The sequence below is a fragment of the Ostrea edulis genome, chromosome 7 (assembly GCF_947568905.1).
Source record: "Ostrea edulis chromosome 7, xbOstEdul1.1, whole genome shotgun sequence".
Lineage (NCBI taxonomy): Eukaryota > Metazoa > Mollusca > Bivalvia > Ostreida > Ostreidae > Ostrea > Ostrea edulis.
The window spans coordinates 20,447,247-20,519,335 of record NC_079170.1 but is presented as its reverse complement, the minus strand read 5'-3'; the positions used below and the strand labels follow the sequence as shown (position 1 = coordinate 20,519,335).

The window sequence follows — 72,089 nt, the reverse complement described above, 5'->3', positions numbered from 1 at the left end:
GCATAGCTCTTATCCTTATACAAATTTGATGCCACTTTTTTTGGCATACTGTTTTCCCCTATAATAGCTCTAAAACTTCATTGTTATTTCGAATTTCAAACATTTCGGTTGAGCATCACTGAAAAGACATTATTTGTCGAAATGCGCATCTGGTGCATCAAAATTGGTACCGTATACGTTTTACATACGATCGCGTTAGCGATCGGTAAAATCCTTAAAACGGCCAAAAATCGCAAAATTAAGGCCAAAATTGAATTGCTAGCGTGAAATGAAGTTTAAAAAACTGTTTTTTAAAACAGTTTTTTTTTTAAATTTAAAATTAAAAATGAATAGAAATCTCTCACGTTTTCAATTTGTCATCAAAATCTTATTACATGTAGCATAGGCATATATACGTCTATGCATGTAGTTGTTTGGGTGGAAAAGTATCTCGTGACACCATAATAAATATTCATGAGATGCGTCAGAATTTAAGGTGAGTGATGTAAGTAAAATCAGCTGTGTTTGTAAATATGTCATTGAAATTGAAGGATATAAACAGACAATGTTTTGATTTAACCACTCTGATCCATTAGTTGATTGAATTAAGCATTTTAGTCGATCTAGAAGGTTTTCCATGCAGTAGATGTGGAAGTGGTAAATTCGGACTGCATAAAGATTCCACCTATTCAAGCGTTGGGCACATTTGGAGATGTTCATACATAAAGTACCACAAAAAAGTGTCTATCAGAATTGGAATTTGGTTTGAAAACCATAAATTGACATAAGAGAAGATTATTTTGATCACATATTTTTGGTGTACAAACTAAGCGAATCATTTGTACGTCACGAATTGGATACTGCGTGTCAGACAGTAGTCGACTGGTTTAATTATTCCCGCAAAAAGTGCACCTCTATCTTAGAAAAAAGACTCAGAGAAACTCGGAGGGCCTGGGAAAGTCTTTGAAATAGACGAATCCAAATTTGGAAAAAGAAAGTTCCATAAGGGCCGTAAGGTGGACGGTAATTGGATTTGGGAGGGGGGGGGGGGGTAGAAAGAGAGACAAAACGGTGTTTTTTTTTCCACTACAGTTGAAGATAGGTAACGTGACACTTTACTTGCAATTATTAAAACAAACATTTTACCTGAAACTAGTATCATAAGTGACTGTTGGAAGGCATACGATATCTTAGACAAGGAAGGATTTGAATACCTGAAAGTGAACCACTCGTTACATTTTGTTAATCCAGACACTGGAGCTCACACCAACACCATTGAGTCTACCTGGACAGCACTAAGGCAATCCTTGCCTGTCAGTGGGACAACGAAGCATTTATATGACACTTACTTCAGTCAGTAGTGTGTACGTAAAAAGTATCTCAATAATTCAGCCGACCCATTCCTAAAATTTCTTGACCTTGTTAATATTGTGTATAATCCTATCCTGCTCGTCCCCCAACTCGCATATCCAAAGACTTTCGTTAAACCCACTTCACCAAAAAAAACAACGACTTGTCCTTCAAACCATCGACTTCAACAACAGTCTCGACGATTTCGCTCTATGAGGTAATTTATTTTTATTCAAATCATCCATCAGGGGCTGCCGCTCCTAAACCTCCTCTTAAATCCACTCAAACGTCGCTGGACTTTTTCCTTCCTTTCTCAGCATGCAAGGTGAAGATAACGAACAGTGATCAATCTCATAACTCCTACAAGCAATACAAAATAGATAGTTGGGCAAACACGGACCCCTGGACACACCAGAGGTGGGATCAGGTGCCTAGGAGGAGTAAGCATCTGAGGCGAAAATGGAAATGGCGGTGTGTTTATATTCCGCATAGCAACGGCAAAGGGAAGAAACTTCCCCTGCGCAGTCACGTGCTTTTGGGGACCGGCATACTAGAAACTTCCACAATTCTGAAACACAGCCAAAACAAATGCACACTTGATTTTTGATTTTCAAGTTTCCCCATTGTTAAAATTTGGAATACTTACTTGCTGAAATATAAAGTGTCTACAAAGTTTCAGACTGCAAAATCTATTTGTACATCGGTTTCTGAATTTGTTTAATGACTCAGCATAGTTTAATCAAGACTTCATCTTCAATATAAAGTGGTGTATAACAAGGTCCTGCACAATCGAGAAACAGTGTGGAAACTTAATGACACATTAACTACTATTGTGTAAATGCATAGTTGTAAAGTGCTACTGAGATATTTTTTGATATAATTAGTCAATCTGTAATATAACTGCCACAATCATTTTAAGGTTATTTTGTTTCGATGCAATAGGCCGCATTGACCCTCATTTCTATCATCCTTTGAGGCACCGGAATTTCATGGTCAAGGTTGATTTGGTTTGAATAGCGAGTTCCTATATAAAGCGATATCCAGTCTTACTCGGGGAGCGCAGTGACTTTTATCTGCACCTGGGGTTGTTCCACAGTGATATGAAGGGGTAGAATAGGTTTTCGTGATAATTGAATATCCAGTCATAATAAATAAAATTACATTACATATTTTACTGTAAGAAGAATTGCGCGTATTTGCCTAGCTCTTGTCACTTAAAAATACTGCTCTGTAGTAGTGGGTTGCAAACATCCTTCCCAATCACGTATTCAATAAAAGAAATATATTCGACCTTGATGTCTCTTCAGATGGAAGACAACCTGATTGGCACGGTGAAGTTTGTTGCAGTCTATATAATATATGTAGTATGACAGCGTGTTGTAACTGTCTATATACAATTGGAATTTATTTTGTTGACTTTACACAATAAAGAGAATATAACATTTTCGGTAAGTGCACATCTCCAGTACCGGGTAATTAGAGAACAAGGTTTATGTATCCAAAATATTTCAATTCGGGTGTGACCGGTCGACAGGGAATGCTTACTCCTCCTAGGTACCTCATCCCACCTCTGGTGTGTTCAGGGGTCCGTGTTTACCCAACTATCGATTTTGTATTGCTTATGGGATTTATGAGACTGATCACTTTTCGCTATCTTCACCTTCCTTACAGCCTGCTTCGTGTTTGCCCTTCTCTTAATTTTGTAGCATTTATAATGTTTTTCATTCTTCGTTATTTACACTAGTCATTCATTATAACGACCAAAAAACTTGCGAAATGTTTACTTTAAATGATACTGCTGAAACCCTACTAAGATCAATTTATTTGTCAGTAGCCTGCTTCAGTTTAACAATTGGTCATACCCAGAACATGTTCTTATGGATTGAAACATTGGATATACATATATGATAGTACATCTGTTCTCGGTCCTACGTGTCTACCATTTTTACATTCCTACATGTACCAGTAGAAAATTATATATTCCTTTATTAATGACAAATTCTTCCATCGTCTCCCACATTTTGGTGGGACTAATATTGCCAAATGAAAAATACCGTCTACCATTAACATTCTTCCACTGTATTAGAAATGAAACAGTGCCAGTTACATCGACATTCTTTGGTCGATGTGATTGTCAAAAATGTGTGGGTGTTTCCAATGTTGACTTTAACAGAGATTCCACTGTGCCATTATCGACATTTAAATACATATATAGAGGAAATAGAGATGAGTGATGCAGCTGTCTCCTGCTTCTTGGATCTCTGTGACATTACAGTAACAAATTATGTTTGTTACTTTGTAAAAATGTTTCAAACTTAATATTTTTATACACATGGGTCAAAATTCAAAAGTAAGCTTACTTTGCAAGCAGATAAATAGTAATTTACTAAACTACTAAACAATAATTAAAGTTTTAGTTACATTGTTACTAAAATTAAGTAAGAATAGTTCGTAAAACAAGTTAAATTGTTGATAGCGCACATTTCTAGAACCAATGATAAACAACATCATTTTCTAACATTATTGGGATAAGCATAAGCAGATCAAAAAGCAGAAATCCATGTCCAATATAGAATATATAAAAAAATCACTATAATGCATGTGTTTATTTAAATTCACTGGTTTGTTTAAAAACGCTCAGTGGTATTTGAACCAACTCAATCAAAAAAAAACTAATTAAAAAAGTAGAAAATGGAAACTGACCTCGACCACTTATACTACACGACTGAAAAACATGTAAATGTAGTATGCCATATCGGCTCATGCAACGTTCTTTAACCCCTTCTCTATCGTACTGGTCAATTTGACCGGTGGCGCGTAAAAACAGGTCTACGCAAAAGAAGTGCCTCTAAATCTTTGCAACTACAGTCATAAGATATATGATCTATATATCATATTTTTGGAAAATTTTTCTATTTTTTAACTATGCGAACATCAATAAAGTAAGTAAAACCATTAGATTAAAAAAGAGCATTTAAAGTTAAGGATGGCTTCGTCTAAATATGACGCAACGCTATGTCGCAAGGTCATTTTCCCCCTTGATATGATTTTTAAAAAAAATTTCCTTATGGTCAATATTTTTTTTTTATTTTTGAAAAGCATATATTCCCTGCTTTTAGAAGATATAAAAATTATTTTTAATGCCTGGCAAAGTTAAAAGAAAATAGCAATTTTTTGCACATGTACATTTTCTTACGATTTTATTTCTCAATATTTAAACAGATCGACGTTTTAACTATATTTATATATGGAAATAGGGAAAAGTAAATTCAGCCTGTAAAAGTTCAGGAAATTTCCCTTTTGATGGGCCCTTATTCGTGTTATATTTCTCGGTAGATTTTATATTGCGATAAAATGAAATTGGGAAATGCTGCGCGGTTTTCTTTAAAATTAGCGACAAAACGTCGTCGCTAAAAGCGATCGACGCGCGTCGCACAATAAAGTGTCAAAACTATTTGTATTGTTCTCTTTTAGTAAATTCAATACCTTTTCATACACTAAAACAATATACACATATGTATGAAATAATCAGCCAGGTATTCTCTGTTTTGTTTTTTTTTTTTTTTTTTTTTTTTTTTTTTTTTAAAAGCATGAAACCAATATTGGTAAAACAGTTACACAACCTACATGTAACTTCATAAAACACCTATTGAGAATTTTACATCCAATATTGGTAAAACAGTTACACAACCTACATTTAACTTCATAAAACACCTATTGAGAATGTTACATCGGCAGAGTAAATTAAAAAAACAAGATCAATAAAATACTTCAAATTCGGATACAAACGTTATGTTTGTTAGGAATAGTAATATTTTCCCCCTGCCAAACAAAGAAAACTAAAAGGAAGTTCGCTTATACATATAGCCTATATACACTTTTATTTTTTCCTGATCGGGATCGCTGGCCCCGGGGGGTTTCTGGAAGTGTGCACGGGGTACACACGTGTTTCCGCTTCAGTGTGCCAAGAACGGCTTAACAATCGGTATGAAACACGTCAGACAGTATTTAACCCAATGCGAGGTTGTATTGACGAACTAGATCGTTAGAACGACCATATAATTTGCGAAATGCTGACTTCAATCGAGACTGTTGAAATCCCTGTACCAACAACTTGTTTGTCAGTAGCTTACCTCGATTTAAAAACTGACTATACCCAGAACAAACTCTTGCATATCGAATCAGTTCTTTGCACACTGATTTTGACTGCGGATAACTCCGTTTACCTGATCAGGATATGGGGCTCACGGCGGGTGTGACCGGTCAGCAGGGGATGCTTACTCCTCCTAGGCACCTGATCCCACCTCTGGTGTGTCCAGGGGTCCGTGTTTGCCCAACTATCTATTTTGTATTGCTTGTAGGAGTTATGAGATTGATCACTGTTCGTTATCTTCACCTTGCATATATAAACACCATATGCAGGTGATAATGTAATATTGCTACATAAATGTGGGAAGTTGACGATGGAGAAGCTGAAATCATCCCGTTTGTCATACAGTTGAGTTGTCAGTTTGCCGTTAATGTCTACTTTCAATAAAATATTTAAGAATGAAGCAGAAGTGGACGACTCTGTGGTGTCCTTTATTTCGAGCTCACATTGATATATCAAATCGACATATGAATGAAAGCTATCATTGTTAATAGACAAAACGTCATCGATATATCTAAAAGTCGAATTGAAGGTCACAGCGAGAGATTTTTTCTTCTCACGTAGAAGTTTTTGAATAAATTCTGCTTCATATGAATATAAAAACAGGTCAGCTAACAAAGGAGCACAATTCGTGCCCATGGGAATTCCAACAGACTGTTGGAAGACCTGATCACCAAAGACCACGACGATATTGTCAATGAGGAACTCTAGCATATTTTTTATTTCAACTTCAGAGTACTTGTGCGTGGAATCAGAGTGGTGTTTAACAAAATAAGTTTTTGAATGACTGATCACTAGAAATGAATATTTCTGTTTACCGTTTTTGTTGAAGAAGCAACTGTCTATGATGTAAAAAGTCTAGTTTTTAATTTATCGTGAGGAATGGTCGTGTATAGTGTTGAAAAGTCATAGGTTTTAATGCTATTGATTTGGGGAAAAAAAATTGTGATTTCAAGTTTACTAAAAGTTCTTTAGAATTTTTTAGAATCCACATTTGATTAACACCACTTCTGGCATATGTAGTCGCACAGTAAGTTTGAAGTTTCTCCTTCACAGCTGTTCACATTTTCGTGAGGAGCAAAGATAGGGGCTTGGTAGAGCACTTACTGGATCCAGCAATGTATATTTGTTTGTAAGGGTTTTTATGTAGTTTAGGAATCCAGTATAGGTACGGTAACTAATATTCATTCGACCCATTGACTGGAATATTAAATGTGTCTAAAACTGAAGCATGGTTTTGAAAAATTTCGTCTTTTGAAAGGGCAGTTGGAGTATAAGTATGATTACCAAAAGTGGAATTAATGCCAAGTTCGTTTAAAATACAGTTGTAATAACGAGCCCTACAAAACAAAGACAATGTTGTTACTAGCTTTGTCAGCTGGAACCAAAACATATTCCTCATGTAACCTATCTAATTATTTTATCGCTTCTAACCAATTCAATTCTACTTTTATATCTGGGGTCATATACTTTCCATCTGAGTTGCAGTACTTTCGTTGGACCCTATAGGTTTTAACCTGAATTTCTTCAGTATTTGCCCCCACGTACATGCTAGGCATAATGCTGACACCTACATGTACATGATGCATATCTTTTTCCCCATTACGTACTCTGCTACACTCGCATTGTATAATAAAATATTCCATTCATTTCTTACACATGTATACAACCCCCTACCAAATGTCACTTCAAATACAGGACATCTCTATCTGTAAATTTTGAGCTGTACTTAAGTGCGAAATTGTCCCTTGCTACCATGAAACTTATATTTTGCTTTAAAACATAAACCAACAATTCTTAATTTTTATGTCTTTTCATCTTTAAAAAGAGTATTGACATCCCAATATTTAGTGGGAAGTTCCCAGATACCGTCCGCTAGTGACCGTCCACTGGCAAATGCAGACATGCATTGGAAGGATGCTGATGTGAAGGACACAGGGACACCTGATCCAAGAACTGTGGCATTTCATTTGGAGCAACAACCTGGCATTCAGTTGGTATGACTCTTTGGGGTTTAATATAGGGTTAAATCTGTATACATGTGGTTAACATTCAAATAAATCCAGATAATACATTCACAAATGAAATCATGGTGTCATGATACATTGATATGCGTGTACCATTTTACTGTTTTTACTGGGTATGACATACATACAAAAAGAGACAAAACACGGGAAATAATTACTCTGTTTCTAATTCTAAGGTATGACAAGATTTCTAAATGCTGACAAATAAGATATGGTGGCCAATACTGATTTCATTTGCAATTTCCTTTAAGATATGGGACCCGATTATTCAGAGAACTGCAGATTTTATGAAGCTGTTTTTGACAGAAAATTTGGTTTTCACCATCTGTGTTGCCACCAAACATAATGCTGAGATGGTCATATCTAGGGGGAATGATTGTCATTATGCTTCCCAAGGACGTTTGCAGCCTCTCACTGAAGAGGAATTGTACAGGTATTACTAGTTTTAAAGTACCGATATTATGACAGTAATTTCCAGTTTAAAACGAATGATAAAATACATAATAAAAAGATTATCTTCACCGAAAATAATCTGGCTGTGCATCTAACACATTTATTAGATGTGTACTACAATTACCTCTGATAAATTTTCATAAGCAATTAAATGCATACTAGTAATTTCAGAGAGCCTTGACTCTACGAAAAAATTACAGAGTCAATTGAGCATTCAAAAGCTTTGACAATACATTAGTATTTAGGGTTAAGTATTAATTCTTTTTTTTCCACATATTTTTGTGGATTATCTTATATATGTCTGCTGTGAAGTTCCAATCGATAGACAGATGCAAGGTGAAGATAACGAACAGTGATCAATCTCAGAACTCCTATAAGCAATGCAAATTAGATAGTTGGGCAAACACGGACCCCTGGCCACACCAGAGGTGGGATCAGGTGCCTAGGAGGAGTAAGCATCCCCTGTTGACCGGTCACACCGCCGTGTGCCCCATATCCTCATCAGGTAAACGGAGTTATCCGCAGTCAAAATATTGGTCAATGCATGCCCCTAACGGAACAACCCAGTACAGTGTATCAAGAATTATGTATAGAAATAGGTTTTAAGAGATTGACTATAAGAACATTTTTGTTAAATATGATGCAAGTACATTTAAAGCTAGTGATTGAAATAAGTACTTGAACATTCGTGTACTTGGAGAGGAAAAACGGGCAGTACTTTTTGATAACATTTGATAAGGTGTTGTTGCTTAGCAATCAAATATATTTGAATGCAAAAAATTAAACTATTTTAAATTAACAATCAAGATCTTTGTTTTAATGTTGCAATATTTATTCTATTTATTGAAACATAATGGCAAAACGTCATATTATTAGAAAATGATGGATATGTATATAAAGTACAAATTTTCCATTTTATGACCTTGGACCTTAATTCTCTTCATCATATTTTTGTTAAAAACCTTTTAAAATGATTAAGATCTATTTAAAGATTATATTTTTAAAATATTGTGACATTTACTAATCATCATGCAATGTAATTATGTTTAAATTGTGTCGAAAGTATGCAGAAAGGCAAATTATGGTCAACATTCTACTATGAGTGTTGTTCCTTAGCAACCAAAAATATTTGTTTGTCAATAAAATTCATTAATTTGATTGTGATGTTTTTGTAGTATTTTAAAAGGCACATCAGCTCATATATTTAGAATTTCCTATTTTTGACTCTAATCTAGTGAGAGGGGTCGTAATATATATATATATATATATATATATATATATATATTTCAGAGAAAAAAGATTGCAAAAATGTGCACTTATATGACCTTTGACCCCGTAGACCTCTTTGAGGTCATGGGATACCTTGACAAACTTTTTAAAAAATTATTCCCTGTCCAATTCCTAGCAAAATTATATGTCATATGCCTATCCCAAATCAATATACATGCAGATTTAAGTCGATATAAAAATATTGTCATTTAGTCTTTAAAAACCTCTAAAATGTGCTGGTAGAGAATGGGTTAATGATACTTCAATGTGAAGTAATGACATATGTTAAATTCTTCAACATTTGAATGTGACCTAACGGGCTATGCCAAATTCGTTAACGTGATGTGAACGTGCCATAAAGAGAGTTAAAACAATATGCCTCGCGTTTGGAAAATATCATCTGTTGGGAGTCATCAGCGAGTACCCCAGCCTCTTACCATACGTTTCACACATTCGACCAGGGTCTCCATGTTTATGATTAATATGTAATCAGATTAGTTATCTGAGACCGAGGAGTCGTTAAAACTTGAATAGAAATCACGCTTTGGGTGTTTTTTTTTTTTGTTTTTGTTTTTTTACAAAATAGGCCAAAGCATTATGAATTTCACGTTACGATATCCATACCAGGGAACAGGCACATATGGACACTCTAAATTTAGCAAAACAATATCTTCCCGTGCGTATCATAGGGGGATAACATCAAACTGCACCACATTGGCGATGTTGCAATGAAGTACCCTAACTATATAATCACATGGTGAATACCTAAGCTTTTTTTTATATATATTTCACGAGTGTACATTTTATATATTAATAAAAATGAACCACACGTATTTAGAATGCTAGGTGGGAATTCTTTAGGAAAAACGTATTTGAAAGACAAGGAAAATAAAAACAATATTGATAGTTTGTTAGTGATGAAATATGTTTACTTGTCTTTTATCAGACATCTCTATTTCTATCCCGTGGGGATCCGGGTTAGAATAGGTCTTCAGTACCCCTTGCTTGTCGTAGAAGGCAACTAAATGGGGCGGTCCTTCGGATGAGACCACAAAAACCGAGGCTCCGTGGCACAACAGGTGTGGCACGATAAAGATCCTTCCCTGTTCAAAGGCCATAAGCGCCGAGCTTAGGCCGAAATTTTGCACCCCTTCACCGGCAGTGGTGACGTCTCCATATGAGTGAAACATTCTCGAGAGGGTCGTTAAACAATATTCAATCAATTAATCTCTATTTCAAAAATTCACTTTAAATTGGGGGTCTTTGTCGAATAATCTCTTTAGCGCATTACCCGTGCCATAGCTTATTTCGATTCGCCCATGTATATAATAACAATCAGTTACCTCTTTCGATATCTGCATTACTTTCATTTTATTGTTTGAATTCAAAAAAGTTTTTTTTTACATCAACCAGTTCTCCCAGAACATCTGCAAGAGTATCTCCTTCTTCTTGGGCAAAAAAATGAATATCTGCAGGTTCCAGACCGGTATCCCCTCATCCTGCAGCTCGATCCGCACCATGAGCAGCCAGTACGTGTCCTACAAGAACTTGCGCCTTGGACAGAGTAGTCTGCAATCATCAGCGAGAACAGACACAGCAGGATAAGCAAAGCTTTCGAGTTCATCTACAGAAAAACATTGAAAATAAATTATACAATTCATTTTGATAAGAAATTCACTTGACTTTGAAGCATTTTTTTCTTTCAGTTTTTTCATCTATCTCATCCACACTGTTCTGACAACAGGTAAAAAAGAGCATGTCATTAGAATTAAATAATCGATGCTGCATCTTGTGTCATATGTATGCTGAATCAAATTCATCAGAAGGGGGAGTTATCACCAGTGCAATCACTAAGTTCTGTTTGATATGTTCGTTGGTAGTTGATGGTTAAGATTTAATTTCAAACTGCGACAAATTATAATTTAAACACAAACACTGATTGTGGGTTTTGTACACTTTACCATCAGGGGTTGTTAAATCTAAAATTATGACTTTACGATATGGAATAAAACGCTCTACCATTAAGCCACCATGACACTCATCACGTTTGAAATGAAAAAGTGAAGACAGTGAATAGAACTTTATATAAAAATGCAAAATTAAAAGTAAGGCAAACTTAGAATCCTTGAGATACCAGACGTGTTTCAGGTTCCAAGGGGAGGTAACCCCCCTGTTGATCGGTCACAACGCCATAAGCCCTACATGTAGATCAGATATATGGAATAGAATATAGTCAAAAGGAGTAGGTAAACTAAAGCCGTACCGTTTGTTTGAAACATATCGAACAACGTGCGACTTAAATATGAACTGTACTTGCACAAACGATTATCAAAATGGCCATGAAATTTGAAGATAACGAACAGAGATCAATATCATCAATCACATAAGCAATACAAAATAGATAGTTGGGCAAACACAGACCCCTGCACACACCAGAGGTGGAATCAGGTGTGTCACGAACGGTTGAACAATCGTTATGAAACATATCAGAAAGTATTTGACCCGATGAAAGGTTGTATCAGCAAACCAAGTCGTTATAACGACCATAGGATTTGCAAAATGCTGACTTTAAACGAGACTGTTGAAACACCTCTACCATTAAATTATTTGTCAGTTGCTTGCCTCGATTTAAAAACTGACCATACGCAGAATGTATATACCATCGATGGATCTAAATGGCATTTTGAAGCTCACAGCAAGCTGTCGAATTAATTGCATTCAAAATATTTAAAAACCTTACCTTTGTAAATCAGAATTACAATAGCAGTACAACCAACAATACGTTTCTCTGCTTCTCTTTGGCAATACAGTACGGCTGACTACGACGTATTTATATTCTACATAAGAGTCTCTCATTGGCTAATAAGATAATAGTTCATTGTTAATATTCTTCTGGTGACCTAAATTCAACATGAATTATTGTTTCCATTGTCAACCATTTCAGAGCATCTGACATACAATTCCATGTTTTATGTTAACTTTTATACATGATTCAATGACGATTTGAAGATAACAAACAACGATTGATCTTAAATTTTAAAAATGATTTTTTTTTAAAATTAGGAGTAGGGCGAACATGGACCCCTGGATATACCAGAGGTGTAATCAGGTGTCTGGGAAAAGTAGCACAACCATTGATCGGTCACACCCGCCGTAAGCCATACATCTTGAAAAGGTAGACGAAGTAACCCATACTCAAAACCAGTGTGTAATGAATTACCTAGTGTGAAGAACATCCGACAGTCAAGACATATGGTATATGCAGATTAGATCATTAAAAAGACCACCGAAATTACAAAATGCTGACTTTAAATGAGACTGTTAAAAGCACAGTAACATCAGCTTATTGTCAATAAACTGCCTTAATATAAAAACAACAATTCTTTCACACAAAGAACATACTCTTGAGTTTTGAATCAGCTTAGGGATATCTAAACACCGTATGCATGTGATAATGGAATATTGCTATATAAATATGGGAAACTTACAACGAGGAATTGGAGGTATCACGTTTGCTGAGATGATAGTTTGTCATTGATAGATATGTTTAATGAAATATACAAATGTTTAGCAGATATGGATGAATCAGTGGTGCCTTTTATTTCCAGGTCACTGGTATGTTTTGATTTGCAGATATTTAGGATGATATTATCTCAGAAAAGTGTAGGAAAAATAAATGGTGGACAAACCCTTTATCAATGTTAAAGCATAAATATATCGTGGGTATGGTTGAAAATATATCCGTTTAAATATGCACATACTGACGTACAGTACATGTGTACTGTATGATTTTTATTGTTCTAGTTCCTGATGATCTGGAAAAGATGTTCTGTTTTAGAACAGTGTTTGGAAAAGTTTAATGATGTAATAACCTGCTTCCCTGTACTTCATACTGTCTACAATTTCATAGAATTTACTAGAATTGTTATCTAGCATAAATATGCCGTAAAGTGTGTAGAAACAACACTCTGTAGACCAGCAATGGATATAACATTACTGGAGACTAGACTCCACGGCCGATTTCGACAGCACTAGAAGCAAGCTTAGTCTCGTGTGTGAATTCAGCTCAGCGGTGAACAATCATTGGATACTGCTTGGTGAACATTGATTTGTTCTATAACTTTTGCTGGTATTTTGGAGTAACTCCGATCCATAGCAATATCAGATATCATGGACATAGGCCTGTCGTACGGAGAGTATGCCCCACATATGAATATCCAAATACAAAATTGGCATTGAACATCAAAGGTACACATATCTATGTAATCCAATGTTCACGATATAATTTCAAAGTTCAAGCTACGTTCATTGTTAAGCACAAAATGTCACTTTAGAAAACAACATCAATGCTCACTCTTGAGAACGTATTGGCCCTGGGAGATAGATGAAAATCTCCACTGAAATACGCAGGAAGTTAACTTGGCTGAGAGTTGTTTAATTCGCTCTACCTTGAGAACTTCGCCAACAAGGTGGGAGAAACAGCATCACCCACGAACAATGGTACCCACATCAGTTTTCTTAGTCTAGATAGCAGAGTTGAGGTTAATATCTACGATAGCTCCAAGGGTGTCCTGGTAGGGTGGTGGTTATTTCACTTGCTTCTCACCACTGTGTTTAATACCCATGATAGGCAGTAATTGCATGCGATAGGGTACGATGATAGCATGTATTTCCTCTGGGTACTCTGGTTTCCTTACAAGAAATGAACTCCCAGTGCCAACAACCCGTACAAATCGGTAAATAGCTAGTATATATTCTTATGAAGCAGAATTCTGATTTTAACGGCAAACTAACACCTCGACTTTATGATAAACGGGATGATTTCTGCTTCTCCATCGTCAACTTCCCATATTTATGTAGCAGTATTACATTACCAATTGCATATGGTGTTTATATATCTCAACTGATTTCATACACAAGAGCTTGTTCTACAACTGATAAGTTTTTAAAGGCAAACAAGTTGATGGTGCTGGGGTTTCAGTAGTCTCGTTTAAAGTCAGCATAACGCTAATTCTATGGTTTTTATAACAATGTAGTTTACCAATACAACCTGTCATTGAGTCAAATGCTGTCTCAATTGTTTCATATCGATTGTTAGGTCGTTATTGGCACACTGCTTTTGACTACGGATAACTTCGTTTACCTGATCAAGATAAAGGGCTCATGGCGGGTGTGACCGGTCGACAGGGGACGCTTACTCCTCCTAGGCACCTGATCCAACGTCTGGTATATCCAGGGATCCGCGTTTGCCAAACTCTCTATTTTGTATTGCTTATAGGAGTTTTGATGTTGATTACTGTTCGTTTTCTTCACCTTTCATTCTAAAACTTCTACAACAGAAGAAAACATCTCTTACTGTTGCTTTCAACCCGACATTAAGATATGCCAACAACAATTGTGTATCAAAAATAAAATAATTTGCATTCATGTCGATTCCATGTATCCCGTTGAAATCGAAATAAAAGACACTAACGAGTCCTCCACCTTTGCTTCGTACTTAAATATTTTATCAAAAATAGATATCAACGACAATCTAACAACTCAACTTTATGACAAACATGATGATTTCATCATCGTCAACTTTGCATATTTATGTAACAATATCCCATTATCACCCAAATATGATGTTTATATTCATCAACTGATTCGATACACAAGGGCTTGTTCTGTGGGTGAACATATTCTAAATTGATGCAGGCTATTGACATAGAATTAGATGTAACAGGGGTTTCAACAATCAGCATTTCGCAAATTATATGGGAGTAATAATGTAGTTAGCCAATACAACCTAATATTGGGTTAAATGCTGTCTTACGTGTTTCATCTTGATTGTTTGACCGTCTTTTGCTTTGGCACATTGATTTCGGCTACGGATAACTCCGTTGACCTGATCAAGATATGAGTATCGCGGCGGGTGTCATCGATCGACCGGGAATGCTTACTCCTGGTCCTACCTCTGGTATATACAAGGATCATTGTTTGCCCAACTCTCTATTTTTTATTCCTTAGAGTAGTTATAAAATTGATCACTATTCCCCATCTTCACCTTTCATATAGCTAATGTTCATTATTGTCTGTATCGCCGATTTCTTAAATATGCAATATTATAAATTATCATTTATTATCATCACTATTATTAAGGTTAATCGCTACACCACCATTTCATTAAATTTATATTTTAAAGCACCCCCTGTGGAGTATATTAAATTAGAATAATAAAAGAATTTAGAATAGTAATGAAATAAATATAGAATTTTATTCAATACCAAAATATCAAAGTAACGTTTATAATTTTCTTGATCTTACTTGATCTTAAAAAAAAAGGGGGGGGGGGTAAAATCATGAAAATTAGAAAAGTTATTTATTTATCTCAGAACAGTGTATCAATGTACAAAAAAAAAAGATATGAATATTCAAATCTTTGTTATGACGTTTATGGGCACGGCTGTATTTACAACACAAAAGAAACGGGCTGCCAACATGATCAAGGGCATGCCCCAACAAACAACAAAAGCATCATCAAAAGCAAATTCAACTTCAACATTTTCTCTTGCAAAGTCAACATTCAAAGATCAAAACTATCAACATTCACAGTTTAAAGTTCACATAATATCAAAGAGTGCTTGGCCATGGGAGGTGCAGAGGTCAAATATCTCATGACCTTGACTCAGGGAGGTGCAGAGATCAAGGACTTGTAGAGTTTCACATTTCATCACAAGTTCTGACAGTGCCACTCGTAAGCGCCACAAGTTTCCTACCTTGAATGGCAGTACTGGCAATTATGGCAGGAAATTTCGCCACATCGGGGCTGGGGGAAGAGTGGCACTTTGCTATGATTAAAGACCTAACTTTAAGTTAACACCCCCAAATTGTTAGCAGTCTGTCAATCAAACATTTGACAATAGATGTCAGGTGGAGTGACATCTGCAGATAGAGCTACCCCAGAGAGGTGTTTGATAACAATAACAGCCAGTACCCACAGACATTCTTTAGATCTTGAGGAAGCCCTGTATTATAGAGTTTTGATAGAATTGACCTGTCCACAACTAATATTTTCTCGTAATTCAATTGTTTTTAAAAAGACCCCTGAACAGCGTAATTTTGATATAATTGCAATTTCCTCCCTTTATATACATGTACTATAAATTAAACAATCATAATTCGAACAATAATTTGCCCATTAATTGATAAAACTTGTAACTTATTGAAATAATTTATATTATTAATTTATGATAGTTCTATATTTATAAAAGAATGTATTCATTGAACCAATGACTGAGAGTAAAAGAGAGGAGAACGAGGGGGTAGTGTAGATTCTGTGTCATCAAGCCATAGGGACACAACCATTATACAAACACTATACCATAGAAACACTAGAGACAGCCCTGAATCCCTTCCTGTGTATATCAAAAGTATACACAGCACCCTGCTCTCTTGACCAGGTAAATTCAAGGTAAATAACAATGACCATAGCTGAGCTCCGCCCACATCCAGTGATCCGTGAAGAAATCGTACGGTATTATTTTTGGGTCTTTAAGGTTGATCTATCCTCATGTGACGTCATAGGTTTTTGCAAAAAATTTTTATTAAAACTTTTTTTATTAATCTAACATTGTGTATGATATAAATATATATTTCAGAGAAATTTTATTCACTACATAAAATAAAAAAAAAAGGTAAACTATGCTTAAAATGTTTATATTTTCCATAGAAAAATCAATTATTTATGATTTTTAAAATGTTGTTAAGGTCAAAAACTCCTATGCTGGTATTTCTACTGCATGTCTATTATACATGATTTCTCCAATATCCACATTCAATTGATACATATTAATAAATTAGCAGGTTTTTTTTAAACTGTTGACACTTAAAATTTTCTATCTATTTTAAGTATTCTATCTAACGAAAATTGGTGATTTTCTGATGTTAACATATGTTTATGTTTTTGTATGTCTGACATCTTTAAAATGTGGCAACATACACATTTTCTTTGTTATTAAATTTAACAATATTGAGTGGAAATTAATACAGTTTTTCCACTTTCAACAATTAATATTAATAAGTCACACGATGATCGATTGGCCCTAAGCCGTACCCATAAGGACTACTGCGGAAAGTATACAACATTGTATAGCTTCTAGGCCCCCTTGTAGTGTGTTTAATAGAATGGAATTCCCAAGTTTGGCTAAAAGAACACCATAACTGTGGGTTGTGGTTTGATGACTGGATATGAAATGACAGCCCCCCCCCCCCCCCCTCCGACTTGATTAAGGCGCTTAAAATTAAAATGCTTCTTCCATTGTGGCCCTGTTTTGGGAATATTTCCATTTAATACGCGGTAGAACGCAATAACATACAATCCTAGCATTGCGCAGTGAGCCCTATAACCTGATTAGGTAAACGGAGTTATTTGTAATCAAAATCAGTATGCCAAGAACGGTCTAACAATTGGTATTAAACATTTGACCAAATGGTAAGTTGTATTGACGAGCTAGATCGTTATAATGACCACAGGACTTGCGAAATGCTGACTTCAATCGAAACTGTTGAAACCCCCGTATATCATGGTTTCTTTCCACGTGTATACAATTTCAGTTTTGTTCACGATGAATTCTGAATCGTAGAATTGTTTTGCTATTATAATACAGATTGTGATAAGCAGGTAATTATATGGTGAAAGTTCTATGTACAGTGTGTTTTGTTTCCCTCGTTTATCTGACAGGTGTTAAATAACAAACATGTAAGCCGGTTTGTTTATTTCATAACTAACAAGTTAATTTCAGGCCCAAGCACAATATTTACCTGGTTTATATTGCAATGAGGATAATGTTGCACCCTGTTGAATACAATGGTATATCAGGTGGGAGATTTAACATTCGATCCACACAGCACATCTCAAACTCTGTCGAAATTCACACCTTCGAAAATAACGGCCTTGATTCTCTGACCCTTGATTTTATTAGATAAATTTCGGTTGAGCATCACTGAAGAGACATAATTTGTCGAAATGTGCATCTGGTGCATCGAAATTGGTACCGTATAAGTTTTACAAAAACAACAGTCGGGATATCTGCATGTTGATTACACTTTAACCAATTGATATCTTGGTTATAATAATTGATTAATTGATTCAAGGTACCAACTAAACAAGATCACCGCCGAAATATCACCCGTGTGTTTTAAAATGAAAGCTTTGGGGGGGGGATTCCCATGCTCATCCGAAATCGAAAGTAGGAATCAAGTTGTAGTCGAGAAATTACAATCGTTAAATAAAAGGAAAATATCCTGAAATTAAAAGGAATGGTTGTAAAATTAATTGTCGTTGGTCGCGTCAGACAGGTGGTCATTTAATACAGGTACAATAGATGGGTCACGTGTTGGGGTCATTTTACGGTCACATACAACTGTGAGTCATTTAATACAGAGGGTCGATATAACAGTTTTGACTGTACATATTTACTGTAAAGTGCAAAGAAAAGGGCAAAATCGTTTTTGAAAAAAGAATTACAGAGTTGGTACCCAGCACAGGTGTATGACCAGTAACTAAGAAATCGTGTAAATCATTTCAATCACTTAACATTTGCATTAAAGATTAAGAGTTAAGCGTACAAACATTGGTTATTTTTTCCAAATACTTCATAACTTTAAATAATCGTGAATTCACCTCAATGGCACATGCAGAAATGCATAATGTTCTATTTTACCTAAGTTGTTGCATTTCAGGTAATCAAAAAACATGGAATTATTCGATCAAATGATAACTTATCTCATTCATCATAATATATGGTTGTAATATTAACAACACTATGGTCATTGATTTATTAGATGAAACACAATTTCCTTTTCACACAAACAAAATGTATATACTTCAAAGTATTATGATACATAATGTAAGGCATGCCAGCAAATGATGGAGAGATATTACAATGATAAAATGTTCCATATTTAGTTGATATTAAACGTGAGGGCATTTGTGACCCTTGTAAATATCAATCAAAAATATTCTACATGGATGTGTGAGCCCAACCTTGGACATTGAAATATGGTTAGAAAAACATTCCCACAATATGCTCTTCAGTTTTTCTCAAAGTATGTCATATCCGGAGCTGAATGTCATAATCTTTAACGATTACTCTACACTACCTAATGAAGAGACGAATATGTAACATAATGAGGAAAGTGGCTGTTTGAAGCGTGATGTTGAACGAGGTGATGTGCGAAAGTGGATATTAACAAATATAATGAGTAGTTTTTTTTTCCTTTATATTACTTTATGATAACTTCCATTTACAATACTGCTCATTATTTATCAATATGTTCTAACTTCTGAAATGTCATGCGGACAATTTACCGTTGATTTCAGTTAATTTTATTTAGTGACGGGCTATAAAATCCCCGGATCGTTTAGGTTTCAAAAGGTTGTCTGCAAGCGGACAATATATAATCTCCAAACAAAAGGTTGTCTGCAAGCGATCAATATCTAATCTCCAAACAAAAGGTTGTCTGCAAGCGATCAATATATAATCTCCAAACAAAAGGTTGTCTGCAAGCGGACAATATATTATCTCCAAACAAATGCAGCTTTTTGCTATTCATATTTTTGAATTTTAATTCCCCTTCCCCCTACACTTTCATCCCTTCTTTTCCTTGCAGGATAATTTTTTAAATTCACATGATCAATAAAGATTAACTCATTATCCAATCATTTAATCTAGACTTAATTAATACTGACATAAGATTATTATTATCTCTTGGCAATTTTGCAGTAATGTGCAGGTGTAAAGGACGATGTAAAACAGCTATTGGAGTCGGACCCCTTTTCCGTGGCAAATAAAAGCAATTCTACTGTACAAAATTAAAATGTTCATACCTAGGCAGATTTTTGTTTGGCATGCGGATTGTCGAAATATCAACTGATTTTTAAGCCCTATAACAAGTCTTTTTCGTCATCGCACTTCGAAATAAAATAATGATAAAGAAAGTGGAAGAGTCTCAACACAAAGAACATCAATTCAGCAATATGAATAGATACCATGCTTTACCCGTTTACAAGTCACCTGCCATTAATTAGTTGGTCATTTTAAATTGTGTTAGAATCATATTTTTTTGTGGAGGTTGTGCATGGTTTTCACTGAATACTTCCAATGCTACATAAGTGATCCATACCTATTTTAAGATACATGTACTTTATTCGTTGTGATGCTGCTAATACAAATACCTATTATACAAACACAGCCTAAATGATTAACTGTACCTACTATCACTCATATATACCAGATATGTAAAAGTATGAGCGTGGCCAAATGCCTAAGAGAATTTCAGCTAATGAGGAAACTCCAAGCTTAAACTCAAATACTGCCTTACGTGTTTCATACCGATTGTCATCTTGACCGTTCTTGGCAAACTGATATTATATACAAATTATGGTACCCCCTGGAAAGGTCTTGTCACAAGGAATACTCATGTGAAATATCAATGCTCTATATCTTATTGTTCAAAAGTTATTAGCAAGGTTAAAGTTTTAGACAGAATGACAGAATTACAGAATGACAGACAGGACAAAAACAATATGCCCCCCGATCTTCGATCTCAGGGGCATAAAAAAGACAAAGAATGACGTCATACCAATGTTTCAATAAGTCTTACGGCGTGACCGTGTTTGAGGGAGACGTAAAATGTATTGGTATTAGTATCTATATCCATAACAGGACAAAACATCGAAGTTAACACATAACATTCTGCCAAAGCACCCTGACATATTGTTAAATATCTACATGACTTCAAATATTTGATCCGTCTATTCATAAAAGCGTGAACTATAACACAATTGAGGTAAATGGTGCATTGTGGTGATATATCAAACCGTCATTTTTAGCATATAGCAGACATGGTACAATGCCGTTAAATCAAGGAGTAACTATATATGATTAAGAAAATAGGAATTTACATGTTTATATACAAGCTATGTGTAATCTGAACGTGAACTTTGGTACACTACATTCAACATGTCCTCGCGCTTGCATTCGATTTACACCATTTTGACCAAAACTTTTCAAGTTGGATAGGTATGGTTTGATTTTTATCAGTTTTCTATATTTTCCTTTCCAACATGATGTAGACGTTACCTATAGGGAGATATCTGTTCCAACGGCCCTTTGGGCCATGAGAGTGCTCTAATAAACAAAGATTTCGATGGTATTCATATTAACGTCCTGAGTCATAGTTGCATAACTGTTAATCTCGTTTAGTCCAGTGAAGACGTATGTTGGCCCTGTTTTTACAATGTAAAATGTATTCACGACCTCGAAACACATTCTTCCCTCCATCTCAAAGGTATCGTTAAAAACTGAACATTTCTCAGATTCCATGGTCGTTATATACAACATTATATATCCTAACATTAGGTTAAATTCTACCTGACGTGTTTCATACCAACTGTTAGGCCGTTCTGTGCATAATGGATTTGCCTTCGAATTAGTATGTTTTTTTATATGGCTCAAGAGGGGATGCTTACTCCTCCTCGACACAAGACCCCACCTCTGTTGTTTATATGGGTCCATGTTTGTCCTGTTCTCAATTTTGTATTTTTGTAGGGTTTAAGGAAATCGTTTGTCAGAATGATTTAGTATGCAATCAACCCTTTCCTTGTTTGAACCAACATAATTCAACATTCACAAACATTGTGTGTCTAAAAGATGATTGCGAAAAATTTTCTTCCCGAAAATGAATTATATGCAGAACATCTTTAACACTTCATTGCGTTTTCAACCTTTCGAACATTTCTTCCTTGTATATAGGATTATTCGTTACAACAATACGCATAATGAACATGGAGGCCTACGCCTCAGTATTTTCTAATTCAATATTTTCAGATCGATAATTAGCAGGATATTGACGTTTTTAAGCCAGCCTCATTAGTAACAAAAGTAGCAATGTTTATGTAATAAATAACATCACCAACGCCGTCTACAATCAATACAGTTTATCATTTATTACACAATCTCATGACGTGTAATTTACAATTTCTTATCTGCATTAATTCTTCGGTACAGTAGAGTTCCAGAGAAACCAGAGTATCGACCCATTTGGATGATGCCGTTTTTCCCACTATTAACTACTTTAACGTGATCACCTTTTCTTGCCTTTAATATGACGGTTCTACTCAACTGCTGCCAAGATGTGCCTTCGTTAGCAGTTGATATATGTACAGATCCTACCACACTCTTGTTTTTAACAATGTGTATCCATGTTGGCTTAGGAGAGAGACAATCGAGAACAAACATGTAGGTTCCCGCTACAGGACATGTGAACACTCCTGTTCTGACGTCATATCCATTTTCATCGTTCGTCAGGATCCCGTCATATATCACCGTCTGACCATATCCAAGAGCCAGGCGTTTCGAGTTAGGATAAACAGAAAAACTCACTCCTTGTTTGTGATATGCAAAAGTACCTGAAAGAAAAGTGTAACTCCCATTTATTGCTTGAAGAACTTTGAAAACGTTGTGGTATTTATAGCATTTGATATAATGCATCTCGGCTTTCTAAAGCCGTCCTAAGATAGACCTTATTCTGGTATGGGTTTTCAAGTTCGTCCGTTTGTCTGTATATCCGTATGTTGGCTTTTTAATTATATCCAGAGCACAATGAGCCGTTTAACCATCAAACATAGTCAGCTATTAAATGAAGGTGTAATCTTAATTTAGGTCAGTGTGGCCTCATTATGGAATTTTACGGCATTAAACACAAATCAGAATTTGATTTATTCTTTATGCAACTCCGTCTATAAATTTTAATCAAAGGCCTGAAGGGCCACAATGGCGTCGTGCTAAGAAAGCAAAGATTATAATGAAACTATGTACTGTCCAGTTTATCAATGCTTCATCCCTTATTGTATGTACACAGAGTAGATATAGCTTTATATAAATCTCAATGGAGAGTTTTCTACCTGTGAATATGTTGATGCCATTGACTACAGTCACACCATGTTATTGCAAATTCAACGGGACTGAAATTAAATTTGAGATATCCAAGGATTTGCGATAAAAAGGATAACACACACACAAAAAAAAAAGAAGTGGTTTGGACTGGCAACTCTATTTACATATTCCCGATAACGAAGATTAGCTGTACATGTATTAAAAACACACATACAGCTTTGAATTCAAGCAATACCAAGAATATTTATCCTTCATACAGGAATAATGCTTCTAATACATCTGTACAGTAGCTCTTTTCACACAAAAAATTCAATTACAGATATATTTTTTTACAATTCCATTCATTTCTTCAGAATATTTTTCAAAGGATTATTTACAATATCTAATGTTATTAAATAATGAAGATTTTTGCGATCAACCATTGCTCTTAATTATTCACACATCTTTGCTAGCCAAGGGAGTATTCTACAATCCTTGGCACAGATGTAATTCACAAAGAACTGAAAATTTGTGCATTAAGATATTTAGTGAAAAAGTCAACTGTTGTGAGAACTCTCCTTTTAATAGTTGTAAAGGGCAGCACTGCATGTACTTGTTGATAACATAATAAAAACAAGAAATAAGTTTTAAACCAAAAATTTTATAAGAAATATGTGCAACAATGTAAACAACTATGGACCATTTGTAGTATATATCACTGCTAGCATCTCAAGAGATGAAAACCTAGTCAGATTAAAAAAAACTTTTGTTAATTCAGTAACTTTTACCTCCACAAAAACCTTTACTTGAAAGCCTTATAATAATGAATGCTTCCGCGCTTGGTTTGTTTACAATAACATTAACACGTGCCAGTGTTTATATACCGAGTTGGCCAATGAATTGCAAACCTACAGATGCGTTAATACCCTACTGAGAATGCTACAGTCAAATAAACATTACCTACCCTAAAATATAATGACCATAAATAATCCGCGATACACTATTTCTCAGTTTAAATTTCGCCAACAGCACGCAATGTTTACAAACAAAACCCACGCTATATTTCGTCTAGACACGCTATCGTTTCAGACATCACGTGACTTTGCAAATGTAGTTCGCATTGAAATTGGAATTTTTATTTGATTTGTTTTTATTTTTTCTGAAAGTTTTTATATGTTAAAGTAAATCAATGTGATAATTTTCATTTGTTTCTCATTAACAACTTTAAAATGTCGTAAATCATTAAACAGTACAGATATCCATACACCATTACAAAAAGCGCGGGATTTTTCCGCGGAAGCATCGATAGTCTGACACCTTCGGTCGCGTAAACTTTTCAGCTGATTCAGTCGTACACGTTGATTAGATGCCGTTCGAGCAAAGCTCGACGCCATAAAAATCAGTAGAGAAATTTTGATATCTTTACGAATTTGTAATACAGCTGCCTACTCATATTCGCAAACTAATGCTACGACTCAGCAGTTGTAAAGAAAATAGTGAATCGAGATAGAAATATCAGATAATTTACTACAGAGCTGAAATAGGAAGATATATAAGAAATATATCTGACATTGTATTTCAGTTATGTCAGTGTTGAAATAATAAAATTTCTAAAACTGTGAGTACATAAACTAAGGTCAAAATATAATCAAACTTTATTATTAACTTACACCAATGATGCGAAGACGTGAAACAATTATTGTGAGATTAAGGGTCAATCAGACTGATATTGCCATACTGAATTTGTTTCAGTGCCCATTTTCATATAAGAACTTAAGCCTAAGATAGAAATTGTGTCTCAGCTTTATACTCAACTGAGTACAACTATGCCGTAAGTAAGAATGTTGTTTTTATCACCTACATATATACTTAGTTTTGCCATTCAGAAATATATGATTGAAGAATTATAAGAGAATTACAGCGTTTTAAAATGCTCATCTTAATCGTAAGATGTTTTTTAAAAACTGTTTCTGGTCTTTGGTAGATGTACCTTCATACCTTGAGTCACAATACCTAAGACGTATTAATTGTGGATTGAAACAATTCTCCTTAAATTTTCAAGCGCAAATGTCAAATGTCAAAGTTAGCAGATAGGAAAACGGTATCCAGGCCATGCGTGATAAATGCTTCATTTTCATCTTGGTTCATAACACACACACTTGCCTTTTGGATAAAATTGATCCCTGTTGATGTTTACAATACGCCAGTTTCGAGATACGAACTCTTCTGTATAGGAGGTGCATTTAGTGGAACTTTGAATGCCTAAGTGGGACAGAGTAGATATACAGCCAACAAGGAAAACGATGAAATGTATTAAAAGCGGCTTCTTTTTAAATGTGTAAATGTGGGAAATACTAAATACTATCGAAAGAAATGTTTTACCGAAGTGGAAACATACAAACAATGTCATATTTGCAAGAAACATCTTGAATATGGTACCTATGACCAGCAAAATAACGTGATAGGATATGGATTCTATGTATTTAATTACTTCCTAAATACTTATCACTTACTTAGTTTGTGTATCAGTCGAATTCGGGTTATTAAACAGCGTATGAGGAACTTACTGAGCACATGCACTTACGCTGTGATGAATATCTGTCCCACCCCCGCGTGTAAACAAATTTTTTCACGCCTCACTATGTACGAGAGTTCTACAAAGGGAAATAAATCGGACGTATCTCGAAACCGGCGTATTTTCAACCAACCAAGGTTTAGGTAGTCCCAATAAAGGTGTAAGTCCCATTGGGATATGTTCAGTGTTTTTGAGAAGGAATGAATAATAATATTAAAGAATACCTTACCCGTTGTCGATAACTGGATGATTTTTTTCAGTGCTGTAGAATCCAGTTTGACTGTGGCTTCCGCATTGTTGTAGATCACAAACTGTAGGGCATTCAGTTTGGTTTCACCCTGTTTGTCTCCATCAACAAAATCAAAGAAATAAAGAAACAAAAAATATGATAGGAATAGTGAAACAAGCACGATCTTCATCCTGACGTTAGTGTGACACCAGTTGTGCAAAAGTATCCATCTAGTCAAATTTATACTTTATTTTGAACAATATGTTACAACAGTCATTTACATGTAGATACTTAGGACACAGTGAAGTCACGCAAATGAATGCAGTGCAGAGTATCATATTTCTCCATTACTAATCCAATGAACATATCAATGTTTCTTCTTTAGTTAAAGGCCTCTATCGTGAGAGGCGTATATGTGGGCCCTAAAGCTTTGACTATTGTCCATACACACCTAGTTGTATCCACCGCCATAGTATTGGAACATTTCTGGTATACCGATCCTCAAAATATGGCGCTAAAATAAGTGTCGTTGGAGGCGGTTTAGTATGTATTCACGATTGGTAAAATTGTTAAAACTGCAAAACATTGCTATATTAAGTCTACGTTTGAATTTGCAGTGTGAAATGAAGTTTAAAAACTGTGTTTATGAAGAATTTTTTTTTTATTCGACATAAATACAGAATACAATAAGACGTACAGTTTATGTTCCAAAATAGATAGAATCTGTTCAGAAAAATGTCACTTGTGCATTATTTTCTGTAAATCTTCATAATATTCTCGCCATTGATGTTGATGTAAGCAATCCGAAACACATCTGAAATTGTGATAGAATATTGCTGTTTACTATTATATGAAAAAGAGTTCAGCAAGTACGACATTGGAAAAAAAAAAGTATTGACGTTTTAGCCCATGGACACTTCGAAATGGGGGCTGACCCGAACACCCTTGCTTTTATCAATATTTCGTTATCTATATATTTAACTCAAATGATCAGCTTAATATGTTGAGCTTAATTACGCTCGAACGCCGCTGGATTTTCTAATCAATTTTATTACACAAAGCATTGGAGAGTTTCATGTCTCAGCATCCGAGGTGAAAATGTGAATAGCAGTGTGTTTACAATCCGCTTAGCAACGATGTGACTGATCAATAGGGGATATTGGAACTATAAAATTGTAGAGCACACCCGGAAAGAAGTTTTCTTTCTTTTATTTCAACACAAGACAAAACTTAGTCGCTCTCTGACAATTTAGTATTTCAAAAATAGAAGTAAAATAAATTATAGAAAATACAAAAACACACTCATAAACATGCACACAAGATAATAAGCATACCTATACATAAAACACAGGACATAAATATATCAATACATTTACGGTAAACGATGGTCATATCATAAGAATACTGACACAACTTACAGTATAATTGCATGTATCTAACAAACAAATTATTTAAAAGATGAATATAAATCTCCAATTTTTATCCAGTATTATAAGTGACAAAATATCGTTAAATCGAGTGAATCGATATGATCTACCACGACTGTCCTATCTAACCGTAAAGGTATAACGGTTAGGGTGGAGATTTTGTCGGGGTTCCTAACTGTGTCTAGTGCAAAGGTTTTTAGGGCTTGCATACTTTATTAGTATTCAGTAAAATTCATTTTGATCCGCAGTATTTTGAACTCAGGCACGTAGAGTTGAACTAAAAATAGAATGTATTACCACCTGTACAATACAAATTACTCACCTCTCATTTTCACATACTTAAAAAAATAGTTTATATTCAATTGGTTATGCGCACCAGTAGGAATACTGATGCAATTATAGCACATAAATTTATTCTAAAAAAAATTGCAACTACGACAGAAGTTAGAAAAATGATGCGTCACTATATACCAATTACTTCTGGCTAAAGACGATTCATTGATATCTGCCTGAAGATTATTTTTCAGAATGCGAAAGTGAATACCTTAGAACCAAAATATGGGTTATCAAGTCAATTTCCTGATGTTTGGTAGTGGACGACAGCATCAAAATATTTGAAGTGCCATTTATTTCCTCTACCCTGTGCGAATATTTACTTAGTGACATTTTTCGAGCCATTCTAACAACCGACCGCTACGGAATGATATCTTGATTATCATCAATCCCTAGACACTTACAAATAGCAATCCCACTGATGGCGGTGAATCGTAGTGGTAATGCAAAGTTGAACAGATGGAATGAACTCATGTATTGAATGTGCTGAAGGATACGTTCCCTAATGGTGATGCTGTTTGGACAACTTCTTTCCTTACTAATTAAGAATTTTCAGAGATATCAGGAAAATCGTCTTTGTTTGTGCCCCCCCCCCCCCCCCCCCCATCCTTCCACTTTCAAAAACGAACCTTAGTGCTTGACTCTCTATTTTCGATAGTTACGTGTTAAATAAAACATTGCTCAAGTTTTTGCAAAACGCGACGGAAAAAAAGATGGAGTAAAATGAGGTAGGCTTTCTTTTAAGTCAGCAGGTCATAACAAAAATAAAATATAAGCTCCAGTCAGCTTCTGGACTGACATATAACATATTTACAAAATATTCAGTATTTATTGATTACATGGGTGGATACAAAATCTATACACTGTACATGTCGTTTAAATTGGCTTTGTAAATGAAAGGTGAAGATAACGAACAGTGATCAATCTCATAACTCCTATAGCATGTATAAGCAATACAAAATAGAGAGTGGGCAAACAGGGACCTCTGGATATACCAGAGGTGGGATCAGTAAACGGAGTTATAAATCTGTAGTAATTAATACCCATGTCCTACCTATGATTAGTCTATGATTTTCTTTGTTTAGATGGTGGATCGTTCTTTATTGACACGTGTGCGGAGATATTGACATACTGTTTCTGGCAAGTGTAGCAGCGGATAACAAAAATGCAGTTATTGAAATTATAAAATAAGTCATCTAGTATTTTGTAATTGCGGTCTATGATAAGCCTCATATATCATTCTTATTCTTTATCAGATTGTGTCGTGATCTAAAGTTCGCAATATTTTGTCTGTTGATGCCCAGATTTTGACCCTTTTTGCCAATGCAGGAAATATTCTTCTAAATGTACACTTTAGTATTTGTATATGTACACTTTAGCACATGCATATGGAAGAACTCGTTAGAACTGCTCATCCCGATGAACGTATATACTGACCAATGGGAAATGAAATTTTATTTCGGTACTTCTTTAACAGGGATTGTGCTCAGAAATTCGTTTCCATAACCCACATTTCAATGATAATGACATAATCTTTCACAACGTTTTATATTTCGTTTATTTGTAGAACAATTCAATAAAAACAAATTGATAACATATTTCAAATTACAAATGCTCCATATTTTATGCCAAATTTTAATAAAGAAATTAATACTACGGTTCTTCATGAATAAATAGACAGAAGTTGTTTTAAAAACGACGTGAAAGTATTTTCAGCATACCACTTGATATTTTTTCCAATCTACGGACGTCATTGCTTTCTTTTTGACCACATCTAAATTAGGCGCGCGGAATGCTTACATTATACAATGAAGGCCAATTGAAGATATCCGAAAATAAAATTAGTCAAAAAGGAACCTAAAACTTCAACTTATACATTTGATCAGGGATGAAATCAGATAGTTTACTTAACTGAGTTGATATATACCAAAATCATAGATATATTGACGATACTAGTTTGGAAACAAAACAAATCTTAGTTAAAAGGAACGTAAGATATTCAAAAATATTTTCACATTTCAAATACTAAATATTTAGTAATTAAATTCACTGGTTATTTCCATTTGATTGTAATCTGTTGTGTAGAAATCGGCTATTAAATATAGCTAAACATCAGCTGCTAGAGACTGCCATTTTGCAAGATAAAGTTATCACTCTTTGAGTTATTTCCCACATTTCCATCTGCTGATGACATATACCGGACAATTGCCTCTCAGTGAAGTCAGACTGCAAAGTATATCAATATGAGCCTTATTATAATGAAGAGGAATTATTAACAGCTTCAAACGAAAACACTAGTGAATTGGGATGGATTGATGAAAACGACACTCTTAATTCTTAAACTTTTAATTTGGTATTCTTTATAGGATTGTTCATTGTCTTCACTTCATCATTCTTCACTTGAACATTCCTTAGCACATTTATGCTGGACAATGACTGGGCAATTCTATCTGTATATCTTCCACAAAGTTGTTTTATTCTTCAGTATGTATCGAAAGTGGGATATGTTTGTCACCATTCATGTCTTCATTGAGCTGAAATTATGAAAAGGAAATCAAACCATTACTTTATAACTTAAGTAATGGATTTTCATGAAAATACATGTACATCTATTTCACACAACAAAGAGGTTTTTTATGGTAGTGTTCTCTCTTTCTGATTTATTAGTACATGTACGTCTGTTTACAAGAGAATTGGGGGGGGGGGGGGCTCCGTGGCCATGCACGTCTGTTTACAAGAGCATGGGGGGGGGGGGGGGGGGGCTCCGTGGTCATGTACGTCTGTTTACAAAAGAAGGGGGGGGCCTCCGTGGCCCTGTGCTTAGAGCATCGCGGTCAAAATTGCACGTCCTCTCACCTCTGCCTGGGGCGGTTTCGAATCCGCTCGCGCCGCCGGTAAGTGAAAAAGTTTCCCAGTTTACTTTCGGAGGGTCGTTGGTCTCTTCCGAGGTACATTGTATCTGGGTTGTCTCTTTCACCAATAAAAACTGGGCGCCACCAGATAACTGTAAAATTGTTGAGTGTGGCGGAAAACAGCAAACAATTAATCAATCAGTACAAGACAATGTTGCAATGCCAACCTGTATACAACACAATACAGTTGATTAGCACTACACCTTTGCAGTAATTGCCACGTAAATATCAAGACTTGAAAGATTAACTGCACAGGGGGGAATTGAAATGACCTTGGTTGTAAAACTCTGTTAACCATTTAATAGCGAAATACATCAAGTTACTTGTTTCCGTAGATATTGATAGTCCAGATTGGTCAATGGGTTCTGCATATGAGTTTTCAATAGTTTCCAAAAGAAAATGGATTAGGTGAAAAATGAAAAATACTCATAATGACTAATTAATCATAGTGTATATTGTACTTCATATATACTATGCTTCATTTGTTTACTTGTACATTTTCAATTGCTTTAAAAACAATAGCTTGATACAAAATATGATACATATTATGCTGTAATGATTTTTGAAAGTACTATCCTGCTTTTCCTTTTCCTCATCTTTTTGAGCTATTTTCTCTTATCGTCTTAGGCTTGCTGTCATCAATTCTTATAGTTACTATATCTTCTTTTTAATAGTTGTTGGTGTGTATCCCATTATCTTAACTTAAATAGAAATTAATTTAACTTTGAATATTTAAACAGCAGTGTTTATCCATCCTTTCATATTTAACCTGTACAAAATGTTCATCAGATAAGGATATTAAAATAAACTGAATTAGATTAAATTAGAAATTTGATATATATAAGTAAAGGTTTGTTGTAAATAAGAAGTATTAGTATTTACTGAGTGAAAAGGAAATATAATTGGTACTTACCCTGGTATCCTCTTTAAGAAAATCTTTCTCAAAATACCGTTCAAAAACAAATGATTCATTTCCAAGGTTATGGATCCAATTCTTGCACGATATTCATAGTTTTGGGGGAGATCTGGAATGCTAAAAGGTAGATACATACATACCATTTCCTTTGACCACAGGGCAAATTTTCACTTGAACCCCCGCCATTTAAATCATACATGTAAATACTCTGTAACCCATGCACTGCTATAGGCACAGCAGTAGTAATGAATTGCCGCATACACCCCATCAGCCGCCATGATAATAAATTCTCCCATCCAGCTCAGTTTTCAGTGTAAATGACAGATTAAATCGAATTCCCAAACATGAATTATGAAGAACTACTCTAACATTCGGTAAAGGTGTCAATCCAAATATTCAGCCGAGTCTAATCTCGTATGTTATTACAATTGTACATATGCATAAATCGGAATCAAGACCCCCATAGCTTAATGCGAAAAGGGGGAGTTACAACGTGTATTTTGGAGACAATAGGGACCTTACGATGTGTCATGCTATTTCAACACGGGAATATGTGTACAAGTACTCCAACAATTAGTTACTACCTTCAAATGATATGAACCGTTGTTTTAAATCCAGTAATGGTTAGTCACCGACCCTTGAGTCTGTAAAACATTCCACAGCAATCCAATGTTTCTTATTTTATTCGTCGTATTTCTTCCATGTGCATTATGTATACATGCTGTAGCATTAATATCCAATTGCATTTTTCCTTATTACATTTTATCAATAGATAATTGACACGCGATGAATCCGCGTCTAGACCTGTGGGGATATGGGTTAGAATAGGTCATCAGCACACCTTGTTTGTCGTAAGAGGCGACTAAATGCGGTGGTCCTTCGGATGAGACCGTGAAAACCGAGATTCCGGGTCACAGCAGGTGGGGCATGATAAAGATCCCTCCCTGCTCAATGGCCATAAGCTCTGGGCATAGGTTTAAATTTTGCAGCCCTTGACCGGCAGTGGTGACGTCTCCATATGAGTGAAATATTCTCGAGAGGGATGTTAAACAATATTAAATCAATCAATCAATATCCGCGTCTATTTCATAATTTGTGTATCTTCACTGCAAATACTTGTATACAGATAGTTGCATGTAAAACAAAAAGTATATGTTGAGGAAATCTGCATTTGTAAACCGGAAATGCTGATGTAAAGTTAACAAACTTTATATACCATACAAACTCTGATACCAAAAAGAAATTGAATATCCAGCTTACATGTGTATATGCCAGATAAGAAGAGAAATATACCGACCACTGAGATATCTACTATATATAAGAATTTATGTCAGGTTCAAACCTAGTAAAAGAATCTACAAAAATCGATGATTTCTCAGAACAAATGCACCACCTTTTCTCCTTAATCATCAAAGAGGTTTATTAGTTGGATGAAAGGTTGGATGAAAGGTGAAGATAACGAACAGTGATCAATCTCATAACTCCTATTTGCAATACAAAATAGATAGTTGGACAAACACGGATCCTCGGACAAACCAGAGGCGGGATACAACGCCCAGGAGGAGCAAGCGCCCCCTGTCGACCGGTCACATTTGCCGTGTACTCTATATCTTGATCAAGTAAAAGGAGTTATCCGTACTCAAAATCAGTGTGCCAAGAACAGCATAACAATCGTTATGAAACACGTCAGTCAGATATATATATATATATATAGAGAGAGAGAGAGAGAGAGAGAGAGAGAGAGAGAGAGAGAGAGAGAGAGAGAGAAGAGAGAGAGAGAGAAGAGAGAGAGAGAGAGAGAGAGAGAGAATGAGAGAGAGAGACCGCCGTTGCGGCTGCGATGTTAGAGCCCCGCATGCGGAAAGCCGGGGTTCGAATCCCGACCGTGACAGACCTATATCGTTAAAACAGGTAGTGACAGTTCCATCGCCAAACGGTCGGCATCAGGTGTGAATGTCACGGGTCCTCGGAGATGACCTTATAAACGGATGCAGTAGGTGTGGCACGCTAAAGAACCCTCACTTCTCAAAGGCCGTAAGTACCGAGCAGAGGCCTAAATTTGAAGCCCTTCACCGGTCTTGGTGACGTCTCCATATGAGTGAGAAATTCTCGAGCGATATGTTGAGCAAGATACAATCAATCAATCAATAGACAAGCACGATCTCCGGGATATAACAGAGGTAGGATCATGTGCCTAGGAGGAGTAAACATCCCCTGTCGACCGGTCACACCCGCCGTGAGCACTATATCGTGATCAGGTAAACGGAGTTATCCGTAGTCAAAATCAGGGTAATAACAGCGGCCTAGCAATCGGTATGAAAGAAGTCAGACAACATTTGACCTAATGATAGATTGTATTGACGAACTGGATCGTTATAACGACCATATAATTTACAAAATGCTCATTCGACCCTGTTGCAATAGCTTGCTTCCATTTAAAAACTGGTCATACGCAGAACAAGCTCTTGCATATTGAATCAGTTGAGAATTATAAACACCATATATAGGTTATAATGGAATATTGCTACATAAATATGGGAAATTGATGATGGGGAAACTGAAATTATCCCGTTTGTCACAGTGTTGAGTTGTCAGTTTGCCGTTAATAAATAAAATGTGAATGAAATTTGTTTTTGTTTATTATTCTTTTTTTTTTTAAATATATGCTAAATAGCCTACTTCCTTACATAGTACTGAATCATAGGGTTGGGGTGCACATACATAGTATATAACCTGACCCATGTTCCGCTGGTTTCATACCAAATGGCTGCTCGTGGTTTTCTAAACAAATCTATATAATATATTAAAGATCTTCAATAAAATATGTTCAGAACAAATCTTAAAGAGTCAGTGCAAACCTCTTGGCTTTTCTTAAAGTTGATATAAGCAATGTGGCTAGGACAACGATGTTTTCTATTAGTTCAGCTTTCAGAGAATGTAACAATCACTTTAATTTTTTGCACTGATCTGCTGCTCGCGGATTTCTAAAGAAATGACATCGTTTCCTCTGCGTGAACGTTTTCCCCAGGTTTGGGAAAAATCGAACTTTGATATCATCCAAAGTAGACATTCGTCTATTTCTATCCTTTATCTGATTTGCGATCGCAAAAGCTATATCTTGTCAAAAACAGTTTTGTTACCAGTGTGAACAATATAAACCCGAAGTACGCCTGAGGAACATATTGTTCATATCACCTGACCGGCATGGCTAACTATGAAAATTTCCTGGTGTTCGGATGAACTCCAAACGTGAATATTCAAAGATGAAGGTGCAAGGGGGATAGCAATATCAGTTTTGCGATGGAGCGAGTGACCTGATCAGAAAACCATAACTTTAATGCAATGTTTATTGAAAATCTACAAAACGGGTAACTAAAACCTTTTGTATACAAAGCAACAGTCAGACGATTCACTTATATTAATGAATTGCATCAAAATAATTTCTCATGAAATCAAGTAATGTGATGAATTGAAAATGAATCATTGCCACTTGACTACATGCGTTTTGTAGGCAGACGCCTAGTTATATTTTGAAATGATGTAAAATCATGTGAATTTCAAGAACTTTTGCACATGATTGATACATGTGGTCGTTTATGTTCTGAAGAGAATGGTACTCTTATATTCATGCATAAAAGTTTTAGGTGAGGACCTCTGCTATAAACATATGTCATGCAATATGATACATATTGAATAAAACTCTATTCACCTGAAATACGACCTTCTGTTTTAAAACAATCAATGTGCAAGAGCATTCCAATGCTAGAAAAGAATTACTACTTATTTCATAGACTGCAATTGTGACGTCACGTGTTTTAGATGACCAGTGTATGGAGTGTTATTTCCTTTGGTTTTTCAATATAGACCATTTAAGAGAAAAAAATCACAAAGCTGGATAGGTTCTATTATTATCAGATCATTTCATTTGTATGAATTTATGCAAGCACCTGCCAATGCTACGTCTCGATACCTACCAATGACAGCAATTTATTTAAGACCCATGTCATCATGTAACTGAATTTTAAGATGCCGCTGTAAATTAGACAAAGTGTAAAATCATGCTCAATTCCTTAAGGTAAAGTTTGCAACAACAGGGATATAGTTTTTCATAAACTTCAGTGTACTTCGCTCTTCATGACCTCATAATGAAAAAAGATGCGTGGCGGCATTGTTGTATCTTGGGAAAAGGTCTTGATATTTGTTTGTTATCTACTACCGCTGTCAAGTGTCAAGCGGCGTTTGTGTAAATCTCCATGAAGAAATAGTAATACTATTTCTCAAATGATTTATAAATTATTATTACTTTTTTTATATATTATGCATTACGGTTAATTTACATTTTATGTTGTGACCCTGGAATCGCCCCTAATGGACATCGGCATTTGAAATACATGGAGAAAGTCAGTTGTTGGTAAACAATGGCATTTCTCTGCTAAAAGATGATGATCGGTACCGGTTGCTGATATCTTGTGGGAAATCATGAGATGATCACATGTTATCTCTGTGTTATATCTTGCTAGGAAAAGTAGGGTTTATTTTGATGCCGTTATAATCGATTATTGTTTGTTAATAGTATCCTCAAATTTGACAAAGTTCGACATTAACGATGTTAGGAACTGTTATGACATTCACAAACATTTTTTAAAAATAAACCTGATTATGCTTTACCTCTCTAGTTACATGCACTTTATATCCCAATGCTATGGCATCTAATTGCGCCGATCGAGCGATTTATCGCATGAACTTTGAAATTTAAAAAACGCAACTGATATCATCACTTAAGAATAAAAGAGTTGTCTTCTCTAGTATATCTAAAAATAGTCTAAATTTTGTCTGAGGAACATCTGCATAACGGATTGGATCTTGTTGACATAAAACAAATTTATTAAGTGTCATTTTCACTAACTTTACGTTAATTCGCCCCACCACCTTTGGATCCGGCACTGACCGAACTCTATATTGTCGCGAAGGTTACAGTCGTATGTTCAACTATTTAAAAAAAAATAGCAAGCAAAGCAACAAGAAGAGGGAATTTATTTCAAAGATACAATATATAAGACAGGTTTGGACTAATGAAACACGGAAATTATGACGAAGCGTAACCGTGGAAAACCTTCCGGGAAATTGAAGATATTGTATTTAATTTAGAAAGAAGAAAAAAGAATCTTAATTTCTTATAAATGGGATACTATAATATTTGACAAATAAATATAGATATCATTTATCATTTTTGGGCTGGAATTGTGTTTTGTTCATGAAAATGTTCAATGCACTCTTCAAAAGTTGTACAATTATAAAACAAAGTTACGAATCCCATAAATCAAATGATTCTTTTTTATCTGTTACCATGGAAACAGGGTAGTAGTTTTATATGCTTTCTTAAATGTTTATGGTCCACATATTATGTTGAAAGTGATTTTTACGTAGACCTTGTAAATCTGTTCAATATGCATTTTTTGTTGCCATGACAACCAATTCAAATTTCATTCAAGATTTAAAAGGTGCAATTTTTTTGTGTTTTAAAATAATTTTTTTTCTACGAATTAGTATAATCTTATAGATAATACTCTTTTTCAAAATTCTACCAGCTTTTTACCCCACAAGTTTCCCTCGTGTAGTTTTTATACCGCTAGTATTCCCTTTTGTACAAAATCCCGAAAATGTAAAACACCACTAAATTAAGCCCATCTGGTCAAAGAACGACATGGACAATTCCTACTGAATATACTGATATGCAACATGTCCTTGTTCGGTACAGGTCAAAATGTCGCAAACCTTACCTTAATTCAGAACGAAGACTTAAAACATTGCCTGCTCATAAACAAAGATTCAGATTGCAATCATATTACTATCCTGAATCAAAATGTAATTCTGTTATTTTGTATAAAAGCATTGCATTTCAAAAACAAAAATGTTTCTATCCATTACAAAAAGATATTGCGAAATTTGAATCTAATATAGTCCTTTATTATTGCGTTGAATGTATATTTCATTGTGTGTTGGATATTCAAAATTAAAGGGATTGGAAACAGGTTCCTGCAGCATCAAAGGTGAAGATAACGAACAGTGATCAATATCATAATCTCACTTAAAATGGACTCAAGATCTATTTAATTAAACTTGATTTATCTGTTAGTACATGTATCAACGCATCATTTGCAACAGAAATCACTCAATACATAGAATATATACATAACCCTGCCTTCTAACAATACATATAAAAAAATATAATACAAGTAATGGAAATAAATAACCCTTTTGCACTTGATATGGGGAAACAATTCATGATCAAATTAGAGAGTAAAATTTTAGGAGACTTGAACTTGAAATAAGTTCGAATACATAACTGAACATTATGAGTAATGTCAATTTCTAAAATTTTGCATGATTGTCAAAGTCTTGTCTTACTATTTCAAATGGAACTAAAAAAGTGAGGGTTTGAGATCAAAATTTTAAATTATTAGCGAAAATACTGAATGTTGATTTAGAATTTCGAGAAAATCGATCTAAACTTTTCTAAGAATTGGTGTTCTGTTTGGAAAAACATAGCAGCCAAAATTGATAAATTGCAACATTTGATCTAGTTGCAAGTTTCAACTGCTTGTATCAAAAATTACAAACCTGAAATCCTTCTGCCAAAAATATAATTATCTTCACCTTGCATTAAACCCTTTAAAGATTTGAATTGACACAAAAAAATTCAATTGGATAGGGTTCAGTAATAAATGTGTAATATGTTTGCACCAATGGGATCAGTATTGAATCACTAGATACACTGTACTTAGTTGTAGCATCCTGCGCAGTTGTGCCCAAAAGGCCAGAAACCAACTTCCTTAAATGTTTTAATCCTTCAGTACAGTAGAGTTCCAGAGAAACCAGAGTAGTGACCCTGGTAGATGAAGCTGCCTTTCTCAACATTAGCTACCTTAACGTGATCACCTTTTCTTGCCGTTAAAACGACAGTTCTACTTAACTGCTGATAAGATGTTATTTCTTTAGTTGTTGATATATAAGCAGATCCAACCATATTCTTGTTCAGTATAATCTGTATCAATGTTGGCTTATTAGAGAGACAATCGATAACAAACATGTAGGTACCCGCTACAGGACACGTGAAGATTCCTGATCTGTCGTCATATCCGTTTCCATCATTCGTCAGGATTCCGTCGTATATCACCATCTGGCCTTTTCCAAGTGTCAGGTGTTTCGATTTAACATAAACAGAAAAACTCACTCGTGGTTTGTGTCTTGAAAAAGTACCTGAAAGAAAAGTATATTTCACGTTTGTGACTTGAAGGAACTCTCACAATGTTGCAATATGCATATATTTCAGCAAAATTGCTATGGGTCCGCCCATCTTTAGACATGTCTTATTGCGTTATGAGCTTTCCAGTCCATCCGTTTGTATGTATATCCTTCATTTTAACATTATCTTTAGTGCAGTGAGGCATAGAACCGTCAAACTTGGTCGGCTGATCAATCTTGGGGGTAAGGGTGATCATGATCTAAATGTTGGTAGGTGTGGCCTCATTTTGGAATTGTATGGCATCAGAAGGTGAAAAAATGATCTTGGGGATATAACATATAAACACCTTTGTCTAATAACTTCTGAATATCATCAGAGAGATCTTACATTTTTTTTTTAAAGTTTGCAATATACATATTGATATTTGCAAAGCGTTGCAAATACAAAACCACAACTTTCAACACGATTTACGATAACATCAACCTCTGCTATAAAATAGTGAATCAAGAAGCAAACCTAAAGTATTCCACCACATGTACCCCGGAGTCGATAAAGCGCTAAAAAAAAATTTCACAAATAGTCTTTACCTCTGCAATAACGTTTGGGAGATATATAGGAATTCGCCCAATTGAAAAAACTTTTAGATATATATCACAAGCATATTCATTGTATGATTACTTTTTGGCGTTGAATTAAATTGGATTACAACAGTAATGAAAGTACATGGGATACGATACTTGCATCAACACTTAGGTACGTCCCTTGGCTGTCTTAAGAAATAACATTTCCTACGCTGGCCTTTGTATTTTTCTTATCCCTGGCTTTGAAATGTGGCATATTCTCCATAAATTGCAGTAAGTCACAATGTTGCCCCAGGATAGAGCAATGCATAAACGTATATTAAAAATCACTAATTCGCTATAATCCACAGTAATTATATCATACATTTGATAAGGTAAATAAAGAAAACACATGACATCTGAGTGAACCCACAAAGGGAGATAACTCGTGGTGAAGTGTTGATACATGTGTCAGCTATAATTGTTTTCGGGTCAAAGGCTATATCAACAGGGCACCGATTAAAGAAAACATCTCTGGAATCTAGTTCAAACTGATTTTTGTTTTCATCTCTAGAAATAAAATTCTAGTGGTATGGAAATAACCCATGCTGAACTTAGTGTCAAAAGTTTGAAGATCAAGTAAAGTGGAGTAACCATATATAATGGAAGATATTTAAGAAAAAGTATAGTCACTATGGTATTTTGTTTACAAATACATTGCCTAGAATATATTCCTTGCGGAATATGGATCATCTTCTTTGATTTTGGCGTCCAAAAATGAAGTGAACAGATAGGAAAACGATATATATATATATATATATATATATATATATATATATATATACACCGATTACTGAGACTCTATTTCAATTTTTCCGATTACTGAGACTCTATTTCAATTTTGGAAGCTAAAGCTTTACGGAAGATTTCTGTGTTTTCTTTTCATATTTTTTAAATATCAGTATCAGTAAAAAAGACTGGGAACAGGTTTTAACAATTTACAAGTCCCTCTCCTAAAATATAACAATATGTCATCCAAGGGTAAAATGTACAATGATTAAACGAATATACAAGATGATATGTAAGTTGATACACACAAAATTTAACTTTCAAAAGATTGAATCACACTCGAAAACATATCGCACTGGAGATACCAATTTGAGATCAATAAAATGTTCTGTTTATTGGTACCTGGTGTACATTTCGCAACAAGTACATTTATTCAGTGTGAAATGATAAATTGATAATGTACATTTTGCAAATTGCACGTATGTTTTAGGCCTATCTAATTGCATGTTTTTGTGTTTTGGTTGTCAAAAATATTAATAAAATTCAATAATGATAATGAATACGGGGGTCAGTTTTTAAATCGAAACAAGCTACTGACAAACAAGTTGATGGCACAGGGGTTTGAACGGTCTCGATTGAAATAAGCATTTCGCAAATTATATGGTCGTTATAACGATCTAGTTCGTCAATACAACCTATCATTGGGTCAAATGCTGTCTGACGTGTTTCATACCGATTGTTAGACCATTCTTGGCACACTGATTTCGACCACGGATAACTCCTTTTACATGATCAGGATATAGGGTTCACGGCGGCTGTGACCGGTCAGCAGGGGATGCTTACTTCTCCTAGGAGCCAGATCCCACCTCTGGTGTGTCCAGTGGTCCGTGTTTGTCCAACCATTTATTTTGTATTGCTTGTAAGAATTATGAGATTGATCACTGTTCGTTATCTTCACCTTTCATAGGTTACATGAGGAATTTATTTTGATTCCAACTAACAAAGCTTGTAACAACATTGTCTATATAAGGCTCATTATTACAACTGTATTTTAAACGAACTTGGAACTACTTTCAGTTTTGGTAATTGTACTTATATTTCAATTGCCCTTTCAAAAGATGAAATTCTTCAAGACAATGCTTCAGTTTTTGACACATTTTATATCCAAGTCCATAGGTCGAATGAATATGAGTTACCATACATGTACTGGATTCCAAAACTTCATAAAGAATCCTTACAAAGATACATCGCTGGATCCAGTAAGTGCTCTACCAAGACCTCATTTTTGCTCCTTACGAAAATATTAACAACCGTGAAGGAGTAACTTTAAACTTATTATGCAAATACATATGCAAGAAGTGGTGAAAATCGAAAGTGGATTTTATAAAAGTCTAAAGAACTTTAAGAAAACTTAAAATCGCAAAACCTTTCTCAAGTCAACAACATCAAAACATATGACTTTTTAAAACTTTACACGACCATTCCTCAAGTTGAATTAAAGACTATACTTTTTGACAGCATGGACAGTTGCTTCTTCAACAAAACTGGAAAAAGGAAATATATTCATATCTAGTGATCAGTCATCCAAACAATTACTTTGTTTAACACCACTCTAATTACACACAAAAGTACTTTGAAGTTGAAATAAAATATATGCTAGAGAATATTTCCGGGATCTTTGGTGATCAGGTCTTCCAACAGTCTGTTAGAATTCCCCCTGGCACGAATTGTGATCCTTTGTTAGCCGACCTGTTTTATATTCATATGAAGAAGATTGGTTTAAAAACCTCTACGTCATAACATAAGAACCTATTGCTTTTGCCTTCAATTCAACATTTAGATATATCGACGACGTTTCATCTATCAACAATAATAACTTTCATTTTGTATTGTTTGTAGGAGTTATGATATTGATCACTGTTCGTTATCTTTACCTTGCATTCATATGTCGATTCGAAATATCCCCGTGAGCTCAAAACACCACAGGATCTTCCACTTCTGCTTGATATTTAGATATTTTATTAAAAGTAGATACTAACGGCAAACTAACAACTCAATTTTATGACAAGCGGGATGGTCTCAGCTTCTCCATCGTCAACTTCCCATATTTATGTAGCAATACTCCATTATCATCTGCATATCGTGTTTATATATCTCAACTGACTCGATACGCAATAGTTTGTTCTGCCAATGGTCACAAATAAGTTGATGGTACAAAGCTTTAAAGTAAGCATTTCGCAAATTCTATGGTTGTTATAACGCTCTAGTTTCCCAATACAACCTATCATTGGTTCAAATGCTTCCTTACATGTTTCATACCAATTGTTAGATCCTTCTTGGCACACTGGTTTTGACTACAGATAACCCCGTTTACCTGATCAAGGCATAGGACTCATGGTGGGTGTGAGCTTTGGAGCTTTTAATTAGAATTGAAAAAAGTCTGTACACTCCATAAAAACTCAATCACCATTTTTTTCTAACGACAACACGCTAATTGTATCACGTACATGATTATTTATCATATGTTATATATCCTCATTTATAACATATCATGGCGGATGTGGCCGGTAAATAGGGGATGTTTACTCCTCCTAGGCACCTGCTCTCACCTCTTGTGTGTCCAGGGGTCCGTGTTTGCCCAGCTACATATTTTGTATTGCTTATAGGAGTTATGAGATTGATCGCTGTTCGTTATCGTTACCTTTCATGACACCATCAACTGTGAACCGCAATGTAAAACTTATGCGGTACCAATTTTGATGCACCAGATGCGCATTTCGACAAATAATGTCTCTTTAGTGATGCTCAACCGACATGTTTGAAATCCGAAATAACTATAATGTGTGTGAGCCATATGTAATCAGGGGGAAACATTTCGTATAGTCTTGTGAAAAAATGTAGGCCATTGCAATGTCACTTGAATGTGAAACAATTTTAAATGCTACTTTGATATAAAAACAGTGCACCGTTGAAACTCTTGTAATCCTTTCATTTGGGTAAAGAATATAACCAATGTTTTTCTTATGACTCGTGATTTGTTGATTGATGTCTATTCAAAAAATATATTATTTTGTAAAACTTCTGAATTTTACAAACCACACATTATAACATCTAAAATTTGTGATAAAAATGCACAAAAGGACGATTTGAAAAAAAAAAGATTTGTATGTAACTTTTCTGATATAATGATGTATTTTATTTGTAGCTGGTAAAATACTTGAACTGCTGCTCACTTAAAAAAGAATGAAAGGCTTCATTTATAATGACAATTTCCTATTCAAGGAACAGTTTATCTCTACCCAAACTTCGACTTAGACAGTGTTCCTCGTGATTGAAAATACACAGCCGTGAAAACCGCACGCGACGACAAATATTACACTTCATCTCTAGGGTAATTTGATAACAAACTTGACACAAACTGTTGCCATTCTTCTAGAATACTGAAAAACAATATCCACAGCAACACAAATACATACTGTACCATAAACTTGTCCTGGTAGTATTTTTTAGACCTTGTTGAGGATAATTGAAAAAAGTCAGTGAAGTACCATTCATAAAATCTCAGTCATCACATATTTATTCTAATAACAGCCACACTACGTGTATCACATTCCTGATTATTTATTATATCTAATATATCCTCATTGATAACACGTCGCTTCATACAAAGATTTTATTTTTTTCTCCTGAACAAGCAATTATACTTTTACTTTCTATAACAAACATTTTACTTACAAAAATGTGTATCAGTCTGTATCATTCTTTCTCTCTCTCTCTCTTTTCTCTCTCTCTCTCCCTCTCTCTCTCTCTCTCTCTCTCTCACTCTCTCTCTCTCTCTCTCTCTCTCTCTCTCTCTCTCTCTCTCTCTCTCTCTCTCTCCTGTACATGAATGATTACTTAGGTATTCATTGTTTATGAAGGTCACAACTAACAAAGTAAACAACCAGCAGTGGGTAGGGCTGATAAAACCAGTCAAGTCTGGACGGTTTTTAACCATTAACTAAGGACACAAATATCTCCATACGTTTGCATTGAAGCATACAAGTATATTCAGCATGATCATACAGCATGAATGGGCTGGTCAAATTATCTACACAACGATTCTGGCATATACTATGTATGAATAATATGTTTTCTCCATTTTTGTTGAAGAAGCAACAGTCTATGATGTCAAAAAGTATAGGCTTTACTTTATCGTGAGGTATTTTATCCAACAGTCGGCGAAATTATTAGGTAGACTGATACAGAGGTTGCGACAAAAAGTTCAGGTAAATTTGCTACTAGTTTGTGACAGCGCCCGAGCAAATGTTTACTTCAAGTTTACAGCAAATTCAAAACTGCCATGCAGTGAGTTTTGTGGCAAACAGTTCTGGTAAGTTTGCTGAGAGCATTCTGGCATTCAATTCTGACATGCACATTGATAGATCTACTTCTGACAAATTTGCAGCAAATAGTTTTGGTAAATTTGCGGTAAAACACTTTTGGCAAATGTTTACAGCAAACAGTTCTAGCAATTGTTCAGCAAACACTTCTTCCAAACAAGTCTGGCAAACGGAATGATAATTGAGTACATAATTGATACGTGACAAGATACTTTGAACTGGTGATAATCTAATTATTTCGCTGTCTTTATGAATGACACGGTTATATGTATAAATACACCTTGTCTAAAATATTTGTTTAATTAAGGCAAAATGTACATCACATTGTCAATTCAACACCAACGTCAAAATGTTTCAACAGGGATAGAACTGTTGATCTTCAAAATAGATTGTCTGGGGTTGACAATAATCAAAACTAAACTGCAAGCATATTCTGAGGTCACAAAAAATGTTGAAAATTCCTCATTTGCGTCGATGAGGATCATTTTATGGAGGATCAACGACATGAATTTTGAAATTACTGGATCAAAAAGATCTTTGGGCTGGATGACGCCACAAGCAGATTTTGAGAGTCATTTTGAATTGAATTCCCGAGTAAAAATTCGTTTCATTTCTTGTTTTTGTTAAGGATCGATATGGTATAGCCCCTACAATGATTGGTAGTGACAAATTTACCGCAATGATTGTTACTGACAAAATTACCGGTTTCTGTGGCATTGCACAAACCACGATCCACATGCCAATCGATGTGATGTGACGTAATCTGGTATATTTTCAAGACACATCGCATTTTATGCTTCGGAAGCCGGATCAAGCTACCCCCACCCCTAAGGAAAATTTGATTTTTTCGATAGTGCTTTTGTGTAACATTATTTGAAAAACTTGTTTGACATCGAGATAAAGGTATTTTATTGTGCACGTTTTATTCCGCTGATTTTCTATTTCATAGAAGGCCTACACCTCAACATTGCATTTTATTAAAGCAATAAAAGGCTTTGCCAACTTCTATTTTCAATGGGGTGGAGGTTAGTTATTTTAACTATTTGTTCACGTCAACTCAGCAAATGCAATCGTCGGTTACAAATAAACTAGTTCATAATATTTCCAGTCAAACATTTCTGTGTAATGTGAATACTCTTCACTTGATTATGGTATGAAATGTGAAAAAAACGAACAGTGATTAATCTTGTAACTCATAAGGAATACAAAATAGAAAGTTGGGCAAACACGGATCCCTGGATATATCAGAGGTGGGATCAGGTGCCTAGGAAGATTAAACACCCCGTGTCCACCCGTCCTTCGCACCGTGAGCTCTGTATCTTGATCAAGTACAAGGAGTAATCCATAGTCAAAATTTCTGTCGATTTCTTGTTAGATTTAAGTTTGTAATTTGCAAACACATCTTATGAAAATATCAAATATCAAGAACATTACGTCAAAATCATTGAACTCACACAGAGAAACAAACCTTCATTTAAACATGCATATATATCAAGAGACCCATAGTCATATTTCAAGTACTATTTCTTAAATAGATTGTGTTCATGTCTCTATCATAATTGTGTTGTACATGTTATAAAACTGAAAACTATTATAACGCATTTTGATGTTTATCTTTCAAGTTTATTATTTTGAATTGGATTGTATTTAGCAAACAAAATTAAGAAATTTGATATCCATTATCTGCCAAAATATTGCCATATTGTTTGTCACAAGTGATAAACTTTTTCTTTAAAGAACCTGATTCACAAACCCCATATTATGGCCCTTAAAATATATAAAAATGAAAGTAAATGTTGAACAGTCGTATTGGTGTTATAAATATGTATCAGAATCCGGGGTTTAAAAAAACATGTTAGATTTTAGAAATAGGAGCACAACTAAAGCTGTATACATACTAGAACCGGATATGGTACCGTATTTTTGTCATTTTTCACCAAAAACTGGTTATTTTGTAAAGATTTTGGCATACTGGTTTCATCTCGCCCAAAATATTTAACGTATTTTTATAATATACACCTTTTCAATTGAACATACATGCAAAAATATTTTAGGGTGAGCTAGGAGCACTATTTTTATTTTTCAAAAAACGATATTCCAGATTGCTGAAAAATATCACGGTTATAATGCGCTGGTTGTGGTAAACTTGAATTTTACAGATAATATGGCTGATTTAAGTATCTTATGGAGAAAGAAACTAGGTTTTTTTTTTATCTCGTGTCATGTATAGGTCATTTTAGTTCGGTGTTTATTTTTAAAGCAAGGTAAATCCCCTCACCTAATAATAGTTTTCGGTTGCAGCTTGTTTGGCCCTTTTACTAGGTTATATATGTTCATTTTCAATACCTAGTTGTTTTCATCTTTAAAAGTCGTTCACAAAGCATCTTCATTGCATCGTTGCTAAAAAACTGTGTACAATTTTGGCAGTTTTACATTATTATCATAAACATTATCATTGAACGAAACGAGTTACCGAAACTGTTAGGCCTAGTGACTGAAATGTTCATGGCGTCTTCTGTCACTTTGGGATATATCAGAAAATATTCAGGCTTCACGCAAGTATTTTTGTATGGTACTGATATCACATCGAATAATTTTTGCTTTATTTATTTTACAAAATTGTTACTACGCAGCTTTAGACTGTCAACATTCGAAATAACTGTTTTATTTAACCTAACTTCACATACATTGGTAGCGAGTCCTTCTTTGACCTACAGTACATCCAATTTTCGGGCTGAATATTAACATGACCTGGTCAGGCAAAATGGAATTCAAAATAACAGATTTAAACTACAATATGACTTACCATAACATGCAGCATTATCGCCAGTTAAATCCGACACAGTAAATTCTGTAAGCAATTCATAGATAGCAATACACATGTTATCGATGAGACATGACGTCATCTGTTGTAAGACATTCATGACGCATTTTATGATTCGATAGGCCGATCAAGTAACCCCCATATGAAAATACTCGATATACCGGGTTTTTTTTTAACTTCACATATGATATCGTCGTACATGTCAAGAGTTTTTTTTTAATGTAAATTTACTTGTAAACAAAGACTGTGCGTTTTGTTTTTTGTTTTGTTTTTGTTTTTTTAGGGGGAGGGGGTAAGACAATACAGTATTTACTGTGCATGTTTAATTTCGTTGATTATCTATTTTATAGGCCTAGTTCGAAGGCCTATCAACGCATCAGTGTTCCATTGTCCAATGTAAAATTAGAAAAGGAAAAGTAGTGTCGTCTTAGTTGTCAAGGAGGTATGTCCCCATACCAAGTTACATTTATACAATATAAACAAATATTTTTTTCGGCTGCTCAACAAGTCAAATTGCGTGATACAAGTAAAATTAAATTATGACATACGGGCTGAATGCTATATTATATATGTTTTGCCAATTAATAAACTGGACATGTGTTTTGCCAATAAATATATCTTAATTTAATAATCCAGCCTACAATAGCAACAGGAAATTGTGCTTAAATTGACCAATCTTCAAAACCTTAAATTGTGTACATGTGTGTGGTCTTCATCCACTCAAACTGTCCCAATCCCCCTCCCGAATTCAATTTCTTTAAGTGTGCAGTTTCGACCCATCCAAGTCTGCTGCTTTGAAATATCGGTGTCAAATGCAACTAGTTTACACACAAAAAATATAGACAAAATGATTTGACGATTTGCATTTTAGTTGCTTCTATTCATACACGCTATACAACAGTACTGAATCTATAACTGAGAGAGAGAGAGAGAGAGAGAGAGAGAGAGAGAGAGAGAGAGAGAGCATCAGTAATTGTATACAGGTACGGTAAGTTTAATCAAATCTTGAAATGAACAATATTCTTCTTATTAATTAACCATTCCACTTCATTCTGATAAATTTAATTTCCCTTTTTTCGTGTTAAATTATTCGACTGGCACAAGTTAGGACTGTCCCCTCTCTTTTTAAAATCGATGTTACGTGCCTAGCTATCTAACGCCCTCTCAGTCAAAAATAAAATAAATATATAATCTATATTACAACAACTTCATTGGATTTACTAGTTTTTTTTTTACCACCGTAATACATGTTTATGCAAGCGGACAATCTAGGCATTTTTAAAATAATTTTTTTCCATCTTCGATAACAAAATGTATTCAGTCCACGAAGAGCAAAATGGACCCAAAACTCAATGCTTTTATTTGTCATTTTATGGTCCACATTTCTCTGAGCTGGTATAACTCATGCTATTTATCAAATTGAAATCATTGCCAATTTATATCATGTGATATTCGTTTGTTCATTTTTAAAGTCAAATGATCCTGAAAGTCTCTTATTTGGTGAAACAATGTACCGACTAACACGTACAGGTGTTTGTGTACGGGGTGTCGAAAAATTAGGTGTGAACGTCTACGGGGAAGTCTGCATACGGATATGTATCAATATCTTGATATATCTATATACAAGAAATAATCCCGATTTACAAACATGTTGAGGTTTCTACTTAGAGAAAATTAAAATCCATTTAGCGACACTGTCCACTCAAACATATAGACATGAAAAACTAATACATAACGAACGTCATAAGTTAAGGGTAATTAAGATGAATTGTTTCGAATAGCAAACTCCAACATGTAAACAATTTAAGTAAGTTATCAAATCAGTATGACAATTCTTTAAAGATAGACAGTGAAGGTGCATTTTTTAGAATTAAATTACTATTTCAAATTTACAATAATATATATCATTAAATGATATTAATATATACAAAACGCCGTTTTATACGTTTTAATTTTCACCCACTAATATTTCGCTTAGTATTTATTATCTTTTTTTATCACACGAAGGTGCACGTTGGCACAAAGGAGACACATATGCCAGATATCCACTTAGATCCTCCGTGGACTTAAAGGTCTACTTCGCTCAGAAAATTAAGACTTCAGAGGTGCCGATAATTTTAAAGGTCCACCGTGTTTTATTTTTAAAAATTTAGTTTACGCGGTGGATGTTCAAAAAATCCATTTTCTAATTAGCTACTATAATTACTCAAGTTTAACCAAAATTATACAGTTGTCTCTCTTTTTTTTATCGTCAATTAATATCAATTTTAATGGAAATTGATACGAATAGATATAAATGCAACTTGAAAATATAAACTCGTCTTTGAGATAGACGGTAAACCAATACTATTTGCTGTGGTCCTTTCACTGCAAGGAATTTTAATTTTTGATCACGATTTTTCAATTATGTCCAATACAGCGGGAAAAAATTATAAAGTGTTATGTAGTGGGGAGGGGGATATATAACAAATTTAAACATCGTGATAGAAAATATACAAGTTCCTAGTATTTTATTAGTTGTGATTTACAACCAAAATAAGCCCAAAGAATATATATTAACCTATGCGTCCATTTTTTGTGTATTACACTGTGATTCTCATAACGTCAACATCATGACGTTATATAGCTTTTCTGTTGAAAAACAACACAAAGTTTAAACGACTGTAAAACGAAAACTAGAAAAGATATAGTTGTAAAATGAATTGTTCTATAACCTATACATCCTAGAGCATCAACTGTGAAAGTCTCATTTATTTTGGCGAAAGGACCAATTTTAGTACTTTGTGTCTCTAGTTCTTTACAAAGGTGTTTAACGCGAGCAGCAAATGTTTACCAGAAGTTTGCCACTACTGGCAAACGTTTTTGGTGAATAGTTATGGGAAATAAATATGTTAACCGCAAACTTGCGGCAAATTGGCGGCGAGAGTTCTTCAGGAGTTTTATTTACATTCAAACTGTGAATTTGTTCCTGTTGTAGGGACATCATCAGTTCTAGAAAATGTGTCGTGAATTTGTCCCTCTTGTAGGGAATGTCATCAGTTCTAGAAATGTGTCATGAATTTTGACATGTACATGGTGCTCAAGGACGTATCAGAAATTTATCTTTTCCTCATCACCTACCGTGACACCTGAATTCAGTTTTGTTCGGAAGACCCGAAATATTCAATTGCAATGTCGGGCGGTTGGCGAAGGAACAATCACTACTTGTACCTACATTGAATGCCTTGTAATAAAATTATTTTGTTAGATTTTAACTTGCATGTTAAAACGTTACTCCCCATCGTCAAATATTGCATATAATTCATTCCTGGTGTGTATCAAAACCATTTTCCATTACTAAAAATATTGCTGCAATGCAAAATGATGAAGGGACACATTATTATATTGTTAAAATCATACGGTACCAATTTTGATGCACCAAATGCGCATTTCGACAAATAATGTTTCTCCAGTGATGCTCAACCGAAATGTTTGAAATCCGAAGTAACAATGAATTTTTACAGCTATTATACGGGAAAACAGTGTGCCAAAAAGTGGAGTCAAATTCGTATAAGGATAAGAGCTATGCGTGAGGGAGATAATCCTTAATTTTGAAATGAATTTCTAAATTTCATAACAGCCATTAAATATACATCATTATTTTCAAGCTAGTAACGAAGTACCTAGCTACTTAACTGTAAATACCCTCAGGGACTAACAGTCCACCAGCAGATTTCACGACCCAGGGGTCATGATGTAAAACTTATTCGGTACCAATTTTGATGCACCAGATGCGCATTTCGACAAATAATGTCTCTTCAGTGATATTCAACCGAAATGTTTGAAATCCGAAATAACCATAAAGTTTTAGAGCTATTATAGGGAAAAACAATGTGCCAAAACAGTGGATAAGAGGTATGCGTGAGGGAGATAATCCTTAATTTTGAAATGAATTTCTAAATTTCACAACAACAATTAAATATACATCCGTATTTTCAATCTCAGTCTCAGTGAAATCGAAATAAACATCAACATTTTCTTCCTCATCTTTTTCACTTTGGGGTGTTTTTATTTGTTGAACACACACGTTAAAGGCAACATAGGCTAACTTACACCGCAACTGTATGACAAATATGATGACCAGGTAAATAACAGTCACCTCCCCATATTTACATAGCAATTATCCATGATCCTCTGCATACGGTGTTTCTGTCTCTCAACTTTTTGTTAATCAAGAGGGATAGTTGGTAAAATGGGTAGTAAAAACCGGGCCGGGCCGGGTCAGATCACCTTCGTAATCCGAATTTTTTAGTTTTCTTCGTTGATATGTCATTGTTTCTTTTGAAACTTACGGAATATATTCTCAATGATACATTTAGTATTTGCCACAAATTTTAGCACATAATATTACCTATAGGTAAGGAATTCAATGATTGTATGAAATCTGGTTGGTAAAATGGGTAGCGAGACCAAAACACACATTATTGCATATTGTCTGTATAATATGCATCTGCTATTGAAAACCTAGCATTTTTCAATTCACATAGAGTTAAATTTGATACTTAATGCATTATTTGACCATTTAAATGCCTTTTATCTTAATTATCGGCGATTTTTCCAAACCCGGGCCAAAAGGAAACCGGATGCGGTCGACCCGGGCCGGCGTTATTTATTCCGATTTAATTGCTAATGCTTTGATTAATTAACCAATAATAATGGTCCTAAAAAAATATCACCGACTGATAAATTATGCCTACTTTATGAATATTTAAACTGAAGATAGGGTTTAAAGAGGATTATATGGAGAGCAATTAATTACTTTGTATACCATGCCTGATTAAAATAAAAAATAATAAAAAATGGTAATCTATTAAAAATTAAAAACATTTTAACCATACTGATTATGATCTGATTAATAATGACTTAAAATATTGTATTTATAGTGCTAGTATTCATTTCTTCATTAATAAAAGATACATATTTTAAAAACATCTTAAAACATCAAGATATGAAGTGTGCATATTCATAATATAAAATGATGGTATTATATATCTAATTTTTAAATGAAACAATTAACAACACAGTATATGTACATAAATTTTATTTTCAAAATGGCACTCAAGTAAGTCTGCATATGCTTGTTAAATTTTAAGTTAAATTTGAGGATCATGAAAATTACAATTTTGGTAGGCCTTCCTGCTCTACACCACTATGCATTTAGTTTTTCTTACATATATGTGCTGGTAGAGAAGAAGATTGTTGAAAATTATTCAATTCTGAGGCAGTTTTTGTCCTGTCTTTAAGGCCAGTCCTGAAATTTACCATTTATGTCCCCTTTGTCCCAAAGATGCTTCATACCAAATTTGAAAGAAATTGGAATGATCATACTTATCAAGAAGATAAAAATGTTCAATATTGTTAACGTACGATGACAAACGACAAGCAATGTCACCCGAGACCTAAAAATCGTAGAAACGTCTTTTAAAATCGTTTCTACGACTTTCTAAATCGTAGAAACGACTTTCTAAATCGTAGAAACGACTTTTTAAATCGTAGAAACGACTTTCTAAATCGTAGAAACGACTTTTTACATCGTTTCTACCATTTAATAAATCGTAGAAACGATTATTTTTATTTTTTCTGCTAGGTTAAATTGGCACGAATTCATATGCCGTCGTAAGTAACTTAATGATACATGTCAACTCTCGATAAACCGCCACCTTTTGTTCTTATGAAATTATGGCATTATAACGAGTTTGGCGATGAATTGAATTACTGCCATCTTGAAGAAATGAAGTTACCGTTCTTTTATATGTAAGAGTTATATTTCCTCTATTTACAATACTTATGTAAGTGAGCGATCCTTTGCTGCTAAGGTGTCGCCCACTGTCCTTCTTTTGACATAGCCTTTTCCCATAAAACAGAAAAATGATTACATTTTTGATGATGTCCTTGGTACGTAATTATCTGCTTTTTCTAATCGAAATTTAACAGGACCCTCTTTCGTGACGAAGCCATAGATACAATGTAAACTGAAATGTGTTTCTTTGATGTATTAACAACTTGACTACAGTTCATTTTGAGTATTTTTCTTGTTTATTCAATACAACAATTACTGGGATCCTTCTGTCCGAGTGTACGCCGGAGATTGATAATGACCAATTTACTGCTTCACTGACCACGTGCACCAATGGCGGTTTATTGAGATAATTAACACGTTGAAATATACTTTTGTAATGAAAACACTGTGGCAAATGGCGATAGCGAATTTGGCGTTTTAACGAGAGTTTTAAGTAACAGGAAATCTGTTCCTAGAAAAATGCGGCGTTATAACGAAAATGGCGATGATTTGAGTGGCGATAATTCGAGAGTTACCTGTAGTTAGGTTAAAATTTGAATTAAAGAGATGGTTCTTATGAGGATACCTCCAAGTGATAAGAACCCTGCAATGTCACGTTTCATGAGATCGTGCACGTGATAGCTAACATTCTCATTTTATTCGGAATTTTAATATATGGCCCGGGTTACCGTATCCGGTTTCCTTTTGGCCCGGGTTTTAATAAATCGTGAATATTAAATATATAAGACTCGCATAACAAGTGCTACAGCATTTTGGTGATAAATTATCATAATATTTATCTAAATCATGTGTAGTTTCATTGTTGTGTCACATAGTTCAACCGTAATCGCAGAAAAATGTGTATTTTCCCTCGCTACCCATTTTACCAACCTGAAATAAACAAACATTGATATTTTCACAGTGAAGCAAAATTATGCGGTAATTTTTGTAGCGAAGATCCAATGTATCATCCAGATTATGATTAAGAAGTTTCACACCAAACGAAAATAAGATAACGAAGAAAACTAAAAAATTCGGATTCCGAAGGTGATCTGACCCGGCCCGGCCCGGTTTTTACTACCCATTTTACCAACTATCATCAAGGGGTAGTTTTGGGTTTCATCAACTATTGAGCCGAGGAGAAGTTCTGACAATAATGTGATGTAACGGGGTTTAAAGTAAGTATTTCTCAAATTCCGTGGTCGTTATTAACAACATTTTATATCCGGACATTAGATTGCAGGCCATCTTAAGTGTTTAATACCAACTGTAAGACCGTTCTATGTATAATGATTTATTCCGTGTTTTGATCACGATATAGGACTGAACAGGAGATGTTTGCTCCTCTTAAGCACCTTATTGCACCTCTGTTGTTTCCATGTTCCGTGTTTGCCCTGCTCGCAATTTTGTATTCTTTATAGGATTTATAATGTTCATCTTTCAGAATGAAGTAGCATACAATCAAACATTTCCGTATTGGGCCAGCAGAATTCAACCTATACAAACATAACACATTAACAAGATGATTATAAAAATTAACGAACTTAGCGAAAATGAGTTATTCTACAGAAAAATTTTAACACGTCGTTGCTTTTTTAACATTTGCAACATTTTTTCTGTGGATACATGGTCATTCTTTAAAATGATACGTCAATGTACATGTACGTCTCAGCATTTTCTTATCTTTAATGCTTTCTGATGAGTTATATACGACAATAAACAAGATTCACACATGTGTATCTTTTTATCTATTACCCCATTCTCATGACTTGTAATTTACAATTTATTTTCTGCATTAATTCTTCAGTACAGTAAAGTTCCTGAAAAAACTGAGTAGTGACCGTCATGGATGTAGCTGCTTTTCCAACCACTAACTACTTTAACGTGATCACCTTTTCTTGCCTTTAAAATGACGGTTCTACTTAACTGCTGATAAGATGGGCCATCGTTAGCAGTTGCTGTATGAACAGATCCTACTACACTCTTGTTTTTACAATGTTTATCCATTTATAATGTTGATCTTTCAGAATGAATTAGCATACAATCAAACATTTCCGTATTGGGTCAACAAAATTCAACCTATACAAACAAAACACAGTCGACAACAAGCATGTAGGTACCCGCTACAGGACACGTGAAGACTCCTGTTTTGACGTCATATCCATTCCCATCGTTCGTCAGGATCCCGTCATAAATCGCTGTCTTACCAGTCTTTATTATCAGGTGTTTCGATTAAACATAAACAGAAAAACTCACTCGTGGTTTACGTGTTGACAAAATCCCTGAAAGAAAAGTCTAGTTTACGTTTATCACTTGCAGGAACTCTGATAATGTTGCAATATGCATACCTCTCAGTGTAATGGCTCTGGGATTTCCCACTCATCTTTTGACAGGCCTTATTGCCGTCTGGGTATCCCAGTCCGTCTGTTTCTCTGTCTATCCGTCTTTTAACCTTTTTCAATTTTATCTTTAGCAAAAGGAGACATAGAACCATCATATGTAGTGGCTGAATCTCAGGAGTAAGGGTGGTCATGATCTTAATGATGGTCGAGGTGGCCTCATTATGGTATTTTATGGAATTAAACACTATAACTATCTATTTACTTATACATATCATTTGAGAAATCTTGAAGGTTTCTTTCTTATAAATTTGCAATATTCATGGTGATATTTGCAAAATTTGCAAAGGTACGATCGTAACTTTAAATTGAATATAAGATTATATCAAGCGCTGTTATAAAAACAAAGGTGAATGCAAGGTGAAGATAACGAACACTAATTAATTTCATAACTCCTACAAGCAATACAAAATAGATAGTTGGGCAAACACGGACCCCTGGACACACCAGAGGTGGGATCAGGTGCCTAGGAGGAGTAAGTATCCCCTATTGACCGGTCACACCCGCCGGGAGCCCCATATCCTGATCAAGTAAACGGAGTTATCCGCAGTCAAAATCAGTATGCCAAGAACGGCTTAACAATTGGTATGAAACACTTCAGACAGCATTTGACCCAATGCAAGGTTGTTTTGACGAACTAGATCGTTATAACGACCATAGAATTTGCGAAATGCTGACTTCAATCGAGACTGTTGAAATCCCTGTACCATCAACTTGTTTGTCAGTAGCTTACCTCGATTTAAAAACTGACTATACCCAGAACAAGCTCTTGCATATCGAATCAGTTGAGATATATAAACACCATATGCAGGTGATAATGGAATATTGCTACATAAATGTGGAAAGTTGACGATGGAGAAGCTGAAATCATCCCGTTTGTCATACAGCTGAGCTGCCAGTTTGCCGTTAATGGACACCCTCAATAGAACATCTAAGTATGAAACAGAAGTGGACGACTCTGTGGTGTCCTTTATTTCGAGCTCACAGGGATATATCAAATCGACATATGAATGAAAGCTATCATTGTTAATAGACACAACGCCATCGATATATCCAAAAGTCGAACCGAAGGTCACAGCGAGAGATTTTTTCTTCTCACGTCGAAGTTTTTTTTTTATAAATCTTGTTTCATATGAATATAAAAACAGGTCAGCTAACAAAGGAGCACAACTCGTGCCCATGGGAATTCCAACATACTGTTGGAAGAAAAGTAGTCATAAAGTAGTCTACTACCTGGAATCGATAAAGCAATATAATTTGAATACTTGTATTTCACAAATAGTCTATACCTCGGCAACGACATTTGGGATATATATAGAAGCCCATCCAGTTAAAGAGCTTTATAATATCACAAGCATGTATTATTACTTCTTGGCGTTGAATTAATTTGAATTACAACAATGATAGTACATGAGACAAGATACATGTATCAACAATAGGCGCAAGTTACGTCCCCTGTCCGTCATCTTGTAAACAAATGTATTTCCCAACGTTGATCTTTGTGAATGTCTAATCTGTAGCTTTTCGATTTTGCATTTTCCTATCAATTGTGGTTAACTACAATAATGCTCAAGGGTAGGACAACACATACGCTTGTATTAAAACTCAAGAATTAGCTATAATTCACATAGTAATCCCTTACATTTGCCAGGCGAAAAAGGAAAACTCAACTGCCCCAATTGACCTTTGTCTGAAGTCGCAAATGACGTAACGTGCAAAGAAGTATTGATACGCTTATCAGCTATATTGTTTTGGGGTCAAAGGGTCAAAGACTATCAACAGGGCACTGATAAAACAAAACATATTTAACATCTAGCTGAAACTGATTTCGTTTTCACCTCTAGAAATGATACTTTGAACAAAAACTTCTAATAGTATTTAATTAATTTCAAAAAACCCATGCTGAACTTTCAGTCCAAATTTTGAAGATCAAGTAAAGTTGATGAATTATGTATAATTGAAGATATAAAAGAAATGCTATAGTTACTACGTTATTTCGTTTACAAATACAATACTTAGAATACATTCGTTGCGGAAAATGGATGATCTCGTTTAATTTTGGAGACTTAAAAAGGTCTTGTGAAAAGCTAGAAAAACGGTCTCCAAACAATATTGATAAGTGATTGATTTTCACCTGGTTTCTTAATAAAATTGATCTCTATCAATGTTTATAGTTTCCAACCTACCCAGGTTGGGGGTTCCCCGTAAAGGTGTAAGTCCCTTTGTGACAGGTTCATAGTTTTTCAGAAGGAATGAATAATCATATTAAAGAATACCTTATCCGTTGTCGATAACTGGATGAGTTGTTTCAGTTCGGTAGAATCCAGTTTCACTGTGGCCTCCGCGTTGTTGTAGATCAAAGACTCCACGGCATTCAAACTTGTGTCACTCTGTTTGTGTCCTTCAACAAAACCAAAAAAATTTAGGACCAAAAACGATAATAGGATTAGTGAAACCAGCACGGTCTTCATTCCGACGTCAGTGTGTCACCAGTTGTGCAAAACTATCTATCCAGTCAAATTTATACTATATTTTGAGCAATATGTTACAACAACAGTCATTTATATGTAGATACTTAGAACCGAGTGAAGTCACGCAAATGAACGCAGTGCAGAGTATCATATTTCTCCATTACTCATCCGCTGAACATATAAATGCTTCTTCTCTAGTGAAAGGTCTTTATCGTGAGAGGCGTATTCAATGTTGCCCAAAGTTTCTCAATCATCACACCGAGTTTTATCCACCTCCATAGTATTGGACCACTTCTAGTATACCGGTCCTCAAAATATGGCACTAAACTAAATGTCGTCGAATGCGGTTTAGTATGTATAGACGATCGGTAAAATCGTCAAAACGGCAAAACATAATAAAATTAAGCCCAAGTTTGGATTCCTGGTGTAAAATGAAGTTTAAAAACTGTGTAAACAAAGTCGGTTTTTTTAATTCGAAATAAAAACAGAATCAATAAGACGTACAGTTTATGTTCCAAAATAGATAGAATATGTTGTTCAGAAAATTCTCACTTGTGCGTTATTTTACGTAAATCTTCATAATATTCTTGCTACTTATGTTGATGTAAGCAAACCAAGACTGCTATGGAATTGTGATAGGATATTGATGCTTACTATTTTATGAAAACTATTTCAGTAAGTAAGGGATTGGATTTTTTTTTAATATTGACATTTTAGCCCATGTACATTTCCAAATGGGGGGTTGACCCAAATATACTTGCTTTCATCAATATATTTTTATATATGTAGTTAACTAACACCATCAGCTTGATATGATGAGCTTAACTACGCCCAAACGCCGCTGGTCTTTCTAATCAATTTTGTTGTACAAAACATATGAGAGTTTCACGTCACATCATCCGGGGTGAAAATGCAAATAGCGTTGTGTTTACAGTCCGCTTAGCAATGATGTGACTGTTCAATACTGTATATCGGAACTATACAATTTGAGAGCTCTTCCGGGAGGAAGGTTTTTTTTTTTTTTTTTTTTGTTGTTTAAAACAAGACAAAACTGAATCGGTCTTTGACAATTTACTATTTAAAAAAATAGAAGTAATGAAATATCTGGAAAATACGAAAACACATTGGTAAAAATGTACAGAAGATAATAGGCATACCTAAAACACAAAATAAGACATTAAAATATTTACGGTAAACGATGGGCTTAAAATATTAAACAACTGCCAGTATAATTTCATAAATCTAACAGGTAGATGACTTAAAAAGATAAATATAAATCTCCATCAGGTATCCAGTTTAATAAGTGAAAAAATATTGTTACATTGAGCGAATCGATATGAACTCCCCAAGACTGCACTATCTAACCCTCAAGGTACAAAGGTTAGAGTGGGGATTTTGTTGAGGTTTCTAGCTTTATCTAATGCAAGGGTTTGTAATACATGAATACTTTATTAGTATTCAGTAAAATACATTATTTGGTCCGTAGTATTTTGAACTCAGACACGTAGAGTTGAAGTAAAATACAATTCATTACCAACTGTACAATACAAAACGCTCACATCCCATTTTCACATACTGAAAAACTATTGTGTATTCAACTGGTTATGAGCACCAATATGAATACCGATACAATTATAGCGCATCTATATATTCTAAATACATTGCAACTACGACAAAAATTATGCGTCACAATATATCAATTACTTCTGGCTAAAGACGATTCATTAATATCTGCTTAAAGATTATTTTTCAGAATTTCGCAAACGAGAACCTTGGAACTAAAAACACGAGTTTTTTAGTTAATTTTATGATGTTTGGTAGCAGAGGACAGCACCAAAATATTCACAGTGCTGTATCATGATTGCCATCAATCCCCAGACACTTACATATAGCAACGAAGGAGGGATTCTTCTTCCTTGCAAAGTTGAACAGATGGAATGAACTTATGTACTGAATTTACTGAACGATACACCTCTAACGAAAATGGTGTTTGGACAACTGTTTTTCTTTCTAAATAAACAGTGTCAGACAAGTACCAGGACAGCCTTTTTTGTGATTGCCCCCCCCCCCCCTTCTTCCTGGTGCTTAACTCGCTATATTCTATTGTTACGTGTTTAATTAACCAGTATTGCTCATGATAACATGAAATATGGAAGGCTTTTTAAGTCAACATGTCATAACAATGATAAAACATTAGCTCCAATGAGCTTCTGGACCGACATAGAACATTTTACAAAATACCAAGTAACGAGAAACAACAATTGGATTAAATCAGACACATTCTGTCAATCTTAAGTAGACCATGTATCAAAGAAAGCCGAAGCAACGAACAGTGATCAATTTCATAACTCCTAGATCTATAAGCAATACAAAATAGAGAAGATAACGATCAATGATCAGTTTCATAACTCCTATAAGGAATACAATATAACGAGTTGCGCAAACACGGGCCTCTGGAGACACAAGAGGTGGGATCGGGTAGATAGGAGGAGTAAGCATCCTCAGTCGACCGGTCACACCCGCCGAGGGCAATATATCTTGATACCCGTCGAGAGCACTATATCTTGATAAAGTAAGCGAAGTAATCCGAAGTCAAAACAGTGTGCCAAGAAAAGTCTAACAATTAACATGAAACACTTCAGATAGCACTTGACCCAATGATAGTTTCTATTGACAAACTAGATCAGTATATTAACCATATAATTTTCGAAATGAGATTGTTGAAACCTCTGTACCATGAACGTATTTGTTAGCAGCCTGTCTCGAATTTAAAAGTGTAAAGTTTCCATTCCATGTGAGAGTAACATTTTAAAGAAATGTGGCTAGAAAAAAGTTTTGAATAGAAATGTGTTGCTGTCTAAAATAAATATTCTTAGTTACTATTAATTGATATTAATTTATATATTTATAGAACAATTTCAAACAACTAATGCTTGGAAATATATTATAAATGGGCTAAATAAAACTAAACTTAAAACAGAGAAGCAAAGTAATAACGCATGCAGCGTAAAATGAAAAGCATAAAGTAAACAGACATACATATTTTGCAACTTTCAATCGGAGATCTGATACGAACTAATGGTTACGATATTCCGTTTGAGAAATACATTACATGCCTGTTGCTGGGCTGTTTATGATGTCTGTCGCTGATTCTGTGTTCTTCATTGTGCCATTCGCTAATTCTGTTATTTTCATCATGTCCTTTGCTGATTTTTTGTCCTCGGTGTCTTTTGCTGATTTTATATTGGTATTCACGTCGTCTGTGTTGTCGGATGTTCCGTCATGTCCATTGTTCTGTGTGAGAACTTGCTAGGCGTATATTATCGTCACTACTCTCAGAATCATAATTCCCCCTTCGTGAGCCCGGCATCATATCATATCTTCATCACCGTCAAAGTCTTTTTCAGTTTCCGTCATATTTAAGCTAAATGTTGCGCAAAGTGACCAGTTTCTAGATGCTCGTTATACACTTTGTTCTGGTATTTTATCTTATCAGACAGTATACATATTCTTATTTTATCCTTCAGTACATAGCTTTATCACATGAATTTTACATCAACTGGCACCGAAGGATAGATTACAGGCCAAATTATAATTATTCAAACTAATTTCCTGATAAATATCTCGACTCGATACACCCTTATAACAAACGAGATGAACTTTTCCATCGTCAACTTCCCATATTTATGCTGTGATATTCCATTATCTCAACTGATTCAATACACAAGAACTTGTTATACGTATGATCAGTTTTTAAATCGAGACACGCTACTTGCAAACAGATTGATGTTACAGGGGTTTAAACAATCTCGATTGAAGTCAGCATTTCGCAAATTCTATGGCCGTTATAATGATCTAGTTTACCAATGCAACCTATCATTGGGTCAAATGCTGTCTGACGTGTTTCATACCGATTGTTAGGTCGTTCTTGGCACACTGATTTGACTGCAGATTGCACTGTTTACCTGATAAAGAGATGGGACTAACTGGTGGTGTGACCGGTCAACGGGGGATGATCTGTCCTCCTAGGCACCTGATTCCACCGCTTAGTATATCCAGGGGTCTGTTTTTGCCCAACTCTCTATTTTACATTACTTTTAGGAGTAATGATATTGATCACTGTTAGTTATCTCCACCTTTCATTATCTTTCATTACCTTCCACATTTCCCTTTTCTTGAATGTTTCCCTTTGGAAGCGAAGGGGTTTCTTCCTTTGTACAAACTTGAAATTCCTACACATAGGGATAGCGTGTGCCAAGTTTCGTTGAAATCGAAGCAATGGTGCTAGAGAATATGAAAGTATGATACATTTGACGGAAAGAAGACGTGAAAAACAAAACACATTTGTCTGTCGATAATTGATATCAAGAACAAGTATACGTAAATCAATGATCACATGTAGTAATTGTGCACGCGTTTTACAATTAAGAGCATTGTTGTCTGTCAAACTTTTTCCACGTTGTATAGATTCAAGTTTTTTGTATCCCTGCGATTATAGTATGGGTATATATATATATATATATATATATATATATATATATATATATATATATATATATATATCGTTGCTTCTGTCGCTTTGTCAGAAATTTTTATATGGGTCATAACGTATGAATGGTGAGTGATAAGGGTCGCATGTCTCATATGCAAATTCCTTAATTTCGTACCAAACTTTTCAACCAGGGGAGCTTGGTGTTTAATATTCAAGAAAACCTGTTTAAAACATCATTGACTATTTTAAGTAATTTTTTCATAATTGCATATATATTCCTGATGGCAAGCCCTTAAAGGACATATCTCATGTTTTCAAAGTATACAACATTACATGCATTTCGTCTTTTTTATGCTTATAGTAATTAATTCTAATAGTTCGTTCGCCGAAATTTTGCGATAATTAACCACAATACAGACTTAAATCTAAGCCCCGATTTCAAAAAGTCTAGTTAATTAGGTAGGTAGTCACGTGGTACAGTGACGTCACATGCGCCCTTCGGATTGTGAAAGTACTACGAGATATTATTAAAAACTCAACTTTTAGGGGTCTAATTTATTTAAAATGGGCAACATTTAAATCGTTGTTGACAAATTGTCCGACTTTTATGTGTTCACCACCAGTGCACACATATAACGATGTAAAAACCCAAATTAGCGAGTAAAGCGTGTATGAAATCGGCAATATTGTGTATAAATAATGTTTATATGGGTCGCTGTCTACAAATTGTTTGGTGATGTTATTCCTTTATACATCTGTAATTGGCGCTGTTTTTCTAAAATAAACAGTGCAATCATTATTTATTTTTGGATTAGACAAATTATGATACGTTAAATTGTTGACAACTAGGCCCTATGCCAAGCTATTGTCACGCGTGCATTTCGGAAAGAAAGAAAAAGACAATACACACACAAATGAATAAAAATATTCAAATTTAAAGTGGTAATCACATTATTTTATTTTGATAAAGCAATCTTATTTCTATTTTTGAATTGTGATCTGCACGTCTTTAGGAAGTACGAAGTGGGAGCACAGCTTTATACTGACGCACTCAAGATGCTACGAGTTCATTAAGGAAACAATTTTATAATTCACTTTAAAGTTAGGAAATACAATATTCTATTATTTGTATAATTAAAAGTTCAATTATTTTGTATCTTTAATTTTTTTGTAAATCTACCAGTTGGTAGAAGTTCCATTGTATCGTCAATATATATGTTGTTACAAGGTGAAGGTCAGTTGATCCGGGCGTGTATTGAATTTGAAGAGCAAAACAGAATGTATGCTATAGGCCAACTAGTGCTTATAGCTTCGATATATCCATTTTCTCGCAGTTTATCAGGGTCTCTGTCCAAGCGGGTTTTGAAAAGGTGACTGGGTGTGTTTTTTAAGGTAAAGTTCTTGCTCCAACAAAAAAATTATCCACGTCTTTTTTCTCATACCTTCCTTCGAAAAATTGAAAAATACTCAGTCTAAATCCTTTCTATCGAAAAATAGTACACCCGTGCACGGCACAAAACATCTTAATGCATTATTATTTACATGCCGTTACCGTGATAATTGGTTTTTTGTCGATTAAATCTAATCTGTTTATGAAATGGCTAATATAGATGTTTTCAAACCCGAGGGCGCATATGACGTCACACATAGTGGCGCGTAAACTAGCGAAAGAAAATATGCATATCGCAAGATTTGAATTTCATCGCTTTCAAACTCGAAAACTACGCAAAATATTTCATTTAAAACACATTTAAAGTAGTTTTAGGCATAAAAAGAATTAATTTTGCTGAAAAAATGAACAAGTTTAGAAACATGCGTTGTGTCCTTTAACATTTCATGCATAAATGTTTAAAAGGTCATAGTTCATGCAGGAAATGTTAAGGGCTTACCACAGGAGAAGATGAAGGTAGAAGAATTTACACCATAGTATTTTAAGAAGGGCACCATGCCATGGAAACAACTTTTCAACATGCTATGTTTGGAAGGTCTCACAGCGGGCATCTGGTACTGAAGCTTCTAAGAGCTTATGAAATTACTTTCTTCCCAAATGAATATTACTTTTGATAAAAGTATCTAGTAAGCAAATATGTGTCAACCTGGAATATCCAAAGTCATTGAAACACCTATTGTCATTTTAAAGTACATTGATGCAAAATGGGAATTTCTCATGATGAGTCTTACAAATCTAGTACGGAAGCTTTAAAATGTTTATAGAATTAAGATTGGGGGTGAAGCTGTGGAACGGTTGAAGAACTGATTGAGGATGTCCTGAAGCTGTTCGCCTAAATCTGGTTTTCTGTTTACGAGAAATTCACTTCAGCAATGTATTGTTTTCTTAACTGTGTACACTGGGTGAAACAAATGACCGGGTCTCATGGAAGCAAAGATGAAAGTTCGCAGTGCAGTCATTTCTCACTCGGATTTAGACGTTCAGTGCAGTAAGAAGAGTTTTGTTGGTTAATTACCCATTAAACGGTGACGATAACGAACGGTGACCCATCTCATAACATGAATAAGACAGCCAGTACTGTCTAGCATCCTATTTCGCTAGCCATCATTCCTTTGGACTACTGGTCATATAATACCCCCGAAAATGTCTTCACAATGTGTCTTGACCCCACAAATCTGGTTACATGTATATAGTGGGATTTACCCCCTAATATAGTCAGGTTCCATTTATTTTTCCTTCCGGTACATTTATGGAAGATGAAGATAACAAATAGTTATCAATTCAATGAAAGATGAAGATAACGAACAGTGATCAATCTCATAACTCCTTTAAGGGATACAAATTGTAGAGTTGGGCAAACACGTATCCTTGAGTATACCAGAGGTGGGACCAGGAGCCTAGGACGTGTAAGTATTACCTTTCGACTGACGACACCCATCATAAGCGTTATGGTGCTCCATTCTTGGCAAGAATTAGCGATATCTAAGAAGGCTTTTATCTCATTGTAAACATACTCTGTTAACTATGATATTGGGCCACTGCTGTCCATGTTTTCGCATCATATGTTTAACAAATTTCGTTGCATGTTTTGTGTTAAATACACAACAACCGTAGACTTTATAGTGATTATATTGCTTCTTCACTTACTACCCCCAACCCCCATCCCAAAACACGCGCACAAAAACACATGTACTCGATTTATCGAAACATATTTAACTCACAATTACATCACTGATCGATAGACGGATGTAATTTGTTATCCCAACTGATTAGAAATGCAAGAACATATTCTGCAAATTATCAAGTTTAAAATTCAGACAGTCTACTAAATTAGTTGATGTAAGGTGAAGATGATACTGCATGTACAGGGCTTTAAACAGTCTCATTTAAAATCGGCAATTTGCAATTATTGTATGGTCGTTTTAATTATATAAATTGCAAATACAACCTGTCATCGTTGTCTGACGTGCTTCATGCGAATGATTAGACCATTCTTTACATACCTTTTTAACAACGAATTGCTGAAGAGATAGGGTTCATGGGGGTATGACCGATCAGAAAGGGGTGCCACTCTTCCGAGGCAGCTGATCCCACCTTTAGTATGTTCAGGGGTCCAAGTTTTCCCTACTCTTAATTTCATATTCATTTTAGGATATATGAGATCGATGAATGTACATGTTATCTTCACATTTTTGGTTACTGATAGCGCCCATGTAAAAAAAGGGTAATTGTATATATTGTATTACACATTCTAAAATTGGTAACGATAATGACGTTAATTTGTCTTCAATTTGGATCGTTAGAACCAGAATATTAACATCATTACCATCATAACAAATGAGATACTTGAATGTACACTATAAATAAGTAGTAATTTACAGCCAAAGTTAAAAAGAGAAACGTTTCGTTCCCAGTACTGTTACGACCCCGATTTCTAAAAGTAAGACTTTCAATCAATTTTCAGTTTTACTCTAACGAGTTCTTAGCGGAATCAACGTCAATGTAGTGAATTTGACAGCATGCTGTTGTGTTCAACTTGACATCTAGATACAATATATTGCATTGTTATTAACAATCATTACTTTCATTCATTGGTTTCATACATGCATATCTCTGTACATGCTTATCTCTGTATATGCATATCTCTGTACATTTTTATCTCTGAACTCAAAAATACAGCAACAAAAAAACTACTACAGACCTATCTTCCACATCTAACTTTGGATTTTTTTCATGAACATAAACCTTAAGGGCAAATTAACAACTGAATTGTATGATAAGCGGAATGACGTCAGTTTCTATATCGTCAGTTTTCCTTATATATGTAGCGATATACCAATATCAATTGGATATGGTGTTATATATCAAATGATGAATTATTCAGGATATACGTCTCACTGCGGGTGTGATCAGTCGACAGGGGATGCTTTCTCCTCCTAGAACACCTTATCCCACCTCTGGTGTGTCCAAGGGTCCGTGTTTGCCCAACTATCTATTTTGTATTGCTTATAGGAGTTATGAGATTAATCACTTCGTTATCTTCACCTTTCATGATTCCATACGCGATCTGCAATATCAAACCCTAGCAGACTTCTACAAATAAGTTGATAGCACAGTGGTGTTTATAGTCTTGTTTAAAATCTACAATCTAGCAAATTATACCGTCATCATGATAATCGTGTTTTTGTAAATATCGGTTATTAAATCGAATACTGTTCTGTGGGTTACAAACCAATCATTAGGCCGTTTGTTTGATACTGAATTTGACTACTGACTACTTTATTTACCTCGTCTAAAAACCCACAATCAATGTTTGGGCTTGGGTTATCAGTTGTTTGAAATGAAATTTTAATTACTAAGAAACAGACTTAAGAAAACGAATTTCATCATAGCTGTTAACATTCCATCACAGTCAGACGTTAGCTATTATCTTCATGTATCCCAGTCTTGCGCTGATGGCAGCTTTTACCTTTCAATGAATTTACTTTGACATGCAAGGGGTAATATTTATTATCTTATTCCCTATAACATACATATTTCCTGTACATGTGGTCAAATCAGTGTATATGACATGTAGGAAACGTTGAAAGGAAAAAATTCTTCAAAATTTTCCATGTCGAGTGAATCGGTTATCAAAATGAATTTTAATTGATTTTAATGCTTTTGTTTAGATGAACTCGAAAGCCTTGCTTATCCTGCTGTGTTTGTCCTCACTGATGATTGCAGACTACTCTGTCCAAGGCCAGGAAACTTGTATGACATTCCGTGGGTGTTATACATGTAGATCGGGATGTACGGCCAGGGGTTACTGGACTGGATCCTGCAGATACTCCACGGATTGTCCAAGAAAAAGCGCATACTGGTGCGGTTGTATAGGGAGTCGTGGTTGATGTGGAAAAAAAACCTTTAACACTACATATAATAAATTGAGCGTAATGCACATATCAAAATAGTCATTTATACTGTATCACTGAACGGCATGCAAATATGACTGTCATAACAACTCATGTAAATACTTTAAACGAGACTTCAATGTTATATAAGAGGATATGTAAAATCCTTCAATGACATATTAACTTGATTAATGGGCTATGTTTAATACTTTAAAGTAATGTGAATGTGTCATAGAGAGAACCCCGAAAATGTTTTATAAATATTCCATGCGTTTAAAGTATAGCATCTATTGGGAGCTATAACTGAGTACCACAGTCTTCACACATTCCATTAAGGTCAGAAAGGTCTGTATGTATATAATTATAAAGTAATCAGATTAATCTGATGCTGAGGAGTCGATTATATTTTTCTTATTAATTTAGAATACTGATTGGGAATCCTTGAATAACTTAGCCAAAAGGAAGGAGAAAATACACGATATTGATAGGATGTCAGTGAGGGAATTTGTTTACCGTTTCTTAACAAAATCTTCATTTCAGCAATTTATTTAATATTGGAGGTCTTTATCGAAAAAGTTAATACTTCAAATGGTGATATCTCATAATTCCTATAAAGAATACCAAATAAAGGATTGGGTAAACATGGTACCCTGAATATACCAGACCTGAGATCAAGTGTTTATCAGATGCCTAGGAGGAGTGAACACACCAGTGTGCGGATAAACGGAGTCATCTGTAGTTACAATCAATGCGACAATTAAATCTTTAGCGCATTTTTAGTGTAATACCATATTTATATCCGCTTACTTGTATTGTAATAATCAGAGTTATTTTTCTCTACAGTTTCACTTTCCTTTTCCTTTCAATTAACCAATGTATTATTTGTAGGCAGTTTTTTGATTTGGCAATGTTAGCCGGACCAAAAACGGGGGAGTCGAGGTAAATTTTACATATAGTAGAGTGAAAAAAGGTACATACGTAAAGTTTATAACACGTATTGTACTATTATTTATGTCTTTCAACTGATCCAATACACAAGAACATGTTATACATATGATCCAATGATAGGTTGTATTGGCACACTACTTCATCATAACGGCACTGCTATTTGAGAAATGCTGACTTTAAACAAGACTGTTGAACTCTGGCTCGCAATGTTGTACCCGTCTCTCCGATGTAGTATTTCTATTTATTTGCTGTTATAAAATTTAGAAATTCATTTCAAAATTAAGGATTATCTCCCTCATGCATAGCTCTTATTCTTGGACGAATTTGGCTCCACTTGTTTGGCACGCTGTTTTTGGCTATATTTAGCTCTAAAGCTTCATAGTTATGTCGGATTTCAAACATTTCGGTTGAACATCACTGAAGAGACATTATTTGTTGAAATGCACATCTGGTGAATCAAAATTGGTACCGTATAAGTTTTACATAAGGGGAGTAAGGGGAAGAATTTTGTCTGGTCTACTGATCAGTCCCAATCATTTCATAAAAAGCAATTGTTATCTGTTAACTGTACATAATTAAAGCAAATCACATATATTCTGCCAGTTTTTCTCATATTCAGTATATTTGCAGCTTTTTTAGCAACATAGATTTTTGTATATAAAATCTATCAATGATAGGCGTTTGGACAGCACAAACATTTAGTTCTGGAGCCTGTTTATACCTACTTACAAATATGTAATACTTAACAATAAGTATTAGTAAATTTTGTACTTTGTATAAGTTTCTGTTATCGTATTTACCAAATAGTATGGCTTCTCTCTCACATATAATTGGTTTATTAAATTTATTGAGAAACCAGTCTTCAATAACAGGAAAATATTTTATTCAAAATTTTAAACCCAGTCTGAACTGTTTAGAATAAGTTTAGATCAATTAATTTTTACCTTACGTGTATATGTGCATCTTATTGTTTACTGCCATGATTTACGTGGCAACGTTTCCTTCAAAGTTTCTACATGTATGACGTCATAAAATTATATACATGTACATCAATATACTTTGGGCATCCGTGGCCGAGTGGTTAGAGCATCTCGCTCAAAATCACACGGCCTCTCACCTCTGTCGGTGCGGGTTCGAATCCCGCTCGCTCCAGTAAGTGAAAACGTTTTCCAGTTTACTTTCTGAAGGTCGATGGTTTCTTCCCAGGTACATTGTATCTGGGTTCTCTCTTCCACCAATAAAAACTGGGCGCCACCAGATCACATAAAATTTCTGAGTGTGGTGGAAAACATCAATCAATCAATCAATATACCTTACAATTGTTATTTTATTGTTTTGTAAAACGTCTGAAGGTATTAATGAAAGGACTAACTTTTTGCTTTCGTGCTGTCATTTATTTTTAATTTCGATCTGTTAAAACTTGACAAAGGGAATATTTATGTCACCTGTCCCGAAATAAGCCAACCCCATATATAATATACAAATTGTCATTTATTAAATAAGTACATAACAATCAAAACGAGTAACGTATGTACAAACACATATATAGAAAATCCTATCCCTGGCAATGAACTCTTAAATGAACATAACTGCCCTAGGTGACGAAATATTTTATAACAAGCACAGACAATTTCACTTTATTGGATACCCACTTCCGCCCCTACCCGGGGTTGAACTCACGACGTGCGGAACCAAATCTCCTAACAACATGTAACTAGGGCACTAGACCGTTCGACCATCTAGGCAAGTCTAAAAAACTTGCTTTCGATGGCGATGGAATTCTTGCCGTGCTATCACAAGCTACACGGTCATTGAGAATGAAAATGGGATATTTATGTCACATACATTTAAGAGCATCACACAAGTTACACATTGCATTTGAAATATTCTATATAAAGCACGAAAATGGCAATACACTCTTGAATGCACATATTTGCCCTAAGTAAAGACATATTTAATATCAAGCACCGAAAATCTCACTTTAGGTGGATACCCACTCCAGCCTCTACCTGGAGTTTAACTCACGACCTGCGGAACCAAATCTCCTAGCAGCACGTAACCAGCGCGCTAGACCGCTCGACCATCTAGGCAAGTCTTAAAACAATCTTGCTTTCGATGACAATGAAATTCTTGTCACGCTGTCACACGCTACACGGTCATTGAGAATGGAAATCGGATACAGTTGTTTAACATATATTTAAGAGGATCATACAAGGTACATATTACATTTGAAATAGTTTATATAAAGCACGGAAATAGCAATGAACTCTTAAATGACCCTAATTGCCTTAAGTGAAGTGTGAAAAGTGGTATCCAAATAAAGTGTAATAATTTTCTGTGTTTAATATTCAATATTTCTTCGCTTGAAATATTTCAAATGTGACATCGCTGACTTGGTACAGTAGCTCCGGTTTTAATGTTATCACCCCCGATATCCACGGTAACACATTGCTTTGCTGCATCAAAAATGTCCATATCTGCCTTTTCCCCGAAATTTATATCACAACATGAAATTCATAGACCATTGATCTCCATTGTAAAATAGTAATATGCGCTATTTCTTTGCAAACTTTATAGCCTCCTCGACATAAGATAACTAATCTGAATTTGTATGGTAGTCATAAATATGCAGACTCTGCCAGAAAGTTTAAAATTGATGGTTAACGACTGGGGTATTCATTTATGCGTCTTAATGAATGGTATACTCAAAAGGCATGACATATTCATTACACATTTTCTGGTTTCTCGTTATGACATATTTACATGACGTTAAAGAACTTTATATATCCCGTTACGTCACGTTGAAATGTTATTGAAGGATTTTACACATACCGTTACCTCACATTAAAGTATCATTACAGAATTTTACATGTGCTGTTACGACATACTGCAGTACCACATTTACATTTTTAAACCTTATAGTATAAATGACTATTTTGATGGTTGCATTACTTTCAATTTATTGTTTGAATTAAAAATGTATTTTTACATCATCCAGGAAACCCCACACATCTGCAAATGTATCTCCTACTTCGTGGACAACCAAATGAGGATCTGCAGGTTCCGGAGCGGTATCCCCTGGCTTTGCATCCCGATCTGCATCCTGAGCACCCAATACGTGTCTTACAAGCACTTATGTCTTAGACAGAATAGTCAGCAAACATCAGCGAGAACAGACACACCATGACAAGCAAGGCTCTTGAGTTCATTTACAGAAAACCCTTGAAAATAAATTATCTGATTCATTTTGATAATATATCCATTTAACTGTTGAATCG

General features: G+C 34.8%; 2 protein-coding genes and 1 long non-coding RNA gene across 3 annotated transcripts; all 3 read right to left on the bottom strand.

The window, feature by feature from the left end:
• Positions 1–10,574: 10,574 nt before the first annotated feature.
• Positions 10,575–12,076, bottom strand: LOC125655531 (uncharacterized). The gene is made up of 2 exons (XR_007362772.2): positions 11,969–12,076; positions 10,575–10,852 (listed from the first exon to the last, which is right to left on the bottom strand). It is a non-coding gene; the product is annotated as an uncharacterized LOC125655531 (long non-coding RNA).
• A 10,168-nt stretch (positions 12,077–22,244) lies between these two features.
• Positions 22,245–26,147, bottom strand: LOC125656638 (complement C1q subcomponent subunit A-like). Its single transcript, XM_048887241.2, has 2 exons — positions 25,952–26,147; positions 22,245–22,681 (listed from the first exon to the last, which is right to left on the bottom strand). The coding sequence occupies exons 1-2, from the start codon at positions 26,139–26,141 to the stop codon at positions 22,245–22,247; spliced, it is 627 nt and encodes a 208-aa protein (XP_048743198.2). The 5' UTR covers positions 26,142–26,147.
• A 12,242-nt stretch (positions 26,148–38,389) lies between these two features.
• LOC130048617 (uncharacterized) lies at positions 38,390–62,268 on the bottom strand. Its single transcript, XM_056145602.1, has 6 exons — positions 62,185–62,268; positions 61,145–61,337; positions 57,834–57,958; positions 55,507–55,625; positions 43,543–43,574; positions 38,390–38,799 (listed from the first exon to the last, which is right to left on the bottom strand). Exons 1-6 carry the CDS (start codon positions 62,266–62,268, stop codon positions 38,390–38,392), a joined length of 963 nt encoding a protein of 320 aa, XP_056001577.1.
• Between the last annotated feature and the right edge of the window lie 9,821 nt (positions 62,269–72,089).

Bases quoted from the DNA above. Each gene is read 5' to 3' on its own strand.
- LOC130048617 (XM_056145602.1), bottom strand. From the start codon at position 62,268: ATGTGTAGGAATTTCAAGTTTGTACAAAGGAAGAAACCCCTTCGCTTC. The intron at 57,959-61,144 runs GCATGTAATGTA...GTTTTGTTGAAG, and splicing joins CATAAACAGCCCAGCAACAG to GACACAAACAGAGTGACACA. The intron at 55,626-57,833 runs GTATTCTTTAAT...CTTTTGCTAAAG, and splicing joins AGTTATCGACAACGGATAAG to ATAAAATTGAAAAAGGTTAA.
- LOC125656638 (XM_048887241.2), bottom strand. From the start codon at position 26,141: ATGAAGATCGTGCTTGTTTCACTATTCCTATCATATTTTTTGTTTCTT. The intron at 22,682-25,951 runs GTAAGGTATTCT...CTTTTCTTTCAG, and splicing joins CATCCAGTTATCGACAACGG to GTACTTTTGCATATCACAAA.